The sequence below is a fragment of the Bos taurus genome, chromosome 4, assembly GCF_002263795.3.
Source record: "Bos taurus isolate L1 Dominette 01449 registration number 42190680 breed Hereford chromosome 4, ARS-UCD2.0, whole genome shotgun sequence".
In the NCBI taxonomy this organism is placed as follows: Eukaryota; Metazoa; Chordata; class Mammalia; order Artiodactyla; family Bovidae; genus Bos; species Bos taurus.
In genome coordinates this window covers 17,866,552-17,938,640 of record NC_037331.1, presented here as the reverse complement: position 1 = coordinate 17,938,640, position 72,089 = coordinate 17,866,552, and the positions used below count along the sequence as shown (strand labels likewise).

Sequence of the window (72,089 nt, the reverse complement as noted above, 5' to 3'; positions counted from 1 at the left end):
GGAAAGAGGTTTACTTTCACATCTTCCTTGGTATGGTACGTAAGTGATACAGCATGCACGGAAGCAAGGCCAAGGGCCTCTTTAAACAGTCAGCCTTCAGCAATTCACGTCAACTTTACAGAGAAGCTTGCTCTGCCATGGGATGTGGAAATGGGGTTCAGAATTAATTTACTGACATATATATATACACACACATACTATGTATAGTACATACTGTGTATAATACACTGTGTAATACTTTGTCCAAGAGTCAGGAAATTTGAGAAACACCCCCTCAAAATACACCAATTAAAAACACTTGTTACGTTGAACTACTACAGAGTTTATATCCTAAAAAAAATGTAAAATATGGAAAAAAGTTTATATCTCAGATGTACATCACAGCATTGTTTAATATTAGTGTTTGAAAAAAAAAAAAGACAGTCTCAGTGTGCAACATCGTTAAACTTGATGCAGCTGCTGTTTAGTTTATTGTAGAGACATTAAAAATCATGATTATGAAAACAAAGAAGAGCAAAACCTTATCAAATGATTTTAATGAAAAATGTATACTATTGTTAAAAGAAAGAATACCCTGTGCCCCAAATTATGGGCCAATGTGAGGCTTAGTGATATATTGGTGAAGATTTAGGGTACTAGTAGAGAAGAGATATTAGGTATCTGTCATTCAATCAGTGCAGATGAATATTCTCTGTAGTGTCCAAATGTAGTTCCTCTATGCTCAGATACAGGAGCCATCTCTTCATGTTCTTTTCTTTTCAATGTGTCACTGCTGGCTAATTTCATGTCTACCACCATGAGGAAAAGGCAGCAACACTGTTATTACTCACGATGTCATACTTTTCAGAACCTGTTTGTATTGAAACAACATAGATCTTGCTACCATAGTTCCCTAATACAATGTGTTTAGTCTGGCTGTATCATTACTTATAATACTGCATCACCCATTATACTGGCCCACGGATGTCACGGTGCCATTTTGAAGATGACCAAATATCAAGTAGAATAATATCTTTCAATCATAGAATCTTGAGCCTGTGATCACTTCATCCTTAAAATGTGATCTGTTTTCATATACCACCACCAGCTGCGTATAAAGGTAAAGGGTGTTTGAATAGAGTGAGAAGAGTACTCCCAGTCACACAAGGAATGTCCTTCCCTTATCTGGCATGCCTTTAGAATAACCCAGGAGAGCACAAAGTCACCACACAAATTGGAGAAGATATTGATAATCCAGAGCTCCACTGAATTTATGAAACAATGGTCTGGAAAATCATCAAAAGAAATAGAGACAGCTCTTGGAAGAGTTAACAGCACATTATGTAAAGCCTGATGAAGGATGGGTGCTAGTGTTGGGTTGGAGGGGGACACAGGGTGAAGTGTGCCTATTACCACCTCTAAAACCAGTCGATACTATAGACCCAAGGTATATTGTTCTTGAACTGCGTGGGCAAACCCAGTGCATGGACTCACATGAGATTTAAGCCCAAGGTTCTATGGTGGTGGTTCAGAGTCATGAACTCCTTTGATGAGTGATAGTCACTCCAAGTCAGAATGCCAGCACCAGTGTCATGGCCTCATGTGATCCCACTAGAGAATTACTCTCTACCCAGAGAAAGCATTTCACTTGCTAGACTGCCTTCCTGGTACCAGGGCATGGTGACCCGGTCAGAGAACCCTTGGATGACCCCTTAGTTGTAACTCTAGAGTTCCTTGGGTCATCTAAATGACCCAAGGTTGGATGGGTCAAAGAAACCCCATGAGATGGAAAAAATAGAGGAAGGTCCTTGTAGGTCCCAGTCTAGACTTGAGATATTCTACCCAGACTAGGCATGGTGTTCATGGGGTGCCATCAGCCCAGCTTTTCAGACTCTAGAGCAGGAGGTAGAAAGTTTTGAAGCAGGCATTTCAAAGAATAAGGACCATCAAAAAGAATGGGAGCTCTTCTCCTGGGGTGTAAGAGTGGCATTGTCTAAAAATTCTAGCTCATCTCTATTTTTTTCCTTATTGAAACTTCTCTTGCCATGCTCTCTCTTTTCAATAATCTCTTTTTCTGTTGCATTTCATATGCAACTTTTAACTCCAAAACCACCAGTACACTTGCATGTTTATGTTTACTGTTCCTTTTTTTTCCTCATATACTATTTCTAGACATTCTGCCTGTTATTTCTGGCTTTTTACTTTCATCAGTCTAAAAAGAGGTAAGAAAAAAAGAAGCAAATATATTTGATAATTGTCTGCAGATAATTTGCTGATCAGTTACAGAGACACATTCCTAAGACAATTAGAAAAGGACAATTGAACTGGTTCATATTTGGACTAGCCACAGTAAAGGAAAAAAAAAAAAGATCTTTGAAAGACTTTTTGTTTCTTTTTGTTTTTTTCAGTTCAGTTCAGTTCAGTCTCTCAATTATGTCCAATTCTTTGCGACCGTATAGACCACAGCACGCCAGGCTTCCCTGTCCATCACCAACTCCCGAAGCTTTGCAAACTCATGTCCATTGAGTCAGTGATGCCATCCAGCCATCTCATGCTGTGCTGTCCCCTTTTCCTCCTGCCTTCAATCTTTCCCAGCATCACAGTCCTTTCTAATGAGTCACTTCTTCGCATCAGGTGGCCAAAGGTTTGAAGCTTTAGCTTCAACATAAGTCCTTCCAATGAATATTCAGGACTGATTACCTTTAGGATTGACTGGTTTGATCTCCTTGCAGTCCAAGGGACTCTCAAGAGTCTACTCCAACACCACAGTTCAAAAGCATCAATTTCTTTGGTACTCAGCTTTCTTTGTAGTCCAACTCTCACATCCATACATGACTACTGGAAAAGCCATAGTTTTGACAATAAGTACCTTTGTTGGCAAAGTAATGTCTCTGATTTTCAATAAAAATTTATTAGAGTATAGTTTATTTACAGTATTGTGTTAGTTTCAGGGGTACGGCAAAGTGAATCAGTTATACATATACATATCCACTATTTTTTAGATTCCTTTCCCACATAGGCCTTTACAGAGCATTAAGTAGAGTTCCCTGTTCTATACAGTAGGTCTTATTAGTTATCTATTTTATATATAGTAGTGTGTATATATAGATCTCAATCTCACAAATTATCCTTACCCCTTGTCTCTTACTCTCTGGCATCCATATATTTGTGTTCTACACTTGTGACTGCATTTCTTTTTTGTAGATAAGCTCACTGGCACCAATGTTTTTAGGTTCCACATATAAGCAGTATCATGTGGTAATTCTTTATCTCCCTTACTTCACTCAGTATGAGAGTCTTTAGGGCCATTCATAGTGCTGCAAAGGGCATTATTTTCTACTTTTTATGGCCAAGTAATATTTTATATATATATATATATACACACACACACACACACACACACACACACACACACATACACCACATCTTCATTGATTCTTCTGTTCACAGATATTTAGGTGATTTCATGTCCTGGCTGTTGTAAATAGTGCTTCAGTGAACACTTTGGTGCACGTCTAGTTTCAAATTATGGTTTTCTCCAGGTATGTGCCCAGGAGTGGGACTGCTGGATCATGTGACAGCTCTGCTTTTTATTTTAAAGGAGTTTCTGTATTGTCCTTTATAGTGACTACACCAGTTTACAGTCCCACCAGTAGTGTGGGAAGATTCCGTTTTCTCTCAGCATCTCCAGCACTTATTGTTAGTAGATTTTTTGATGATGACCATTTTGACCAGGTGTGAGGTGCTATCACATTGTAGTTTTGATTTGCATTTCTCCAATGAGTAATGAGGGTGAGCACCTTTTCAGGTGCTTTTTAGCCATCTGTAAGACTTACCTGAAGAAATGTCTATTTAGATCTTCTGCCCTTTTTTTGATTGAGTTGATTTTTTGAACTTGAGCTGTTTATACATGTTGGAGATTAATCCCTTTTCTGTTGCTTTCTTTGTAAATATTTTCTCTCATTCTGAGGATTGTCTTTATTTTTCCCATGACTCCCTTTGCTGCACAAAAGCTTTTAAGTGCAAATAGCTCCCCATTTGTTTATTTTTACTTTTACATCTTTGCCTTGGCAGATTAAACATTGCTATGATTTATGTTAGAAAGTGTTTTGCCTATGTTCTCATCTAGAATTTTTATGGTGTCATATCTTATATTTGAGTCTTCAAGTCATTTTGAGTTTATTTTTGTGTTTGTTGTGAAGGAGTGTTCTAACTTCATTGATTCACATGGGGCTGTTCAGCTGAGTGTTCGAACTTTATTGATTTACATGTGGCTGTTCAGCTTTCCCCAACACCACTTGCTGAAAAGACTGTTATTTCTGATTTGTATATTCTTGCCTCAAGTGAAGATTAAGTGACCATAGATGTGTGGGTTTATTATTCTAGGCGGTCTATCATGTCCATAGATGTATATATGTCTATCTTTATGCCAGTACCACACTGTTTTGATTACTTTAGTTTGTAGTAGTGTCTGTTATTGGAGAAGGCGATGGCACCCCACTCCAGTGCTCTTGCCTGGAAAATCCCATGGACGGAGGAGCCTGGTGGACTGCAGTCCATGGGGTCGCTAAGAGTCGGACACGACTGAGAGACTTCACTTTCACGTTTCACTTTCATGCATTGGAGAAGGAAATGGCAACCCACTCCAGTGTTCTTGCCTGGAGAATCCCAGGGACAGGGGAGCCTGGTGGGCTGCTGTCTATGGGGTGGCACAGAGTCGGACACGACTGAAGCGACTTAGCAGCAGCAGTAGCAGCAGTGTCTGTTATGCCTCAAGCCTTCTTTTTCCTCAGGATTGCTTTGGCAATTCTAGGTTTTTTGTCATTCGATATAAATTTTAGGATTATTTGTTCTAGTTCTATGAAAAAATGGGTAATGTGATAAGGATTACATTAAATTTGTAGATTGTTTTGGGTAATGTGACCATTTTAGCTATACTGTCTTCTGATTCAAGAGCAAGCTTTATCTTTTCATATTAATTTCTCTTTCTGATATTTCATGTTAGTGTATAAAAGTACAACAGATTTCTGTATATTAACATTATATCCTACAACTTTGCTGAGTTCATTGATGAGCTCTAGTAAGTTTTTGGTGGTACCTTTAGGATTTTGTGTGTATATTGTAACAGCATCTGCAAACAGTAAAAGTTTTACTTCTTCCTTTCCAACTCGGATTGCCTTTATTTCTTTTTCTTCTCTGATTGCTATGATTAGGCTTCCAATACCATATTGATAAAAAGAATGGTGAGATTGATACCAAAACCAGACAAAAATACCACCAAAAAAAGAAGTTATACTCCAACATCACTGATGGATGTAGATGTAAAAATCCTCAACAAAATATTAACAAAATTCAATAATATATAAAAGGATTATACACTACAATCAGCTGGATTTATCCCAAAGATGCAAGTAATGTTCAACATCTTCAAATAAATCAATGAGATACACCACATTAGGAAATGTATCATCTCAAGAGCAGAAAAAGCTTTCAATATAATTCAACTACCATTTATGATGAAAAGAAAATCTCCATAAAGTGGGAATAGAGGGAATTTATTTCAACATAATGGTGGTCATATACATGACAAACCCAAAGCTAGCATTATTCTCAACAATGAAAAGCTAAAAGCCTTTCCTCTAATATGAGAAAAAAATGCCATATTAATTCATTCCCATAGGCTTACACTACAGCTTCGAATCAGGAAGTGTGATTCCTCTAGCTTTCTTTTCTTTCTCAAGATTGATTTAGCTATTCTGGTTCTCTTGAGATTATATATAAATTTCAGGATTGTTTTGTCATATTTTTGTTTAAAAATGCTATTGGAATCTTGATAAGGATTGCATTGATTCTGTAAATGGCTTTCAGTTCAATTCAGTTACTCAGTCATGTCCAACTCTTTGCAATCCCATGGACTGAAGCACGCCAGGCCTCCCTGCCCATCACCAAATCCCAGAGTTTACTCGAACTCATGTCCATTGAGTCAGTGATGCCATCCAACCATCTCATCCTCTGTCGTCCCCTTCTCCTCCCGCCTTTAATCTTTCCCAGCATCTGGGTCTTTTCAAATGAATCAGATCTTCACATTAGGTAGCCTAAGTATTGGAGTTGCAGCTTCAGCATCAGTCCTTCCAATGAATATTCAGGACTAATTTCCTTTAGGATGAACTGGTTGGGTCTCCTTGCAGTCCAAGGGACTCTCAAGAGTCTTCTCCAACACCACAGTTCAAAAGCATCAGTTCTTCGGTGCTCAGCTTTCTTTATAGTCCAACTCTCAAATCCATACATAACCACTGGAAAAACCATAGCTTTGGCTAGACAGACCTTTGTTGGCAAAGTAATGTCTCTGCTTTTAGATAGTATGGATATTTTAACAATCTTAATTATTCCAATCTATGAACATGGCATAACTTTTCATCTGTGATTGTCTTTTATATAAACATTTTCATGAAACACAAATTTATACTTCACTTGACAATTTCCAAAGTTTATGTTACACCTAAGAATGTTATCCTGACATAAAAATGTTTTTCTTTAATTACATGTGTTCTGTGTGCTCAGTTGTTCAGTTGTGTCTGACTGTCTGTGGCCCATGGACTATAGCCTGCCAGGCTCCTCTGTCCATGGAATTTTCCAGGCAAGAATACTGGATCGGGTTGCCATTTCCTACTCCAGGGGATCTTCCTGACCCAGGGATGAATTTTATATAGTTACTTTAATAGTTGATAGCTTTTTGTACAATTGGATTTTTAGTAACCTCATGTATATTAGTAACCAAACCCTACTTTACACAAAGTTGAAGCATTTCTTAAGAAGGACTACTATGGCAGAGACAGTGGAATTATTAACTATTTCCTGTGCTCTCCTATACTTTCCATTCTCCATAAATCTAATTTTGGCCAATGGACTATGATCAGAAGTGAAATGTGTAATTTCTGATCCCTGTTACTTAAGACTAGATACAATTCCTCCATGAACTTTTTTCCCCTATACAGGGACTTGTAAGTCATCTGCTAATATAGTATCATCACAAGTCAGTGGAAGCCTGAATCCCAGAGGCAACAATGGTAACTTAATTACTTTGAGTCTTTTGAGTTATGGACCCAGTGAAGGGAGTTGATAACATTTAATGTTCAGTATGGGATAATGCTGATCTTTGGCACCATTTCATGATCATTAAGACCATGCAGGAGCTTGTCAGGAACAGCTCTAAAGATCAGTGGCTCATGGCAATTAAAACAATTGAAAATGACCTGGCATTGAACTACACATGATGCAATGCTGCTCCCAGTATGAACAAACTTTTGTTCTAGTAGTGATTTCCAATCTCATATCAAGCACTGCAACTTATTTTCCTAGTTACCTTACCATGGCTGCCTGTGTACTTCTAACAGGCTATTATTATTATTTATCCTATTAACTCACACAACATTTCATGCTTGAAACACTTTGCAATCTCAGTCTTTATGTCCTGCTTAAAAAGATGGAAAATACCCTTTTAGAGCTCGGGAAACTGAGTTGGGGAGAGTTAAGAACTGGCAGTTAGGAAAATGATCTGATAAGTCCTACAGTCTGAATTTAGGGCTTTTTTTCCTCTTAAAATAAAATTAACAAAACTTTGTACCTGAAGATCATACTTTGAAATCTAGATGACCTCCTTCCACCCCCCTAAAAAAGTAAGTGGAATGATTTTTTAATGGAATTTACTCCTTCAATTAGATCCCAAGAAAGATTTTTTAAAAATAAATCACAAATGAGTAAAAAGAATAGAAAGAAGTTTAGTATTTTGTTGTTGTTGTTTAATATTCCCTGAACTCTATTATTGGGCTTCACTGGTGGCTCTATGGTGAAGAATCTGCCTGCATGGCAGGATTTACAGGAGGCATGTGTTCAGTCCCTGGGAAGGGAGGATTCCCCTGGATGAGAAAATGGCAACTCACTCCAGTATTCTTGCCTGGAGAATTCCACGGACAGGGAAGCTTGGCCAGCCACCGTCTTTAGGGTCTCACAGAGTTGAACATGACTGAGCAACTGAACATGCATACATGAATTCTTTTATAAGAACTGCTTTACAAATGTTTATCTTCAGATTTTCTCCTTAGGAAAAACATTAGTTATAGGTAGAAAAATATACATTTATACCAAGTTCAGTTGTGGGATTTTTGTTTTTGGTTTTTGAGCTATCTAGAGTCAATCACTTATTGGTTGTAATAAAATATAAGCAAGTTGACCTTTAAACATTTATGGCATCTTAAAATTGAAACTGGACTGATTGTGTCTACCCGGACCTCGAGGGAAAATCAGAAGCAAACCCTGAGATCATTAGAGCTTAACATTTTGTATATATATGTTCAAAGGATGTGTGTCTATGATGTACCAGAAAGCATCATCCTGGCACTTTAGTTTCTTCACATTCCAGTGTACATTCATGTGTACAGTTCAGTGTACAGTCCAGTACATAGAGTACATCCCAGTGTACATTGTGTACTGTCCAGCGTACATTGCAATGTACACTGTGTATGGACCAGTGTACATCCCAGTGTATACTACACATCCAAGTATACATCATGTACAGTCCAGTGTATAGTGTATAGCCCAAGTGCACATCTGGAACAAACCTAGTCACATCTGGAACACATTTGAAATACATCTGGAACACATCTGAAAGTTAGGTGCATATCTGGGATATATCTGGACCAGATCTGGAATACATCTAGACACATCTGTAACACATATGGAACACATCTGAAATACTCAGATGTACATCTGGAACACATCTGGACACATCTGGGCCACATCTGGTGCACATCCTGTGTACAGTACAAGTGTACACCCTGGTGTACAGTGCAGTGTGCAGTCCAGGGTACTATCCAGTGTGCAGCCCAGTGCACATTCCAGCATACAGTCTGGTGTGTAGTACAAGTGCACATCCCAGTGTACAGTGCAGTGTACAGTCCACAGTACTGTCCAATGTGCATCCTGTGTACAATCCAGTGCACATTCCGACATGCAGTTCAGTGTATAGTGTAGCATACATTGGTGTATGTCTAGTATACAGGCCAGTGTACAGTCCAGTATATACTGCAGTATACACTCCAGTGTATGTCCAGTGTTTCTGTGCCTGTTTTCTCCATGTTCATAAACTCCTATGACTGGCTCCTAGGCATTCTTACTAGAAATGACAAGGAGCAAATAGTCCACAGGTTCAAAGAAGGAAGGATAAAAGAAACAAAATTTAAGTGAACTGAAAGTTGGATTGCTTGACCTTGATTCAAGTTAGTGATGTGCCAGAGTTTTCTTGGTCTGGACCATATGAGCAACTTTCAAAACATCAGAAATTTTGCCAGCTTATTGTTAAGCCCTTTATAGCTTGAAATTGATGGCAAGAGTTATACCAGGGAAGTCATCTGGCACTACAAATCAGGACTTTTGATTATCAGGGTGCCTGTGTTCTAGTGGACAGCTATGGTATAGTAAGTCCAAACTCATGTCCATGCAACTTGTGACGCCACTAAAACTCCTGAATGCCAGTGTCTGGCAGTTCATGCCCTAAGTATCTCCCTGATGTATCCCTTCTAGCTCATCCTGCCATCTCTGCCTTAGTTCCTTTATGGTCTCTGCCCTAGATTTCTGCTGTTGCCTCCCTCAATCTACCACTAGAGGGACTTCCCTGGAGGTCCAGTAGCTAAAACTCTGTACTCCCACTGCATGGGTTGCAGGTTCAAACCCTGTCAGGGAACTAAGATCCCACATGCCACATGGCACCACCCCCAGAAAAATTTACCGTTAGAATAAGATTTAGGTAAGAACCCTACTTGTCTAGAACTGAAGAAAAGAAGATAGCTATCTTTGACTATTGGGTAAATACACTGCATAGCACTTTCCTATATAAAATGGGCACTTCTGATTGACTATAAAGAAGGTGGTTTTCTTCTTTTCTGTTTTGTTGTAGATTTCTACATATTGAATCTATGCTCATAGAACTTGTTTTTAAAATAGTTGGCCAGGACTAGGTTACAGCCTGTAACTATATGACAATAATATGATCACAATGGTACTATATGACAATAATATGATCACAATGGTGTTGACCCCATGGCTTCTGATGGTTGTCTTGTTCTAGCCAGCTGATCAAAAGCAATTTGTCAATGGGAGTATCCACCAGAGGGAATGCTCCTGTGGGGAATGATTAGACTCAGTTCTGACCTCACTCTGCCCTGAGCTTAGTCTGAGGAAAGACTTTTCCACACTGCTTCAGCAACAACTTAAGTCACCCAGCCTGGTGTAGGCATGTTCGTGATTACCACTGGTCATCAAGCAGAAATGCAAGGGTATACCACGTTTTCTTCTGAGCCGTGCGGCCTCATTAAGAAAGTAAAATGTTTGTGAGTCTCCCTCAGGTTTTCTCCCTCTGGGTTGTGGAAGCTCTCTGGCTGTCAGTACAGCACTCTGGGCCAGGAAAGTCCAGAGAATTACTTCAAAGATATGGTACCCTCATTCATTTAAAATGGAATTCAATGCCTGCTTTCCTCAAAGGTATTCACTGAAATTCCATTCACAAGCCATTTCTGTAGTCACTTACCAAAGTGCCTTGTGTTTTCCTAAACTTCATCAAGGTGGACTGGGCTTCCCTAGGAAGCATGGAGCTTCTGTGGCTCATTCTGTATCTTTCTGGAGTAGCAGCAGGAGCAGCGGCCATCACTGGCTCATCTGGCTGCTGTGGCATGAATGGGGTGACTACTGGATTTTTTTTTTTTTTTTTAGTGTGAAAACTACTATCTCTTTAGAGAAACTAGCAAACAATTTTATTCAGTGTACATAAGATATGTATTTTTCAAAAAATCGTTTTAGAGCAGAAATACAAATATAAATGCATAATATGTAAGCATAATATAGTAATGTAAAGATTACCTAATAGATACCAGACAGATGTCAGGTGCTTTACAAACACGATCCACCTATAGCAGTGGTTTGGCAAACGTAGTATTTACCCACAGTGAGTGATAAGGCAATTGAAACTTGAAGAGTTTCAGTGACTTGCTTGCTAATGACCAGAAAGTTAGTAAAAGACAATTTTAGATTCCAAACCCTAAGCTGTCAGTCTCCAAAGTCCTTTGTTTTTACACTAAAAAATGCTAGTTTTCCAATAAATAGAGACTAATCTCCAGTTAACAAAGCCTGTACTTGACTCAACAATGATCTGCTCTTAGGAAGCCCACAGAATTGAAGACCACTCTACTCATCTCAAATGTGGCTTATTTCTACAGAGATATAGATAGATAGATATAGATATAATATATATAATAGATAGATATAATATATATATAAGATAGATTATATCTATCCATATATAGATAGATAACAGAGATCCTGCCTGCAACCCAGTCAGAACACAACCCTCCCACCTCCCTGGATCCCTTCTCCAGAATTCAGAAAACTCATTTCTGAGCCCTCGCACCTGCAAATCTGATTTAATCACTGCCAAGGTAGGCTGCACCCTAACCTGAATAGGTTTGCTACCTTCTGTCCCAGACTCTTATCATTACTTCTATGGGTAAAAGTGTCCAAATTTTAAACAATAGACTTAAATAAAAAATTTAAACTAAGTGTATAATGTACTTAAGACATTAAGATCCAATTCTGATGTCACTGCCATCCTTCTCTCCTCATTCTCCTCCTCCATCTCTTCAGCTCATCATTTCTTGCTTTTAATGCATGATACAGTAACAGGAAATGTTATTTTATATACTCAGAGAGATTAGTTTAAGTCAGTTTGTCTGGGTGACTGAGATTTCTTCTAAAATGATTACTCCTTGTATCCGTGTTGGAAGTCTTAAACAATGTGGCACACCCTGGGGAATGGCCCTGCTGCTAATAGGAAGGTCTGTTATGCTGCTAGTAGGAGGGTCTGTCCACTTTCACCGTTGGCTCAGGTGAAAGTGGAGAACAAAACCCATGGTTAAGCTTATTGGTAAATGTCATGCTTGTCTTAATCAGCCCGGGACGGCCAAAAGAATATACTGAGCACAGGACCTTCTCACAGTTCTGGAGTCTGAGAAGTCCTAGGTCAGAGGCTAGGCAATTCTGTTCCCAGATGAAGCTCTCTTCCAGATTGCAGCCAGCCACTTTCTTACTGTGACCTCACAGGGTGGAGAGAGAGCAAACAATTCTTCTCAGGTCTCTTCCTTTAGGGCACTGATCCCTCAGGGCATACAAGCGCCATCCTTGTGACCTTCTGTAAACCTCATCACCTACCAAAGGCCCAGCTCCATTTACCAAAAGGAGGGAAACAATGTTTCCTCTACGCTTCTGAGTTCTTGGATGAAGCCCTTGTAAGAAAAGACCGGTTAACAAGAGCGAACCAGACGTTTATTAACACGTATGCCCCATGTAAACATGGGACAGAAATGAGTTAATCCCCAAGGTGTCCTAGAATTCAGAATTAAATATCATCAATAACAGGGAAAGGGGAGAGAGGAGAGTGTAAATGGTTTTTAGGAAAGATGACTAGGCCCTTGCAAGAATGGCTGGGAGGTATTATAATTTGTGGCAAAATCTGGCAGGGTGTGGTGCTGACCTTCAGCCTTCTGGTTGATGGCCAGGGAGAGGATTTCTTATAATTTAATTCCTTTCAGAAGATCTGTCTTTAGGCAGTTCAGGGAAGTTCAAAGCCTCTCCTTGCATTTGCTGTTTTTCAAGTGCCTACAACTGGAAATCACCAATATGCAAACAAGACATATATTGGGTATAATGTTCTGCTGCCCTTGAGCTCCAGATCTAAATATCATCAGATTGGGGGTTAGCTTCAAAACATGAATTTTGGAAAGAATCAAACGTTCAGTCCATGAAAATTCTTATTTTCTATTTGAGACGATAAATAACACATGGAAACATAAATCTACAAACAGTGATTATGTTAAGTCCCTCAAGTGACTTCTGGAGTCCGGAACTACTACAGAAATCCTGAAGAGGCAATATTACTTTCAATTCTCCTGACACTTAAATGTTTACATTTTTAAGGTGAATTCAAGTAAAATGATAAGATTTCAATGTATTTTTAGTTTGGAATCATTGGGGTGGTGATCCACATTTTTGAGTTGTAGCTTATATACTTCCTGTGATAATGCATACCATCATGTCTGTGCTCATGTAAATAATAAGAAAACCATTGAGTCTGGTGTGAATGGCAGATATGCAGCTGCATTCCGGACTTGCACTTCCCTTTCCAGCTTCTAGGCTGGTATAAAAAGTAAGCGCCACAGCATTTTAAAAACTGTGATACATAATCCAGAGTTTTACACATGTGAGTCCTATAAAATATCAATGCACTATTACTATAGTATCAATAGTATTAGAGTACCATGCCAAAGCGATTTTTTCGACTTTATGGGTATCTAATAAGAGGTGGTTTTGAAGAGAGTGTTCAAAACCATTTTTGGTCTAGCTCACTTTTTAGACAATGGTAAATGACATGTGTAGAAGTACATGGCATAAAACCCAAAATTGAGCCTAAATTATTGAATGGAACATACCATACTACACTTGATATTAGTGAGGATGGGGGTTGGACATTGCTCACCTGGAATTTTGTTGACTATTATAAGAAGAAAGCTACATGTGCCATCATTATTATCTAGCAAGTCATACAAAACAGATAATTCAGGCCTTTTGACACCATCAAAAATCACCCCAGCTAAAGAAAAAAGGTAAATCCCAAAAAACGTACTTACTTTTCCCTCAAACCTTCTAGTTTGTGTCTTGTGTCAAATTATTCCCACATTATTGCATCCAAATTTCTTTTATAATTCATATTAAGCTATTAAGCTAATGGTCTCTAAATGCAGATTTAGATTTGATTTCTCACAATGTACTAAAATAGTATTTTCTATATTAGATATGTTCTTTATTTTGAAGTGCTATATGCTCAGAGAGAGAACCAAATGACGTTTAAAATTATATCATAGACTAGCCGGTAAATTACTGAGATGAGTAGAACTCATCTTCTGAGTGAATTTGGAGCTGTTTGTTTGTTCCTTTAGCAATACCTGATAATACACAAACAGTTTTTTAGTAGATTGTCAATGTTATTTTTATGAAGAAATTTACTACTCTGCAATCTTTTGAGCTCTTCCTAACTTAATTATCATGTTCTACATTTCCTGTGGTTTACAATTAAAATTGTGATGAACCAGACATTAGAGAAGGACATGGCAACCCACTCCAGTATTCTTGACTGGAAAATCCCAAGGACAGAGAAGCCTGGTGGGCTACAGTCATGGGGTCACAAAAAGTCAGACATGACTGAAGTGACTAAGCGTGCATGCACAAGCCAGATGTAGAAACTACCCCTTGTGTGACAAAACAGGTTATTTGTATTTTACCAAAATTATATGAGATATTCATTTATGAAACTTCTATTAAAATTTTATTTTACCCATCTATAAGTACCTATAAGTGGTATGTTTTGTCTGAATACTTTTTCAGCCCAATTTTCTCTCAATGTCCACCACCAAAATAAAGATAGTTCAATTTACCATTTGTGCCCATGCCAGATCCAGTTAGTAAAAAATAATGACCCTGACATTTTATATTTTCCAAGGATTATCAAATAAGAAATGGTCTCCAGACCAGAACAAACATTTATTTTGATAAAGAAATGCTTAATCTTCCTTATATTGTCAATAGTCACCAATATTACTTTCTAAATTTCTAAAACTACCTTAGGCAATGGACAGAGGAGCCTGGTGGGCCGCAGTCCATGGGGTCGCTAAGAGTTGGACATGACTTATAATATTTTATCCCATTGTTTTTTTAAACCTAACTTAATTGGTATAAAGACCAATAGTAATATTGAGAGACCACATTTCCAGTATTATTGCTATTCTGCAGAATGTTTGTAAATAGAAAACATTGTAAAAATCAAGGATTTATTTTTACAATATAACTTTGAAGATACATTTATCCTTAAATATTCCTGGTAATTTTACACTGGCTTTAACAGAAATAAGAAATTCCTTACTGAATATGGATCCAAAAGTCTGTGTTACTTTATGCTTATCCTTTGGTTTGTTCTTTCCAACATCCTGGGTGACTGAGGTAGGAAGGAAGAATGTAGAATAATTAATGACTTTGTAAATGACTTCAAAGTGCATTAAATTGAGAATCAACTTTAAGAACTATTTTTTTTTCTTTTTAGTCTTTTCACTATATTTTCAACAAAAAGTTATTGAATTTCAGGTATTGGACTTGACTGACTAAGAAAATGATAACTAAGAAATTTGAGATGGACAGACCATTTGCAACTATGCTGATAGCACTTAAAGTTCCATTTAAGAAGAGTTTTTGACAAGTTTTAGACTTGGAGAAGTGTTAGACATATTTACATATCTTTATGCTTGACATATGAATGAGATTTGCTTATTTGGCTTATCTGACAACTTATAAAATTACCACTTTGAGAGTAAGCATCATAAACTTAAAATAGAATTAATACCACATGGCTTAGAGTATTGATATGATTGAAAACAAGTATATACATAATACATATGAAAATGCTTTGTCAACTACGCAGAGTGACACAAATTAAATACATTGCTGTTAAGACACTTAACTGGAAATATCCAGAGACCATTCATGGACATAGAACTTAAAGACCTACAGGTCTATAGATTTATTAATTTCAGTTTTAAACAGAAGAATTTCTATAGAAATAATAGGATTTATTGACCTATCCTAGCTAAAAAGTGGGGGGGAAAGGGCAGAAGCAAAAGGCAGAATCTTGGAGTATATGAACAACAATTACATGGTAGTAGAAAGAGAAATCAGATGACAAATGAGGAGCATCTAATATGTAAAAGAAAACCATAACAGTGCAGTAGTAGAAACCAGAGACATCAAACCTAACTGAGGACAGGTTCATGATGGAAAACCACACGCCTTCTTGACAGGTCTGAAGGTGCTTCTTTATGTTCAACAGGTGGTTTTTCAGCAGAATAATCACAAAGAAAGATTAAGAACTTAAGATGGAATAAGGCATGTTGTTTTTTAAAATTGGCTCTTCTTTATCTACAAATTCAATCAACTTGTTTCTATCTGAACAATTACCTCTTTAATCTACTCTCTTCCTCTCAGTTGCCATGAACACTTGAGAGCAGCAATACTTTTATGGATGTTTCCTGGTTTCTGAGGCCTCAGAATCACATCCCTAGAAAAAGAGAAAGAGGCAATATGGACCTTGAAGGTAAGAAAATACTTCTAGGTCTGTATTAGTCTGCTCTGGTTGCCATGAAAAATACTACAGGTTGGGTATCTTAACAGAAGTGTATTTTCTAACAGTTCTGCAGGGTAGAGCCCAAGATCAAGGTGCCATCAGTGTTGGTTCCTGGTAAGACCCATCTTCCTCCCTTGGAGACAGCCACCTTCTTCTCATTTCCTCAGAAATAGAAAGACCTCTGGTATCTCCTTCTCTACTTTTAAGGACACCAATCATATTTGATTAGGGCCCCACACTTAAAGCCTTTTTTAAACCCTAAATACCTGTCTTAAGGACACATGGGCATGTAGGGGTTCAACGAATGAATTTTACAGGGGATGCAATTCAGTCAATAATAAGACCTGAGTATATCAAGGGTATAGGTGACCGTTGATTAATGAAATTTGGTCTCATCCAACATTTAGAATGTTGGTTATAAAATATTGAATTAGCAATACTTTATCTTTGAAGGAAGCAATTTAAACAAGATAAATACTTTTTCTCTCACTTGCATTTCTCCCATGTTTTCTGTCTGTGACTTTCCAACCTGTCCTCTATGTAGATATGATTACCTTCACAATCTTTTAAGTCTGACCTTTCCATTCCACTCTTCAAAAATTTTCAGTGACTCCTCACTGCTTAAAGCATAAAATTTAATATAATAGTTGTTCATTTAGTGGACAATAACCTGGCCCCAACATGTACTTTGTGTCATCAGTCACTCTATACTTCAGCCACAGAGGACTGCTCCTTGATACTTGGACTTTTTGGTGACATTACACCTATATGAACACTGTTTCTTCAGCCTGGAATGTCTTCTTCCTCAAAGCCCACTTTCAAATTCCAGGGCTTCAGTGAAGCCTTCCTTGATCTCAGTGAGAAGAAATCACTGCCCAAATTCTTTAAGCATAAGTTAATTGCTTACAAAAAGAAACTGAAAATGGCTTAAAGACTTAACCCAGTTCTCCTGCTATAAAGGTGGATTCTTTACTGTCTCAGCCACCAGGAAAGCCCAAACATAAGACATGATACTATGAAATTCCTAGAAGAGATCACAGGCAAAACATTCTCTGACATAAATTGTACCGATGTTTTCTTATGTAATATTGACAAAGCAATGGAAATCAAAACAAAAATAAACAAATAGAACCTACTGAAACTCAAGCTTTTGCACAACCAAGGAAACCACACACACACCAGAGGAAAAAAAAAAGTAAAAGAAAAGACAGCCTGTGGAATGGGAAAGTATTGGCAAATGATGTGACTGAAAAGGGCTTAATCTCCAAAAGATACAAATAGGTCATACAAATTGGCAACACCAAAAACAAACACTCCAATTGAAAAACAGGCAGAAGACTTTTATAGACATTTCTTCAAATAAGACATTCAGATGGCCAACAGGCACATGGAAAAATGCACAACATCACTAATGAAGGAAATGCAATTCAAAACTACAGTGAGGTACCACATCTCACCAGTCAGAATGGCCATCATTAGCAAGTCTACAAACAAATGCTGGAGAGGATGTGGAGAAAGGGAACTCTTCTATACTGTTGCTGGGAATGTAAGTTGGTGCAGCCACTATGGAGAATAGTATGGCAGTTCCTCAGAAAACTAAAAGTAGAATTACCATGTGATCCAGCAATTACCATATGATCACTCCTGGGCATATACCTGAACAAAACTATATTTCAAAAAGATGCACGTACCAGTAGCATTATTCAAAATAGCCAAAACATGGACATGACCTAATGTCTATTGACAGATAAATGGATAAAGAAGATGTGTTCATACCAAACACAAAATCACAGATGTACAAAATAAACCTATGATTATCAAGGTGGGGATGGAGGCAGGGACACATTGGGAGATTTGGATTGATGTATACACACTACTACATATAAAACAGACAATTAATAAGGACCTACTGTACAGTACAGGGAACTCTACCCAATCCTCAGTAATGACACAAATGGGAAAATAATCTAAAAATGAGTGGATATATGTGTATGTGTGACTGATTTACTTTGCTCTACACCTGAAACTAACACAATGTTATAAATAAACTTGTTAATTTTTAAAAAAATAATTTAAAAAAAGATGTGGTATATATGTACAATGGAATACTCAGTTCGGTTCAGTTCAGTTGCTCAGTCGTGTCTGACTCTTTGCGACTCCATGAATTGCAGCACGCCAGGCCTCCCTGTCCATCACCAACTCCTGGAGTTCACTCAAACTCATGTCCATCGAATCAGTGATGCCATCCAGCCATCTCATCCTCTGTCGTCCCCTTCTCCTCTTTCCCCCAACCCCTCCCAGCATCAGAGTCTTTTCCAATGAGTCAACTCTTTGCATGAGGTGGGAACTACTCAGTCATAAAAAAGGATGAAATAATGCCATTGAAGCAACATGGAGACGATCATACTATGTGACGTAATTCAGAGAAAGACAAATATCATATGATATCACGTATATGTGGAACCTAAAATATGCCACAAATGAACCTATCTATGAAACAGAAACAGATCCCGCATATAGCACATATGGAGATCAGACATGATTGCTAAGGGGAGGTGGGGGAGGGAAAGGCCTGGACTGGGGACTTGGGGATTAATAAATGCAAACTATTGCATTTAGAATGAATAAACAACAAGGTCCTACTTGTATAGCACAGGGAACTCTAACAAGTCTCTTAGAATAAACTATAATGGAAAAGAATACCAAAAAAAAAAAAAAAAGTGGTGAGAACAAGATGGCAGAGGAGTAGGTGGATGTGGAGTACATCTTTCTCCACAGATACATCAGGAATACACCTTCAGACACAGAAGTGCATGCAAAACACCAGCTGCGAGAGGACAGGAGTACCTGACCAGTGGAAAAGAATATACAGAACCATGCAAAACTCAGTAGGACGAAAGAACTGGGGGAAAAACAGGAGTGTTAGTAGGACTGGACCTGCTCTCAGCAGGTGGGGGAACTGAAGCTGGGGTCCCATCCCCACATCGGGGCAATTGTCTGAGTCAGAGGAGAAACATTTAAGGCTGAGAGGGAAACAGCTGATCTGTGGTAGCCTAAATGGAATGAGAATCAAAGGGTCCTTGCCACACCCATACATACCCTGGACAGGGATGCAGGTCCTCTAGAAGGCACAGCAGCTAGGAGCTGGAGTTTAGGGATTGTGGAGCAATCCCAGGGTGAGGGCTGTTGTTGACTGGAGAGACAGATCAAGGGGATGTGGGGGAGGAGGTTGTGGTGGGAAATGCCTATGGAGGAAAGCTAGGCAGCCGCAGAAGCAAGGCAATACTGCTGAGTCATGCATAGCCGGTGGAAACATCACCATAACCTCTCTCTTCCCACAGGCCAGCATTGGCAGCTGAACAACAGAAAGGCTGGCCCATCAAACACCTGATGCACTGAACTACAGAGTAGGACCCCACCCAAGGTGCTCCTTTAAGTGACTGATGCTCCAAACTAAAGAGTAGGACCCCAGCCAGGCCGGCCCCTCTTTATGCCTGATGCATAGAACAACAGAGAATGACCCCAGACAAGAGAGCCCTCTAAGTGCCTGAATGGGTGGAGCTACAGAGAAAGACTGGCTAAAGAGGCCTTCTGATCGTCAGCTATAAGAAGCTCAAAAAAAGACTGAAAGGACCATAACTCCTGTGGTGGAAGCAGTCTGTGTCCCTGCACACTTGGTGCTGCCAGGTCCCTGCAAGCCAAACAGCTACACTACCTTCACGCTCAACTCTCACTGGGGCGGAGCTGCCACAGGCAAAAAAAAAAAAGTCTTGCGTCTATGCACACAGGGTCACTTTGGTCATGGCTAACTGTTTGTGGCCTGTGGACTGTGGCCTGCCAGGTTTCTCAGTCAGGGGGATTCTCCAGGCAAGAATGCTCGAGTGTATTGGCCAATACTGGTTGCCATGCCCTTCTAGAGCACTATATTTCCTGCTGCCCTAGCTGCCAACTCCCCTGAGTACCTAGTGCTGCCAGAACCCCTGTGACCCAAGCAGCCGCACCACCTCCACACCTGACCCTCACAGGGGCAGACCCAAGTCCTCCAGGGCAGCCTCAGGAGCAAACCCCAGTGGACAACCCACATGAAGAGGTGGAAATAAAACCACAATTGAAACCCAGGGGCAGTGTGGCTAAGGAAGAAGACCCAAAACCTTCCCCCGATCTGTACAAGCTGCAGATTAAATCCACATGATCAGCTAGGCAGACTGTCTATGGAATATATAAAAGGACATTGAGAACTCCCACAAAAAAAATGCACTAGTTGTGATAGCTGTGGACATTGGAGGCAAGAACACAACAGGAGTAGGACCAGATTAGAATCTGAGCTGCACCCACCCACAGCAGATCCAGAAGTGACCACAGAGTTGGAGGGCATCCTAGGGGGGTGAAGTGGACTGTGACTCTCAGCTAGGAAAAGAATCTGACAGCAGTGACTCAAGAAAAACTTATTATTTTTATGTTTTGACTTGTTCTGTAGATTCTCTTGGATTTTTTTTTTAACTTCTTTTTCTCCTCCCACTCCCATTCTACTTGTCAATTATATTGGCACTATGAAATCTAATTAAGCCTTTGAGCTTTTTTTTTTTTTTTTTTCTCAGTAACATCTTTTATTGTTTTTATAAACTTTTGCCTCTACACTGGGCTTTTGCAGTTCTGTGGCATTTTCCTTTTTTTTTTTCCCTTCCTTTTTTTCCCTCTTTTTTTAATTTTAATTTTTAATTTTTAAAATCCTATTATTTTTTTTCTACACCTATTCCTTTGCTTTATTTTCCTACTGTCCTTTTCCCCTTGCAGTTAATCTTTAATGCATATAAACCTTCTTTATCTACCTCTATTTAAATTTGCATATCTATTCTTTCTTTCTTTCCTTTTCTCTCAACATATTTGTTATTTTTTATTTTCGTTGCTTGGCATCTAGCTTTATTTTTGTTTTTCAGTTTGCGCTTTAATTAGTGTTGTTCTTAAATGGTAGATATACTTTTTGGTTTCCTTTATTCACCAGGTCAATTTATTGTACTTTATTTTTGTTGGACTGTTTTGATTTTGCACCAACTCAATGGACATAAGTTTGAGTAAGCTCTGGGAGTTGATGATGGGCAGGGAGGCCTGGTGTGCTACAGTCCATGGTCACAAAGAGTTGGACACGACTGAGTGACTGAACTGAACCTCTGGGTGTATATATATGTATATGAGTATATTAAGTCACAGTTTTTATTGTTGTTATAAACCTCTGCTTTGATTTTGGGCTTTTGCAGTTCTGTGGAGTTCTCCTTTTTTTTTCTCTCTCTCTTTTTTTAAAAATTTAATTGTTAATTTTTTTGAACCTATTATTTTTTTACATTTTATTCCTGTTTACTTTTCCTACTGTTCTTTTCCCCTTGCAGTTAATCTTTAATGTATATAAATCTTCTTTATCTACCTCTGTTTAACTTTGCATATATACTCTTTCTTTCTTTTCTTTCTTTCCTTTCCTCTCAATATATTTGTTAGTTTTGTTTTCTTTGCTTTATTCCCCACTTGGCACTTTGTTTTAGTTTTGTTTTCCAGTTTGTGCTTTATTTAGTTTAGTTCTTAACTGGTAAATATAATTTTTGATTTCCTTTGCTTACTGGGTCAATCTACTGTACTTTACTTTTTTTGGACTGTTTCAATTTTGCTTTTGGGTGAATATTCCATTATTTTAAGTATCATTTGCCTGCTTTTGTAACTGCCACTTGTCTGGGATTCATCTCTGGTTTCTCATTTTTGGGTATTTGTTTTAATCTCACTTAATGCCATAACTGGAGAAGGCAATGGCACCCCAATCCAGTACTCTTGCCTGGAAAATCCCATGGAAGGAGGAGCCTGGTGGGCTGCAGTCCATGGGGTCGCTAAGAGTCAGACAGGACTGAGCGACTTCACTTTCACTTTTCACTTTCACGCACTGGAGAAGGAAATCGCATTCTACTCCAGTGTTCTTGCCAGGAGAATCCCAGGGATGGGGGGGCCTGGTGGGCTGCCATCTATGGGGTCACACAGAGTCGGACACAACTGAAGCGACTTAGCTGCAGCAGCAACAGCAATGCCAAAACAAACCACTTGTGGAATCTTCCTTCCTAACCAGAGATCAAGCTCTGGCCTTTGGAGTGGGAACACTGACTCCAAGACTCTAGACTACCAGAGAACTAACCCTAGGGTGTATCAAATAGTGAGGACTCACACAAAAGAAACCACTGTAATACAAGACCTGCATCATCCAACCATCAGTAACACCCCATGCAGGATGCCTCATCTAACCAACAAACAAAAGTACAAACCCAATAATCAGCAGACAGGATTACCACCTCACTGAGCATTGCCCATTAGAGGAAAAACAACAATAACAACAACAACATTAACTCAGCACAAATCTCACCCTTACAAAGCTTACACAAGCCATTGGACCAAACTTAGGAGGGCACAAGCCAAAAGGAAGAAAGAATTCAACATTGAAACCTGGGAAAAAACCTCAAACACAGTAAGTTAAAAAAAAAAGAAAAAGAAAAGGCAGAGAGATACTACACAAATGAAGGAACAAACTAGAAACACAGAAGTCCAAATAAATGAAGAGGAAATAGGCAAACTACCTGAAAAAGAATTCAGAATAATGACAGTAAAGATGATCAAAAACCTTGAAAACAGAATGGAGAAAATGTAAGAATCAATCAACAAAGACCTAGAAGAATTAAAGAATTAACACACAGAGACAAACAATTACTGAAATTAAAAATACTCTAGTCTGAAGCAGAAGAACAAACCAGTGAGCTGAAAGATAAAATGGTGGAAATAACTTCTGAAGAGCACAATAAAGTGATAAGAATCAAAAGAACTGAGGATAGTCTCAGAGACCTCTGGGACAATATCAAACACACCAATATTCGAATTATAGGGGTCCCAGAAGAAGACGAGAAAAAGAAAGGGTATGAAAACATTTTTGAAGAGATTATAGTTGAAAATTTCCCCAACATGGAAGAGTAAATAGTCGACCCAGTCCAAGAGGCACAAAGAGTCCCATACAGGATAAACCCAAGGAGAAATGCACCAAGACACATACTAATCAAACCAACAAAGACTAAACACAGAGAAAGAATATTAAAAGCAGAAAGGGAAAAGCAACAAGTAACATACAAGGGAAACACCATATGCTTAACAGCTGATCTTTCAGCAGAAACTCTGCACACCAGAAGGGAATAGCAGGATATATTTAAAGCACTGAAAGGGAAAAATCTACAACCAAGATTATTGTACCTGGCAAGGATCTCATTCAAAACTGATTGAGAAATCAAAAGCTTTTCAGACAAGCCAAAGGGAATTCATTACCACAAAACCAGGTCTACAACAAATGTTAAAGGGACTTATATAGTCGAGAAATACAAGAGAGAAAAGAAGATCTACAAAGTCAACCCCAAACAATTAAGAAAATGACAATAGGAACATATATATCAATAATTACTTTAAATTTAAGCAGATTAACTACTCCAACCAAAAGATATAGCCTGGTTGAATGGATACAAAAACAAGACCTATATATACGCTGTCTACAAGAAATCCACTTCAGACCTAAAGAAACATAAAGACTGAAAATGAGAGGATGGAAAAATATATTCCATGCAAATGGGAAGCAAAAGAAAGCTGGAGTAGCAATCCTCATATCAGACAAAATAGACCTTAAATAATATTACAAGAGATAAGGAAGGACACTGAATAACGATCAAGGGATCAATCCAAGAGGAAGACATAACGATTGTAAATATCTATGCACCCAACACAGGACCACATCAATACATAAGACAAACACTAACAGACATAAAAGGAGAAATTGACAGTAACACAATAATAGTAGGAGATGTTACTCCTCACTTGCACCAATGGACAGATCATCAAAACAGAAAATTAAAAAGGAAACATGTCTTAAATGATACATTAGATGAGATGGGCCTCACTGATATCTTCAGGACATTCCATCCAAATGCAGAAGAATATACCTTCTTCTCAAGTGCACATGGAACATTCTCCAGGATAGACCATATCTTGAGTTACAAATCAAACTTCAGTAGATTTAAGAAAATTGAAATCATATCAAGCATCTTCTCTGACCACAATGCTATGGGACTAGATATCAATTACAAGAAAAAAACTGTAAGAAACACAAACACATGGAGATTAAACAACACATTTCTAAATAACTAAGAGGTTACTGAAGAAATCAAAAGGGAAATCAGAAAATTTCTAGAAACAAATGACAATGAAAACATGACCATTCAAAACCTATGGGATGCAGCAAAAGCAGTTCTAAGAGGGAAGTTTATAGCAATACAATCCGACCTCAAGAAACAAGAAAGACAGAGAATAGACAACCCAACTTTACACCTAAAATAACTGGAAAAAAAGAACAAAAGACCCCAAAATTAGTAGAAGGAAATAAATTATAAAGATCTGAGCAGAAATAAATGAAAAAGAAATGAAAGAAACAATAGTAAAGATTAATAAAACTAAAAGATGGTTCTTTGAGAAGATAAACAAAATTGACTAAACTTTAGCCAGACTCATCAAGAACATAAGGGAGAAGAATGAAATCAATAAAATTAGAAATGAAAAAGGAGAGGTTACAGAAGAAAATGCAGAAATATAAATGATGATGAGAGACTATTATGAACAACTATATGGCAATAAAATGGATAACCTGGAAGAAATGGAGAGATTCTTGGAACTAAGTTCAATCTTCCAAGACTGAACCAGGAAGAAATATAAAATACGAACAACCCAATTTCAAGCACTGAAATTGAAGCTGTGATCAAAAATCTCCCAAAAAACAAAAGCCCAAGATCACATGGCTTCACAGGGGAAATCTTGTCAAACATTTAGAGAAGAGCTAATTGATGCTTTTGAACTGTGGTGTTGGAGAAGACTCTTGAGAGTCCCTTGGACTGCAAGGAGATCCAACCAGTCCATTATGAAGGAGATCAGCCCTGGGATTTCTTTGAAAGGAATGATGCTAAAGCTGAAACTCCAGTACTTTGGCCATCTCATGCGAAGAGTTGACTCACTGGAAAAGACTCTGATGCTGGGAGGGATTGGGGGCAGGAGGAGAAGGGGACGACAGAGCATGAGATGGCTGGATGGCATCACTGACTCGATGGACGTGAGTCTGAGTGAACTCCAGGAGATGGTGATGGACAGGGAGGCCTGGCGTGTTGCGATTCATGGGGTCGCAAAGAGTCGGACATGACTGAGCGACTGAAGTGAACTGAACTGAACTGAATGCCTATCCTTCCAAAACTCTTTCAAAAATTGCAGAGGAAGGAACACTTCTAAACTCATTCTATGAGCCTTGATACCAAAACCAGACAAAGACAACATAAAAAAAAGAAAGAAAACTACAGGCCAATATCACTGATGAACATAGATGCAAAAATCCTCGACAAAATTTTAGCAAACAGAAATCAGCAACACATCAAAAAATTTGTCAACCACTTGTAGAAGATTGAAACTAGAATACTTTCTAACACCATACACAAAGATAAACTCAAAATGGATTAAAGATCTAAACATAAGACCAGAAACTATAAAACTCCAAGAGGAGAACATAGGCAAAACACTTTCTGACATAAATTACAGCAGGATCCTCTATGACCCACCTCCCAGAATATTGGAAATAAAAGCAAAAATAAACAAATGGGACCTAATTAAAATTAAAAGCTTCTGCACAACAAAGGAAACTATAAGCAAGGTGAAAAGACAGCCTTCAGAATGGGAGAAAATAATAGCAAATGAAGCAACTGACAAACAACTAATATCAAAAATATACAAGCAACTCCTGCAACTCAATTCCAGAAAAATAAATGGCCCAATCAAAAAATGGGCCAAAGAACTAAACAGACATTTATCCAAAGAAGACATACAGATGGCTAACAACACATGAAAAGATGCTCAACATCACTCATTATCAGAGAAATGCAAGTCAAACACAATGAGGTACCATTTTACGCCAGTCAGAATGGCTGTAATCCAAAAGTCTACAAGCAATAAAAGCTGGAGAGGGTGTGGGAAAAAGGGAACCCTCTTACACTGTTGGTGGGAATGCAAACTAGTACAGCCACTATGGAGAACAGTATGGAGATTCCTAAAAAACTGGAAATAGAACTGCCTTACTCCTGTACTTTGGCCTCCTCATGCGAAGAGTTGACTCATTGGAAAAGACTCTGATGCTGGGAGGGATTGGGGGCAAGAGGAGAAAGGGACAACAGAGGATGAGATGGCTGGATGGCATCACTGACTCGATGGACGTGAGTCTGAGTGAACTCCGGGAGTTGGTGATGGACAGGGAGGCCTGGCGTGCTGTGATTCACGGGGTCGCAAAGAGTCGGACACGACTGAGTGACTGATCTGATCTGATGACCCAGCAATCCCACTGCTGGGCATACACACCGAGGAAACCAGAATTGAAAGAGACATGTGTACCCCAATATTCATCGCAGCACTGTTTATAATAGCCAGGACATGGAAGCAACCTAGATGTCCATCAGCAGATGAATGGATAAGAAAGCTGTGGTACATATACACAATGGAGTATTACTCAGCCATTAAAAAGGATACATTTGAATGAGTTCTAATGAGGTGGATGAAACTGAAGCCTATTATACAGAGTGAAGTAAGCCAGAAAGAAAAACATCAATACAGTATACTAACACATATATATGGAATTTAGAAAGATGGTAACAATAACCCTGTATGCGAGACAGCAAAAGAGACACAGATGTGTAGAACAGTCTTTTGGGCTCTGTGGGAGAGGGAGAGGGTGGGAAGATTTGGGAGAATGGCATTGAAACATGTATAATATCATATAAGAAACGAATTGTCAGTCCAGGTTCGATGCAGGATACAGGATGCTTAGGGCTGGTGCACTGGGATGACCCAGAGGGATGGTACGGGGAGGGAGGAGGGAAGGGGGTTCAGGATGGGGAATACGTGTACACCCGTGGTGGATTCATGTTGATGTATGGCAAAACCAATACAATATTGTAAAGTAATTAGCCCCAAATTAAAATAAATAAATTTAAATTAAATAAAAAAAAAGCTTCTACACCATGATCAAAGCTGGGTTTACTCCAGGGATGCAAGGATTCTTTAGTATACACAAAGCAATCAATGTGATACACCATATTAACAAATTCAAAGATAAAAACCATATGATAATCTCAATAGATGCATAAAAAGCCTTTGGCAATATTCAGCACCCATTTATGATTAAAACTCTTCAAAAAATGGGCATAGGAGAAACTTAGCTCAACATAGTAAAGGCCATGTATGATAAGCCTACAGCAAGCATTATTCTCAACAGAGAAAACCTGAAAGCATTCCCCCTCAGATCAGGAACAAAACAAAGGTGTCCATTTTCACCACTATTATTCAACATAGTTTTGGAAGTCCTAGCTACAGCAATCAGAGAAAAGAAAAAAAGAAAAGAAATCCAGATCAGAACAGAAGTAAAGTTTTCACTGTTGCAGATGACATGATACTGTACATAGAAAGAAGGAAAGAAAGTGAATTTGCTTAGTCGTGTCTGACTCTTTGTGACCCCAGGCTTTGTAGCCTCCCAGGCTCCTCTGTCTATGGGCTTCTCCAGGCAAGGGTAGTGTACTGGATTGCCATTTCCTTCTCCAGGGGATCTTCCCAACCCAGGGATTGAACCCAGGTCTTCCACATTGCAGGCAGATGTTTTATCATTTGAGCCACTAGGAAAGCCATTCTGTACATAGAATTCCCTATAGATAGTAACAAAAATTATTAGAGCTAATCAGTGAATTTAGCAAGGTTTCAGGATACAAAATCAATACACAGAAATCACTTGAATTTCTATATACTAACAATGAAAAGAAGCAGAATATATTAAGAAGAGATGGCAAGAATACACAGAAGAACTGTACAAAAAAGATCTTCATGACCCAGATAATCATGATGGTGTGATCACTGACCTAGAGCCAGACATCCTGGAATGTAAAGTCAAGTGGGCCTTAGAAAGCATCACTATGAACAAAGCTAGTGCAGGTGATGGAATTCCAGTTGAGCTCTTTCAAATCCTGAAAGATGATGCTGTGAAAGTGCTGCACTCAATATGCCAGCAAATTTGGAAAACTCAGCAGTGGCCACAGGACTGGAAAAGGTCCGTTTTCATTCCAATCCCAAAGAAAGGTAATGCCAAAGAATGCTCAAACTACTGCACAATTGCACTCATCTCACAAGCTAGTAAAGTAATGCTCAAAATTCTCCAAGCCAGGCTTCAGCAATATGTGAACCGTGAACTTCCTGATGTTCAAGCTGGTTTTAGAAAAGGCAGAGGAACCAGAGATCAAATTGCCAACATCTGCTGGATCATCAAAAAAGCAAGAGACTTCCAGATAAACATCTATTTCTGCTTTATTGACTATGCCAAAGCCTTTGACTGTGTGGATCACAATAAACTGTGGAAGATTCTAAGAGATGGGAATATAAGACCACCTGATCTGCCTCTTGAGAAATTTGTATGCAGGTCAGGAAGCAACAGTTAGAACTGGACATGGAACAACAGACTGGTTCCAAATAGGAAAAGGAGTTCATCAAGGCTGTATATTGTCACCCTGCTTATTTAACTTATATGCAGAGTATATCATGAGAAACGCTGGACTGGAAGAAACACAAGCTGGAATGAAGATTGTCGGGAGAAATATCAACAACCTCAGATATGCAGATGACACCACCCTTATGGCAGAAAGTGAAGAGGAACTCAAAAGCCTCTTGATGAAAGTGAAAGTGGAGAGTGAAAAAGTTGGCTTAAAGCTCAACATTGAGAAAACAAAGATCATAGGATCCGGTCCCATCACCTCATGGGAAATAGATGGAGAAAAAGTGGAAACAGTGTCAGACTTTATGTTTCTGGGCTCCAAAATCACTGCAGATGGTGACTGCAGCCATGATATTAAAAGATGCTTACTCCTTGGAAGGAAAGTTATGACCAAACTAGATAGCATATTCAAAAGCAGAGACATTACTTTGCCAACAAAGGTCCGTCTAGTCAAGGCTATGGTTTTTCCAGTGGTCATGTATGGATGTGAGAGTTGGACTGTGAAGAAGGTTGAGCGCCGAGGAATTGATGCTTTTGAACTGTGGTGTTGGAGAAGACTCTTGAGAGTCCCTTGGACTGCAAGGAGATCCAACCAGTCCATTCTGAAGGAGATCAGCCCTGAGTGTTCTTTGGTGTTCTTTGATGCTAAAGCTGAAACTCCAGTACTTTGATCACCTCATGCGAAGAGTTGACTCATTGGAAAAGACTCTGATGCTGGGAGGGATTGGGGGCAGGAGGAGAAGGGGACGACAGAGGATGAGATGGCTGGATGGCATCACTGACTCAATGGACGTGAGTCTGAGTGAAATCCGGGAGTTGGTGATGGACAGGGAGGCCTGGCGTGCTGCAATTCATGGGGTTGCAAAGAGTCGTACACGACTGAGCGACTGATCTGATCTGATCTGAGTAATGAAAAATCAGAAAGAGAAATTAAGGAATCAGTCACATTCACTATTGCAAAAGAAAGAATTAAATATCTAGGAATAAACTTACCTAAGGAGACAAAAGAACTGTACACAGAAAATTATGACACTGATGAAAGAAATCAAAGATGGCATAAAAGATATATTCCAAGTTCCTGGGTAGGAAAAATCAATATTGTGAAAATGACTATACTACCAAACACAGTCTACAGATTCAAGGTGATCCTTATCAAATTATCAACGGCATTTCCCACAGAACTAGAATTAAAAAATTCACAATTCATGTGGAAATACAAAAGACCCCAAATAGCCAAAGCAGTTTTAAGAAAGAAGAATGGAGCTGGAGGAATCAGACTTCCTGACTTCAGATTGTACTACAAAACTACAGTCATCAAGACAGTATGGTACTGACACAAAAACAGAAATACAGACCAATGGAACAAGATAGAAAGCCCAGAAATAAACCCATGAAACTATGGGTACCTTATTTTTGACAATGGAGGCAAGAATATACAGTGGAGCAAAGACAGCCTTTTTAATAAATGGTGCTGGGAAAACCGGAGAGCTACATATAAAAGAATGAAATTAGAACACTTCCTAACACCATACCCAAAGATAAACTCAAAATGTATTAAAGACCTATATGTAAGACCAGAAACTTTAAAACTTTTAGAGGAAAACATAGGCAAAACACTCGATGACATAAATCAAAGAAAGATCCTCTATGACCCACCTCTTAGAGTAATGGAAATAAAACCAAATGTAAACAAATGGGACCTGATTAAACTTAAAAGCTTTAGCACAAGAAATAAAACTCTAAGCCGGGTGAAAAGACAACCCCCAGAATGGGAGAAAATAATAGCAAATGAAACAACTGACAAAGGATTAATTTCCAAAATATACAAGCAACTCATACAACTGAATACCAGAAAACAAAAAACCCAATCAAAATGTGCGAAAAAGACCTAAACAAACACTTCTCCAAAGAAGACATACAGATGGGTCACAAACACATGAAAAGATGCTCAACCTCACTCATTATTAGAGAAACACAATTCAAAACTTCAGTGAGATATCACCACAAAATGGTCAGAATGGCCATCATCAAGAAGTCTACAAACAATAAATGCTGGAGAAGGTGTGGGGAAAAGGGAACACTCTTTCACTTCTGGTGGGAATGTAACTGATAAAAACACTGTGGAAGATGGTATAGAGATTTCTTAAAAAACTAGAAATAAAACCACATATGACTCAGAAATCCCACTCCAAGGTGTACACCTGGAAGAAGCCAAAATTGAAAAAGACCCATGTATCCCATTATTCATTGCAGCACTATTTACAAGAGCCAGAACATGGAAGCAACCTAGATGTCCATTGACAGATGAATGGATAAAGAAGTTGTGGTACATATACACAATGGAATATTACTCAGCCATAAAAAGGAACACATTTGAGTCAGTTCTGATAGGTGGATGAACCTAGAGACTACTATACAGAGGGCAGTAAGTCAGAAAGAGAAAGATAAACATAGTATTCTAACACATATACATGGAATCTAGAAAAATGATACTGAAGAATTTATTTATAGGACAGCAATGGAGAAACAGACATAGAGAATAGATGTATAGACATGGGGAGAGGGTAGGGGAGGGTGAGATGTATGGAAAGAGTAACATGGAAACTTACATTACCGTATGTAAAATAGATAGCCAACAGGAATTTGCTGTATGGCTCAGGAAACTCAAACAGGGCTCTGTATCAACTGGGAGGGGTGGGATGGGGAGGGAGATGGGAGGGAGTTTCAAAAGGTTGTGGATATGTGTATACCTATGGCTGATTTGTGTTGAGCTTTGCAATTAAATAAATAAATAAATTTAAGAAAAATAATGCATATATGTGTATAACTGAGTCACTTTGCTGTACAGCAGATATTGGCACAACATGTAAATCAACTATACTTCAATTAAAAAATAAATTAAAACAAATAATTGCTTACTGTCTTCCCCAAAATAATGTGAGCTTCTCAAGGCAGAGAATACTTTATTTATATTTTAGCCTTCATAGCTTATAAACAAAAATAAACAAAACTCCATCATACAGTAAGCATTGAATAACTGCTCAGGGATTACAGAATTTGGAGAAGCTATATAGCATAATTATTAGAAGTGTCTGGTAAGTAGTATCTTTCTTCTTAGGTAAAGAAGGTAAAAAATAGAAAATATCCTTAAAAAGATTGAGCTTTTTCTCCAAGAGAAGGAAATGTCTTTAACAAAAAGAAGCCACAAACATGTTTCCAATGATCATCTATATGGAATGGCCTCAAAAATGAGAGACAACTGGACTCTAATTCACTAGGCCTTCTAAAATACAGCTTCTAAAATACAAAGATAGACTTATCCATTTTTCTGTTTGAGCCTTCTAAAATACAGCTTCTAAAATACAAAGATAGACATATCCATTTTTCTGTTTGAGCAGCAAGAGTAGTAAGAGGATGTAAAAGCAAAACTCTTCAAATACGCCCTGAGTTCCATGGAAAGATCATACTTGTGGTTGCCAAGTGGAATACAGGAGGGAGAGGCCTGGACTGGGGAATTCAGAAGGAAAAGGGGACGACAGAGGATGAGATGGCTGGATGGCATCACCGACTCGATGGACGTGAGTCTGAGTGAACTCCGGGAGTTGGTGATGGACAGAGAGGCCTGGCATGTTGCGATTCATGGGGTCGCGAAGAGTCAGACACGACTGAGCGACTGAACTGAACTGAACTGAACTGAAAAACAAACTAAATGCAAACTTCATGTCACTTCCATGACCATGTAAAGTGAAAGTCTCCATCCAGAGAATGGTAAGAAAGTGTTCTATGGACTAACAGTCTATTAAAGTAAAAAAAAAAAAAAAAAAAAACTTGTTTTGAGTTCACATTGAGTATCTTTTCATAAGAAGTTGTAGAGCAGCACAATTAAAATGAAATACTAATTGTAACAAGATGGTGGCTACAGAATATAACTCAGCCTTAATAGATTTTTTAATGCCTCTCTTTATATCAAATGTGAGTAACCCTTTAGCCAGTACAGTAAATTATCTGATCTCCAAATGGGTACTTTATCCTCATTCAGGCTGACATTGCAGCAACATCATGGATTTCTCAGACAGCTTTGTGAATCGACAGAGTATTTCAGAGGAAAGCATTGACTACTAGAGGCAAAGTTTTTGTGTTTTTTAACAGCCTTCAAACTAGTAGATGAAACATCTCATTTTGGGCCAAGGATGCGTTTGCTCTAGCAACCTAGAGGATCAGAGAGGGCTGAGCCAGTTAAGAATGAATAGAATAATGTTACTGTGTCAGACAAACCTCAAAGTATAGAGTTATTGCAGGTCAGATTTTTTTTTTTTACTTTTTCTTTTTAGTATCCGTGTCGGTCTATACTTTTTATTTCTAAAGAGCTTAAATATTAACATTACATGAAATATCATCCTATATTTCCAAAGTATCTTTGGAAAGCCATTAACTAATTTGCTCATAAAAAACTGAGCTCTTGGGAAAAAAGAAAAAAAAAAAAGCACTGGTTTTCTTTCTCTTTAAATAACCCCGCAAAAGGAAATTCAAACAAAAAAAAATTTATTCCTTCTAATATATCCATTCAGCAAATGTTCTAAGTGGCTTAGTGGTAAAGAATCTGCTTGCCAATGCAGGAGACATGGGTTTGATCACTGGGTCAGGAAGATCCCTTGGAGAAGGAAATGGCTATCCATTACAGTATTCTTGACTGGAAAATTCCACGGACAGAGGAGCTTGGTGGGCTACAGTCCATGCGGTTACAAAGAGTTGGACAAGATTTAGGAACTAAACCACAACAATAACAGAATATTCTGTTAAACAATAATATTAATATATAGACATAAATATGTGGCATTTAAGCCAAGGATCAATTACAGGCAATTTTTTAAACAGGAACAGGAATCCACCCCATCCCTATGCCATGCCTGTATACCAGGACTGGGTGCAGAGAGAACAGGTAAAAATGCTCATCTTCAAGTTTCTCCCTGGAAGGGGTTTTAACTACATACTTCCCTAGCTGATGACTGAAGGTCCAGCTTCTAAACAGTCTTTATCTAGATGTTGACTCTGATTCTCCCCTTTGGGACACTGATGAGTCTTGGTGTTGTAGGAGAGGGAAGTGTCATGTCCTGGGGCCTGGAGGAGTCTTCAGACTGCCAAGTGAGGGTCCTTGGCTTCCTGCAAGAAATCACCCAAAAGTCAGTCAGGGTAAAGGGAAAGCAAGTTTATTTAGAGAGATACTCATTCCCTAGGCAGAATTTGGACCATTTCAGAAAGTGAGAGGAATGGCCCCAGGGCCTGATGTCACCTGGGAAAGTGAGAGTGGCAGAAGGATGTGGGGTCTTTGGTTTTTATGGGCTAAGTAATTTCATAGGCTAATGAGTGGGATGGATATTCTTGCTATTGGGAGGTAGGGTGGGGATTTCCCAGGAATTGGGTTACTGCTTACTTTGTGGACTTTTATCATTCCCCTGGGAACTGCCATGGTTAAGAGGGGATGTTTTTTAGTATTACAATGAGCTAAAGGTCAATGAGCAGACTATTCCCAAAGCCACCTTGGTTTCAGCTGGTTCCAGTAGGTCTCTATTACATCCCAACAGCTGAGCCCCTTCTTCAGTATCTAGCATTGTGTTTAATTCCTTTTCCTTGTGTCTTATTCCCCCCTCAGAAGTTTTACTTCCATGTTCTTATGGGCAAAGAAGGGCAATGGTCAGTCTTCTATAGGTGTTTCAGGACTGGTCAGGGACATTGACTTTGCCTGTTAGGGAGCAAAATGCCTGGTCTAAATTTCTCAGGGCAGGACAACTTCTTGTTTAAGTCAGAGGGTGATATGGACTAGAATCCACACAGAGGCATTGTCATTTTGACATGGAACTGTTGTTATCTGGAAGACAGGACCTTTGCCAAGAGGTTAAAGAGAAAGAATAAGGGAATGACCATTACTGATCCCAGGACAGGCAACAACCAAGTAAGGTTAGGGAGGGCACTCTTAATGGTGGACCAGATGGCATTAGGGTTTGACTCCTGGTTGTAGTGATACAAACAGGATGCTTATTCATAAATCTTTTTAATGTTCTTCTTGATCTGGACTGATTTATTAACATAGGTATGATAGATTTTGTTTATGATTGCACCAACACCACCCTGCTTGGCCAGCAAGTAATCTAAGGCCAATCTATTGTCCATGACCACATTGGCTAGTGAGTTTAAACATGTTGAAAATCTGTTTAGGGTGTTTCCAGTGCTCAGGGCTAGGTGCCTTAAACTGTTGGATGGATTTTCTAAGGTTACCTCATGGTAGGCAAAGCCTCCCTATGGAGCTGTTAATCTCCCTGTCAGCCCTACTCCTGCCAATATTAATCCAATGGCCCACCTGGGATGGCACTGACTAGTTTTATGTAGAGTGACTGTAACTGGGGCCAATTGTCCTAATGTGCGCTCTTCTTTGTGCCACACATTAACAATATAAGGATAAGCATCTGCAGAGGGGCCAAATTTTCCCTGAAGTGGCCTTGTCTTTGGGTCCTCATTTAGGGGCGTGCCACATATGCAGACATACCCTGAAGATTCAATAAGAGATCTGGGAATAGAAGAATTTAAAAGGGAAGCAGCTGTCCGGATCCTAGGAAGGGACAAATTATGAACACGGTGCAGAGATAAGGGCCCTTTAACATACTGAGGATAATTAAGTCCAGGAGTATTCCCTGCCCTTGGCTTGATGAGATGGTGTAGTAAGAGAGTTTTATCCATTACTTCCACAAAGTCTGACAATTTCTCGCCCAACTTTTAGTCCATTCTCTCCATTCTATCCCTGTGGAGGCATTCCAGATGGCTCAGTGAAGAGGCCACCTTCAGTGCAGGCGATGTGGGTTCGATCCCTGGGTTAGGAAGATCCCTGAAGTAGGAAATGGCAATCCATTCCAATAGTCTTACCTAGGAAATCCCATGGACAGAGGAGTCCATGGGTCACAAAAGAGTTGAACAAGACTAGTGACCTAAAAACAATAACCATCCTTATCCTGTAGGATCCTTGGATCTGGTCTTTATTATAAACACACAGAATAGAGGCATTGCTAGGAATGCAGTTTGGGTCTGGGTTCCAAAACGCTATAGTGATATTACCATCCTGTGGCCAAGGATTGCTCCAAAGAGGATTTCCATAGCCAAGAGGACTATGAAATGTGTGGTGGCATCAAAAGCATGATGAGTTTTCTGAATAACAATAGGAGCCATGTTTAATGAAAAAGTTCTAAGGCACCCTTTGAAAAGAATCACATAGGCAAGGTGTTGAACCTGATAGGAATTGTCTATCATGTTCAGATCAGTGGAGGATATTTCCCCCATCTGTTTGAGTTGATAATACTCTTGTTGTATATGCCTATTTGTACCTGTAAAGTTTGTTGTGCATAGCCTGCCAGGCTCCTCTATCCAAGGGATTCTCCAGTCAAGAATACTGGAGTGGGTTGCCATGCCCTCCTCCAGGGGAATCCTCCTGAATCAGGGATTGAAACTGTATCTCCTTCATTGCAGGCAGATTGTATACCCACTGAGCCATCTAGGAATCCTAATGTTTGTTGTAAGCCAGGGTTTTTATGGCCACTCCAACAATTAATTAGTTTTTCTCCCCAGGTGACTATTTTAGGTACATTTACAAAACCATCCTTTTCCTACTCCCCCTAAATACAATCATTGTGAGAAGTCCTACTAGGAGGATGGTTTTTGATATCATATTACTATATATTTTTTCAGACCCGGCAGGGGCAAAGAAGATGTTTATCAGGCAGAAGGTTCCGAAAAGTGGCAGAATAACAGCCACTATGATAAAATGATAAATTAATGATAAAATCACAAGGAATACCAGGCCAACCCACCACAGCCACCTGAAGTCACTTATTTGTTCTCTTGAACCAGTATCTGAGGTCTTCCACTGGCTTGTGAGAGTAGGTCTCTCTGGCTTCTATTGGAATTTATAAGACACGGTTTTATTTTAGACATATATAACCAACTACTATCTCCCTATAGCTTGAGGGCAGTTGAGATGCTTAGTAACACTGATATGGTCCCTTACATTTTGATTGTAGCTGGTCATCAGGGGACGCTTCCTTCCAAGTTTTTAGTAGGACAAAGTACCTTGATTGGATGGAGACCTCAACTTTACTTTTGTATGGGTGAGTAATAATCTGTTCCTGTATTCTTGGAGGGCTCTTTGAACTTGGCTCAAGCTAATACTGTGGGAGACTAATTTGTGGGTTTACTCATCAAACAAGATCTGAAGTCAAAAAGGATTCTCCCATAAGTCATTTCTAATGGGCTGAGTTTTAAATTCCTTTTTGGGCCATTTTGGCCCATTGAAAGGCTACAGACAGGAGGGAGACCCAAGTTTCTGAAGTCTCATGACAAGAGTTTTTTTAGAATATTATTTGCTTTTTCTACCATACCTGATGACTGGGGTCTCCAGGAAGAATGGAGGTGGTAATTAACACTCTAAGTTGAGGAAACCTGTTCGATCACCTTGGCAGTGAAGGAAGGTTTGTTAGTAATATCATTCTATAAGCTTCTGTGCAAATTTAACCTTGGAATTATCTTGGATAATATGGGCTGAGTTAGGGATGGAGGTGTTGGGTGGCTTCTTGGGTCATTTCAGGCACAGAGTTCTCAAACATTTTTAACAGTTTGGGACAGGCTTACCCAGGAACACTTGAATAACCACTTTGAATAGGGAGTCCCACCCTAAGTGGGAGGATTTGTGGAAATGCTTAATTATTTTCCATTGTCTGGTTCTAAGAATGTTGTTGTTGTTCAGTTGCTCAGTCATGTCAGACTCTTTGTGAGCCCATGGATTGCAGCATGTCAGGCTTCCCTGACCTTCACTATTTCTGGAGTTTGCTCAAAGTCATGTGCATTGAGTTGGTGATGCCACGCAACCATCTCATCTCCTGTCACTTCCTTCTCTTGCCCTCAGTCTTTCCCAGTGTCAGGGGAAGTCAGCTCTTCAAATCAGGTGGCCAAAGTATTGGAGCTTCATCTTCAAAGTCAGTCCTTCCTATGAATATTCAGGGTTGATTTCCTTTTAGTTCAGTTCAGCTCTCAGTCATGTCTGATTCTTTGCAACCCCATGGACTGCAGCACACCAGGCTTCCCTGTCCATCATCAACTCCCAAATCTTTCCCAAACTCATGTCCATTGAGTCGGTGATGCTCCAACCATCTTGTCCTCTGTCATCATCTTCTCCTCCTGCCTTTAGTCTTTCCCAGCATCAGGGTCTTTTCCAATGAGTTAGTTCTTCACATAAGGTGGCCTAAATATTGGAGTTTCAGCTTCAGCATCAGTCCTTGCAATGAAAATTCAGGACTGATCTCTTTAGGATTAACTAGTTTGATCTCCTTGCAATCCAAGGGACTCTCAAGAGTCTTCTGCTACACCACAGTTCAAAAGCATCAATTCTGTGGCATTCAGCTTTCTTTATAGTCCTACATTCACATCATATATGAATACTGGAAAAGCCATAGCTTTGACTAGATGGACTTTTGTCAGCAAAGTGATGTCTCTGCTTTTTAACATGCTGTCTAGTTTGATCATAGCTTTTCTTCTGAGGAGCAAGTCTCTTTTAATTTCATGACTGCAGTCACCATCTGCAGTGATTTTGGAGCCCAAAAAACAAAAAGTCTGTCACTGTTTCCGTTGTTTCCCCATCTGTTTGCAATGAAATGATGGGACCGGATGTCGTGATCTTAGTTTTCTGAATGTTGAGTTTAAAGCCAACTTTTTCACTCTCCTCTTTCACATTCATCAAGAGGCTCTTTAGTTCTTTGCTTTCTGCCATGATTTCCTTTAGCATTGATTGGTTTGGCCTACTTGTTGTCCAAGGGGATCTCAAGAATTTTCTACAATACCACAGTTCAAAAGCATCAACTCTTCACCACTCAACCTTATTTATGGTTCAACACTCACATCCATACATGGCTATTGGACTTTGACTATATGGACTTTTGTCAGTAAAGTGATGTCTCTGCTTTTTAATACACTGTTTGGGTTGCTCATACCTCTTCTTCCAAGGAGAAAGTTTCTTTTAATATCATGACTGCATTCACCATCCACAGTGATTTGGAGTCCAAGAAAATAAGATCTGTCACTCTTTCTACTTTTCCCGCATCTATTTACTATGAGATGATGGGACCAGATGCCATGATCTTCATATTTTGAATGGTGAGTTTTAAGCCAGATTTTTCACTCTCTTTCACCTTCATCAAGAGGCTTTTTAGTTCCTCTTCTCTTTCTGCCATTAGAGTGGTATCATCTGCTTATCTGTGGTTATTGATATTTCTTCCAGCCATCTTGATTCCAGCATAAGCTTCATCCAGCCTGGCATTAAACATGATGCACTCTGCCTACATGTTAAATAAACAGGGTGACAATATACAGCCTTGGTGTAATCCTTTCCCGATTTTGAACCAGTTCATTGTTCCATGTTCAGTTCTAACTGTTGCTTCTTGACCTGCATACAGTTTTCTCAGGAGGCAGGTAAGGCCTGGTATTCCTGTCTAATAATTTTCCACAGTTTGTTGTGATCCAAATAGTCAAAGGCTTTAGCATAGTCAGCGAAGCAGAAGTAGATGTCTTTTTGGAATTCCCTTGCATTTTCTATGATCCAGCAGATACTGGCATTTGATCTCTGGTTTCTCTGCTTTTTCTAAATCCAGCTTACACATATAAAAGTTCTTGGTTCACATACTATTGAAGCCTAGCTTGAAGGATTTTGAACATAATCTTGCTTAGCATGTGAAATGAGTGTAATCGTATGGTAGTTTGAACATTCTTTGACATTGCCTTTCATTCATTGACATTGTCAATGACATTGACACTCATTGGAATGAAAACTGATCTTTTCCAGTCTTCTGGCCACTGTTGAATTTTTCAAATGTACTGCCATATTGAGTGCAACACTTTAACAGCATCTTCTTTTAGGATTTTAAATAGCTCAGCTGGAATTCCATCACCTCAACTAGCTTTGTTCCTTATAACACATCCTAAGGCCTACTTGACTTCACATTCCAGGATGTCTGCTCTAAGTGAGTGACCATTTCATCATGGTTATCTTAATCGCTTCTGCTTCTGTTAGGTCAATGCAATTTCTGTCCTTTATTGTGCCCATCCTTTTATGAAATGTTCCCTTGGTATCTCCAATTTTCTTGAAGAAATCTCTCATCTTTTCCATTCTATGTTTTTTTCTCTATTTTTTGTGTTGTTCACTTAAGAAGCCTTGCTATTCTCTGAAATGCTGTACTCAGTTGGGATTATTGTTTCCTTCCTCCTTTGCCTTTCACTTCCCTTCTTTTCTCACCTATTTGTAAGGCTTCCTCAGACAAGTACTTTGCCTTCTTGTATTTATTTTTCTTGGAGATGGATTTGGTCACTGTCTCCTGTGCAATGTTATAAACCTCCATCCACAGTTTTCAAGAACTCTATCTACCAGATCTAATCTCTTGAATTTGTCACCTCCACTGTATAATGGTAAGGCAAGTTATTATGTGGTTCTTGTGTTCAAACCTTCTACCTCCCTGTTGGTGTTCCCAATGGGGGTCTTGGCCAGAAGTTGCATCTCCTCCAGTAAAGTAGATTGTATGTCCCTGATTTCAGTCTGCCAATTCACTGGCGTATGCCTGAGCTGTACCAAGGATCCAGCTTTTTTTCAACGATGCAGCAGGTAGAAAGGAGGCTTGTAGGTCCCCCTAAGTAGGTTCATAGGGTATTTTCAGGTTGGTAAATTCCTTTAGGAACTGACTGGCATCCTCAGAAAAACACCCAAATTTCTTTTTTCAAGTATCTAGGTCAGCCATAGGAAAAGGGATGTGGACTCTGATCCTCCATCACCTGCCAGCACTTTCCTTAAAGGGCAGTTTGGTACTGGGAGGCTGGTAAGTAGCCCTGGTTTGTGTAGTACTGGCAGGACTCACCTCCAGTAAAGGAGGATACAGGACAGGGCTGGAGGGATAAGATGGTGTGGCTTCCAGCAGCCCAGCTGCAGTGCTAGTGGTAGGCCATCTGGAAGACTGTCAACTCCAAGAATTGCAGGCAGTAGTTCCCCAGTGTGGACCTGGAGGAGGTGGACTCATAAGGGGATCATCTAAAAAACCAAGCTTCTGTGCCTTCTAAAGAAGGCATACCCAGCGGGAGTTTCTTAGATCCGGATCTTGGAATAAGGTCATAAACTTTTGGACATATAAGACTTTCCTTTCCATTTACCTTCCTTTTTACAAAATAGGTCCAGCTGGTTCCAGCCAGACATTATCACATCCCAGCAGCTGAGCCCCTTCTTCATTATCTAGTGTCTGTGTCTAACTCCATTTTCTCCTATCTTATCGGTACATCATCAACTCTGAAAGCTGCTAGAACAGAGGGCAGATTGGAAAACACAAAGGTTTGAGAGACAACCAAGAGTTAATACATAATAGATATCACAGAAAATTACCAAGATTACCCTCAGTTCCACAGCACAAAAATTGATTGTTTAAAGATGAGAAAAACAACACTGTTCATGAAAGAAAAGATTCTCAAATTGGACTGCATTAAAATCAATATATTCTAGTCCACAATATCACAGACATTCTGGTAATTCACAGAGTAGGAGAGATATTTCAAACATTTGCTCATGTTCATAAGATATTTAAAAACCCTATATATCAACTTTTACAGAAAGGAAAAAGAAAATTTGACAATAGACTTGAATTTGCATTAAACTGTATTTTATACACAAATGGCAAATACACATATGAATAGGTGCTCACTTTACATCCCTCAGACAGTAACAAATCTACCTGCAATATAGGAGACCAGGGTTCCATCTCTGGGTCAGGAAGATCCCCTGGAGAAGGGAATGGCAACCCACTCCAGTATTCTTGCCTGGAGAATCCCATGAACAAAGGAGCCTGGTGGGCTATATAGTCCATTGGGTCACAGAATCGGACATGACTGAGTGACTAACACTTTTTTCCACTTACTATCATTAGGGATTTAAAGCACATTGGATATCATTATAGATCCAGCAGACAGCTGAAGTTAAATCAAATGCCTGTGAAGATATGAAGCAGCAGCAATGCAAGTTGTTATGTTTAGAAAACTATTTGACTTTCCACTTAAACATATATATTCCTTAAGATTTAGCAATTTCATTATTCATACTCATGTTAAGGCATCTACCTAACAGAAATTTGTGCAGACATACAGGAAGAGACATATACAAAAAATGTTCCTAGCAGCATGATCTCTAGCCATAAGAAACTGTAAACCCAAATACTTATCAACATTGCAATCAATTGTAAATGTTAATTCAGTGGAATGTGATGAAACAATGAAACTGAATAAAGTACAGCTGCACAATATGGATAACTGTCACAAAAAATATTGACTCTAGAATATAGATGGATAACAATGCATACTCTATTATCCCATTTATTTGAAGTCCAAGCTCAGGCAAAAATTAAACAGTGATTTTAAAGGCAGGCTAATTTTGGTGAAGACAAGAGTAACAATTGGAAGAAAGGCATAAAAGGAGTTTCTGGAGTGCTTGTGATGTTCTGTTTGAAGAGCAGAGTAGTGGTTATACATGTGAATTTATTTTGTACTAGTTTATTGAATATGTTTATGTTTTGACTGTATTATAGATCCATTGTGAACTGTACTATAAATCCATATAAATTTTTCTCACTTTTAATGTCTCATATTAGACAGCATGAGTACAGAAGAGTTTCTACAACTTAAAAAATCATAATCTATTATAGATTGGGAGAGATAATATGACTGAAAACAATTATGTGTTTTTCCTCCTCATTCACATGTAATTTTGTCAGAGCATTTAAATTATGAAGAAAGGCAAAGAGAAGGTATTTCAGAGAGCTCATACAGAAATAATATCCCAGGACCAAATCCAGTCAGCCTTGTTGGAGCTGAGATGATATGTGGGCTGGAGGTACACATAATAAGAAAGTTATATGGAGAGGGGCTAATCTTAGTATCAGAAATCTCATTTCCAAGAAGTGGATAGTAATAATAAAGTCAGAATATAGAACTGATCAGGCAGAGGTAAACGTTCAGAGCAGATATTACATACAATATTCAATGATGACACCTGTGAACAAAAGTCACAAATATGAAAAATAAATTTGACCTAAAAAGCTGTCAGGAAAGCAGGTAAGTAACTTCACAGCAGGTTCATTACAAGGAAGTACCATACAAGAGCAAGTTTATAAATATGAGCAAAATATATAATCAGGAGGTGCTGGTTATATATAAAAGAGAAAACAAAGCAAAACAAAATTAATCTTAGAATGAGTCAGGTTCAAACTAAACCCAAATTCATTGAGAATCTTTCTAAATGAGCAACATATAAATATCACTTTGTGGATCTAAACTATAATAATAAGTATTAGGGAGTCATTTGCTGAGGAAAGGGTATATATATGCATGTATGTGTGCTCATGTATATATGAAAAAATATGGAAAAAATAATTTCTGCCCCATTAATCTAAAAAAATCTTTGAATCATGACTCTGGCATGATAGTGCATAATTTTTGAAGTTGGCTAATAGGAAAAAAGTTTCTACTTCCATTCCCTCCTCATTACTAGCACTTTAAAGTTGCCTCAAACATAAGTCTGTAAATAATTATTTTCTAATATGAGGACACTGTTCAAGAATTTTTGAAGGTACCTGAGAATTAACAATAAATAATCTCAAATCCTAAAAGATGATGCTGTTGTAGTGCTGCACTCAATATGCCAGAAAATTTGGAAAACTCAACAGTGGCCACAGGACTAGAAAAGGTTAGTTTTCATTCCAATCCCAAATAAATAAAATGCCAAAGAATGTTCAAACTACTGCACAATTGCCGTCATCTCATACGCTAGCAAAGTAGTGCTCAAAATTCTCCAAGCCAGGCTTCAAAAGGACATGAACTGAGAACTTCCAGATATTCCAGCTGGATTTAGAAAAGGCAGAGGAATCAGAGAACAAATTGCCAATATCCATTGGATCATAGAAAAAGCAAGAGAATTCCAGAAAAACATCTTCTTCTGCTTCATTGTCTACAATAAAACTTTTGACTGTGTGGATAACAAAATTGTGAAAAATTCTTCAAGAGATAGGAATAACTTAGCTGCCTCCTAAGAAATCTGTATGCAAGTCAATAAGCAACAATTAGGATGGACATGAAACAATGGACCGATTCCAAATTGGGAGAAAAATACTACAAGGCTGTATATTGTCACCCTGTTTATTTAACTTATATGCAGAATATATCATGCAAAATACTGGGCTGGGTGAAGCACAAGATGGAATCAAGGTTGCCTAGAGAAATGTCAATAATCTCAGATATGCCAGTGACACCACCCTCATGGCAGATAGAGAAGAGGAACTAAAGAGCCTCTTGATGAAAGTGAAAGGGGAGAATGAAAAAGCTGGCTTAATACTCAAATTCAAAAAACTAAGATCATGGCTTCTGGTCCCATCATTTCATGGCAAATAGATGGGGAAACAATGGAAACAGCAACAGACTTGATCTTCTTGGGCTCCAAAATCACTTCAAAAGGTGACTGCAGCCATGAAATTAAAAGACAATTGTTCCTTGGAAGAAAAACTATGACAAACCTAGATAGTATATTAAAAAGCAGAGACATTACTTTGTAGACAAATGTATGTCTAGTCAAAGCTATGGTTTTGCCAGTAGTCATGTATGGATGTGAGAGTTGGACCATAAAGAAATCTGAGCGCCGAAGAATTGATGCTTCTGAACTGTGGTGTTGCGGAAGACTCTTGAAAGTCCCTTGGACTGCAAGGAGATCCAACCAGTCCCTCCTAAAGGAAATCAGTCCTGAATACTCATTGAGAGGGCTGATGCTGAAGCTGAAACTCCAATACTTTGACCACCTGCTGCAAAGAACTGACTCATTGGTAAAGACATTGATGCTGGGAAAGATTAAAGGCAGAAGGGGAAGGGGACGACAGAGAGTGAGATGGTTGGATGGCATTACTGACTCAATGGACATGAGTTTGAGTAAGCTCTAGGAGTTGATGATGGACAGGGAAGCCTGGCATGCTGCAGTCCATGAGACTGCAAAGAGTTGAACACAGCTGAGTGACTGAACTGAACTGAATCTGGATAATGGATGAAATATTAATATTATTGTGTTGCTCAGAAAGTTTGTTTGGGTTTTTCCATAAGAGCTTACAGAAGAACTGAAATGAACTTTTTGGCCAGCCCAATATCTACTCTGAAAATAGATAATAGTCTCTGCTTGACTATATTACAATGTTCTACTAAATTGTTACATGACCTATTTCAATTAAAGTGAAATAGGTAAGAAAAAAGAAAAATATTAAGGAAGAAAGGGAAAAAAATAACAAAAACTCAAGGCATAAAACTAATTTTCCATGGGATGTTTGAGAAAAAAAAGAAAAAAGAATCCTGTGTTTCTTTGAAGGTTTAATACAATACATAATCAGAATTTTTTTATAAGTGTACAAAATAATTAAAGTGTTTTTTAAGTGAAAAGCTCTTTGAAATTAAATTTAACAGTAAGGTACAGCAGAAAGCACCTTGAAAAACTGCATTAATTGGAGCTAAACAGCAATAAAAATGAGATGACGAGAACAATGGTTCTTTCTTGAGCCCAAACTCAGGTACATGACTGTCTTAAGCCAAAGAGCTTTTCTCACAGAGCGTCTGAAATATTCATAGGTCCCACACTAGAATAAATTTATTGCTGCTATAAGATATTATAAAAGGTTGATAAACTGCTTTCCTGACCTTGGAGAACTTTGTTGGCATATTAAGAGACTTTGATACATAGCGGAGTGCAGGCACGCTTTGTGATTTGTTGGCTGCACAGCACTGGGCCTGCACTCTTAAGTGCTTGGAGAGCAAGGGGACCGTGTAGAAAAGGTAGTCTGTGCAAAGGAGACTGGCTCTCTCGCTGGCAAATACAGCAAGTGAAAACTTGGGGGTTTTGATTTCACACAGCTCCATTTAAGCACTGGGCAAACCCAAACTTTAAGACGTAGATATTGTTCCCCACAGTACCTGTCTTTGGTTTCCTATGGTTTCTCTGCCTTCCTCGCTGGTTTGACCCTTGACATCTACCTTGTTTGCAGTGTTGCCTCCTGAAGCACACTGGGCTCTAATGACTGGCAGCAACAGCTAGAAGAGCTGGCATTGTGAAAAGTGAAACCAAGCAGAGTTTTAATAACGTGAGAGCTGAGCCCCATTAGTTCTACACAAATCCCCTTGAAATATAGACTTGAATGACAAACAAGGGGATGGAAAGTGGGAACCGCTGAAATGAAGGAAGCGTTGGGAACATAAATGGCTACAACTCATTTTTAGTTTATATCCCAGAAGGCAGCTTTTAAAACCCAAACCATTACTACAGAATTTATAGGAAATGGTTTTAAATTGAATTGTTTTTTTTTCTATAGTGTTGGCCATATGACTTTCATCTGTTTTTTTTTTGTTTTGATTAAGTTCACAGTTAAAAAGTAAGAAAGATAACATTAGACTCACAAAAGTGACAAGATACAATTTTAATTTTTCTAATCCAGCCCAACCTATCCTTTAATATATTGATTAGCTACAAATTTCCAGCGCTTTCCCATTTAAACCTAGATAACAAAAATGGTGGTTGGTGGTGGTTCAGACACTAAGTTGGTGTACTTTCCCATTTAAACCTAGATAACATAAAGGTGGTGATTGAACACTATGTCATGTCCCACTCTTTGAGATCCCACAAACTGTAGCCCACCAGGCTCCTCTGTCCGTGGAATTTTCCAGGCAAGAATACTGGAATGGGTTGCCATGCCCTCTGCCAGGGGATCTTCCCCATTCAGGGATTGAACCTGGGTCTCCTGCATTGCAGGCAGATTCTTTACCAACTGAGCCACCTATCCTACTTTATTTTTTCACCTGTTTTTGAGAGTAATTCTGAGCATGCAAAAAATTAAAAAAAAAAAAGAAATGTACTAATGGAAAAGAGCATCTCTCCAGATAGGCTCAATGCCCTCAACTTCCACATTTCTTAACCCACAAGTGGTGGAATAACAATCGATAAAATTCCCTTTCATAATTTTTGTTATCAGTTTAACAAGGATTACCTTCTGCTGCGTAGGCTCTGCTAACAAATACATTGTATGTTCTCACCATTTACCAAACAGCTAGGACATCAGATGCCTTGCCTACCTGCACCTGCCTAAGAGAGAGCAGTAGTACTAGAGCTTCTCTCCATCCTCATGCCATCAGCAGGTCGAGTCTTGGTATATGATTAGAACATCCAGGCTCTCCTTTTGTTGTCTACAGCAAGGGTCGGACATTTAGGCAGGCTAGGCCCTAGTGAACTAGTTAATTATTGGCTTCAAAAAAGTCATCTATAAGTATCAGACAAACAAGTCTGAAACATTTGCTGATACTCTGGAAGCTGGTGGTTTGGGCTTTTGTTTAGCAAGTTTAATCTTTCATAGACACAATGCCTCTTAAATTTTTAAATTTAGAGAACTGGATGTGTAGGGAAGGAAAAATAATATGATTTCTGATTTATTACTTCCTTTACTCACAGGCTTGGCTCTGAAAGTAATTAGATTTCTAGAAATCAGACTCAATGTTTTGAATTATGCAGATTTTTCATTTGCCTCTAGATCTACCTTCCACTCTGCACCCTGTGCTGCATCCCAGGAAGCTGATGGAGACGGACAGCATCAACAGGCTCCTATGTGCTCTTGCTTCCAGCTATGCTGTGTGATAGGAGGCACCAGTTAGAGATTGGACGATGAAGCAAAACCACCTTCTCATTAGCCCTCTCCATGTAACTACCCTTTCATTAACTAAAACTGCCTTACCATTAGTGTTGCTGATTGCTCACTACGATAGCTACCACAGATGGTGTTCTGTTATATCCCTCGTCAGTTTTCTTGAAGCCCTTTTCAAAACATTTAGTCATCTCTTAACTGCATTCTTTAATCAATCACTTTGAGTTTGGTTTCCTACTGGGTTCCTGACTGATAGGTATATCAGTTAACCTTAAAACACAGTTTTCTATTTGTGTGTTCTTAGAGTAAAGCTTTAATTTTTTAGAGCAATTTGAAAGGAGTGTTTAGAAAAGAAAAGTTCTGAAATGGAGATGTCTTTGAAATCAATATTTGCAAACCTAAAGTGACTTTACTGAGTAGAATGCACTCATTTGGACATCACAATCTGGCTTTTTTTGTTATCAATCGTAATACTTATGGTAAAATCTTATATTGGTCTTGGAGTCCATCTGGTATGGTCCATGCTAAAGTAATGTCTTAACTGTACAAAGCATTAGATATTTTTCAGTATTCTTTATAACCTAAGTGTAACATGTGATTTTGACTACTTTTTGTTTTTCCCTTCTGGATACAATCTCTTCCCTTGTTTTCTGTAACTAAAATGCAGTGTCAACCCTTGCTCTTAAAACATTTACAATTAGATTTAGTAAACTGTATGTTCATGAAAAATTTCATATACAAAGTAAAGTATTACACATATATTGTGTTAAATGCTTATTATAGATAATGAGTGACATTAAGTATTTATAGGAGGAAAAGTTCTCTCTCTCTCTCTCTCTCTCTCTCTATATATATATATATATACACATATATATGTGTATATATATGTGTGTGTGTGTGTGTATATATACATGCATCAGTTGAGTTCAGTCACTTAGTCATGTCTGACTCTTTGTGACCCCATGGACTGCAACACTCCAGGCTTTTCTGTCCTTCACCATCTCCTGCTGCTTGCTCAAACTCATATCTATTGAGTTGGTGAAGCCATCCAACCATCTCGTCCTCTATCATTCCCTTCTCCTCCTGCCTTCAATATTTCTCATCATCAGGGTCTTTTCCAATGAATTGGCTCTTCTTTTCAGGTTGCCAAAATACTGAAATTTCAGATTCAGTCTTCAGTTTCAGATTGAACCCTTCATATTCAGGGTTGATTTGCTTTAGGACTGACTGGTTTGACCTCCTTGAAGTCCATGGGACTTTTAAGAGTCTTCTCCAATCTCTCTCTCTCTCCACACACACACATACACACACACACACACACGCATGCATGCACACACATGTGCACACACACACACAGATTAAGACAGGGAAAAAATTTATTTCAAAGGTGGATACTTACCTTAGTTAGTTGGATGTGACTCAGCAGCAGGATCTGCATAGTTAGATAGAAAATGTAACACATATTCAGAGATGAGCTCAGAGGTACTGTCAAGGTCAACTTACGTGGTATAGAAACAAGAAAGCATGAATATTTGGTATATTTGTGAGCAACAGGAGAGAAGGTTGCAAAGGTAACTTAGAAACCACTGAAATATTTTTAGCAGGGAAATTACTTTTTGAAAGCTATAATTTAGAAAGATTAATCCAGGAGATTAAACAGTTATACTTAGGAAGTAACTGGAATCATGACTGACCCAAAGCTTCTTTACACATAAAATAAATTCTTCCATCTACTGACAACTTTAAGCAATGTGCCCTTTATTTTATCAAATGCTTCCTATTCACTTCAGAGTATTTTTAAAACATGCACATACACCAAAAAAAAGCTAAGAAAATATAAATTACCCTGTAGTGTTGCCACTCATTTTTGATATGTATATCATTCTGTTTTTCTATCAGTATTTACACAGAGAGAGAAATCTCAAACTAAATGCCTAAAATTTCCAAGTATAGAGCCTCAAAGTGTATGTAAGACTAATTGTGGTAAATTGTGACGTGCAAGCAACATTTAAAAGGAAAAAAAAAAGAAAAGAAATTGAAGAAATTGCTACTAATACCTTGGCAGAGCAGCCACATTAAAGATCAAAAGTTCATAGATCTTCCAGTTTTTAAGAGGAACAGAGAATTGGACTTTCATGTCTTTATTCCATTTTTGAAAATATTTGGATGAACACCACAAGGCCCCAAATCAAAACCAGCCATTAAACAGAAATTACAGAGTATTACCAGTAAAACTTAAAAACCTCAGGCTCTGGAGTCAGAGCCACCAAGTTTAAGTCCCTGCTTTGTTACTTATTATGTGAATTTGAATATGCTCTATCATCTCTGCAAGCCTCAGTTCACTCTTCTGTAGTTCAGGGGTAAAATCTTTGCCTTATTGAGTCATAAGTGTTAAATGTGATAATAAATATGGTATTAACACACTGCTGCTGCTGCTAAGTCGCTTCAGTCGTGTCCGACTCCATGTGACCCCATAGACGGCAGCCCACCAGGCTCCCCCATCCCTGGGATTCTCCAGGCAAGAACACTGGAGTGGGTTGCCATTTCCTTCTCCAATGCATGCAAGTGAAAAGTGAAAGTGAAGCCGCTCAGTCGTGTCCGACTCCTAGCGACCCCATGGACTGCAGCCTACCAGGCTCCTCTGTCCATGGGATTTTCCAGGCAAGAGTACTGGAGTGGGTTGCCACTGCCTTCTCTGATTAACACACTAGGAGGGATGTATTAAGAGGTCACTCAATGTTAGCAACATTTTATAAAGTGGTACCATGCTAAGTCGCTTCAGTCATGTCTGACTCTGTGTGACCCCACAGACGGCAGCCTACTAGGCTCCTCTGTCCCTGGGATTCTCCAGGCAAGAATACTGGAGTGGGTTGCCATTTCCTTCTCCAGTGCATGAAAGTGAAAAGTGAAAGTGAAGTCACTCAGTCCTGCCTGACTCTTAGCGACCCCATGGATTCCAGCCCACCAGGCTCCTCCATCCATGGGATTTTCCAGGCAAGAGTACTGCAGTGGGGTGCCATTGCCTGCTCAATATTTTCTATCCTTTTTTTGTTTGTTTTCTAGAATGTTTTCAAGAAACTATTTATATTCAGCCAATTCTTTATTGTTAGACTTTTAGAAATGCTTCTAATATTTATATTTTATCATTTTATAATGATAAATCAATTTATATTTTAATTAAAATTTAAAATATATATTTAGCATTATTAGTTATATTTATATACATAGATATATAACATTTTTAAATTTCTTTTTAAGGATAAATTTCTAGAAGTGAAATTGCAGAATAATATATTTTTAAGGTTGTTGTTTTGCTAATGTAGCCTCTCCACAAATTATTTTAGATTCCCATCAACTGTGAGTGCTTATTTCCATACTTACATTGAGTGCTTCTTAATGCATTTTAAACTTTTATTATATGTTCCTTGACTGTGTGAATATTCAAGCACAAATAATAGTTTCTTCATATGATTGCTAAGGAATTTGGGACACATTACTTTATTCAAGTTCACACAGCTAATGAGAGAAGTAGGAGAAGAATGTAGGTCTCAAAAAGTCCTTTCTGTGGGGCAATACTTTATAAAACATATTTCCTTAATGCTTATAAATAGTAATTATCTCTCAAAGCATTAGGTAGTAAATAGTTATTTAATATCTCAAGTAAATTACACATTAATGCCTTTTTATTTGCTAATGACTCCAACGTTCTAACATGAAACCAAAATTTGAAAAAAAAAAATTGTTTAAGGAATTTGACAGTAACCAGGATTAAGGAGGGCTTCCCTGGTGGCTCTGAAGGTAAGGAATCTGCCTGTAATGCAGGAGACCTAAGTTAGATCCCTGGGTCTGGAAGATCACCTGGAGAAAGGAAGGGCAACCCATTCCAGTATTCTTGCCTGGAGAATCCCATGGACAGAGGAGCCTAGCGGGCTATAGTTCATGGGTTTGCAAAGAGATAGACATGACTGAGTGACTAACTGTGTAAGGATTAAGGAGACTGTTTCACATTCTATTACACTTAGCTTCAAGGGTAAATGTGATGTCAATTTTTAAATTTTGTAATTGTTAAGTATCAACATCGTTAATATATTTAACAAATGTTTACTGAGATCAAACCAGGAACAAGTTACCAAGGAAAGACACAGAGAAAAGGAAAAGGAATAGGAAAGCACACAGAAATTTACTTTATGTGGTAATATTTGGAATATCTTTCTTACTCACGTAAGTCAATACAGAGAGAAATAGATACTATCTTTTCTATTAAGTATACTTTTGGATTAAAATAATAGATCCAACATCAATACATTGGAAGTGGGGATCATATTAAAATATCAGGACTTTTCTGAAGAGAGAACAAAAACTGCAGAAACAAAAGGAAAACCATAGACGGTGCAAACCCTTATAAAGTAGTCATCATGCCACTTAAAAAATTAGACCAGAGCCTGGGAACTCTGGCTGCTGGATCCTATACAACTGAGGTAGAATTGTTTTAAAATGGTCAAGTACTGAGGTGGCTTTTCACAATTCCAGATTGTCATTCTCCCTTGGTGTTTAGACGCAACACTCCACGAACAATGACCACACTAATTCACACTTTTAGTATTAAAATTTCTAAGCCAAGTCCTCTGGCCTCCTACACGCTAGTGTCTTTTTGTTCATTTATTTGTGTGTTTTGGTTTTACCCCTCCACTCTGTATTGAAAGCAGGAAAGTCATGTGAAATATTTTTGAAGCAATTACTACCGAATAGACATGAAAACTGTTGTATAAGATGGAATAGAATTAATTTAAATCACTCCTTTGTATCACTATGATCATTTAAAACAGTAAGTTAACATAAATAGATGAACTACTATTCCTCAAGCTTTGAGAAAAGATCCATGGAGATACTAACAAGCTTTTCCTTTACTAGAATTAGCCTTTCTTACACCTTACTCATAATAACATATATTCAAATGTCTTTGTTTCCCATCCTCTCTTGAATTCGATGGAAATACAGAAATTCCTTTTGTAATAAGCCCGCTTTATGTGGATTTAAGTTTGAAGTCAACTAAGTTGAAGCTCGGCTACACATTAAGTTTGTCTCAAGTCTTTTATTTTTGTTTGTACCCTAAAGGCTGATTCCATGGCCAGACTTTTGGGATTGTTTGTTCTTAAGGACAGCATCTGTGTTATATATATCACCAGGACAGGCAGCCAGTGTTGGGGCTCAGAAACACTTTGGCCCTGCTGCAGGGTTACAGTTCATAGACTGGGTCTCTGTGGATGATATATGAGTGCTCCCGCTATTGTTCAGCGCTCAGTCCATGAGTTTAACAGAAGAAATCAATGAGGCGCAACTGTGTAAAATAGGGGTCAAATATGTACAGCTGTGGCTCCACATATATCAGAAAGTGCTATTTGATTTTCCTCTAGACAGCATTCATTATCAAAATGGGCTTCAGAAGCTTGTTATTAAAAACAAATTGATGTTAATTAATTCAGATTGCTGTGGCCATTAGTCAGCTATCTCTTTGCAAGAAACTGGATCAAATCAAAACTGTTCTCTGCAATCTCTGATGGCTTGCTATCTCTAAATCTAATTTTAAATTGGGATTCTACTATTTTAAGTTACAGTGAGTTTTCTACTCTGGCCTTCTCTTGATTATTATCTGTCTTATTCTTTTGTTGCTTAACCTTCATTCAAGGATCTGAATTATTTTATTCCCCTACTTATATACCTATAATGTTGCATGATTTATAATTTTTCTATCATGTATTTTTGTATGCAAAGTTGTATTTATTTTCACTTAAATACTCCAGATTTAGTAATCAGAAACAAAATGAAAAGATAACCCATGGAATGGAAGAAAATATTTGCAAACAAAGGAACTGAAAAGGATTAATCTCCAAAATATACGAACACCCCACTTAGCTCCATGTCAAAAAAAAAAAAAATGACACAATGAAGAAATGGGCAGAAGATCTTTATAGATATTTCTCCAAAGAAGATATACAGATGGCCAAAAGGCACATGAAAAGATACTCAACCTCACTGATCATTAAAGAAATGCAAATTAAAACTACAATGAGGTATCATATCACATTGGTCAGAATGACCATCATCGAAAAGTCTACAAACAGTAAATGCTGGAGAGGTATGAAGAAAAGGTAACCCTCCTATGCTGTTGGTGGGAATACAATTTGGTACAACCATTAGGGAGAAGAGTATGGAGGTTTCTTTAGACACTAAATTAAAAATAGCATATAATCCAGCAATCCCATTCCTAGGCACATGTCCAGAAAAGAAAAACCTAATTCCAAAAGATACTTGCACCCCAATGTTCCCTCCAAGAATATTCACAATAGCCAAGACACAGAAGCAACCTAAATGTCCATTAACAGATGGCTGGATAAGGAATATGTGGTACATGTATACAGTGTAATATTATTCAGCCATAAAAAAGAATGAAGCAATGCCATTTGCAACATGGCTGGATATAGAGATTATCATACTAAGTGAAGTAAGTCATACAGAGAAAGACAAATATCATATGATAATACGTATATGTAGAATCTAAAGTATTACAAAAATGAATAAAGAGAATCAGGGACATAAAGAATAGACTGGTATTTGCCAAGGCAGCAGTGGGTGGAAGAGGGTTGGGTTGGGAGTTTGGGCTTTTTTTGTTGCAAACTGGTGCTTACAGAATGGATAGACAACAAGGTCCTATTGTATAGCACAAGGAGCTATATTCAATGTCCTGTGATAAACCATAATGGAAAAGAATGTGTATATATGTAAAACTGAGTCACTTTGCTGTATAGGAATAATTAACACAACATTGTAATTCAACTATACATACATAAATAAATACATTTAGAATAAGAATAAAATTATATAATAAACCAAAAAGAAAATCTAATTAAATTATTCAGTAGACAGATTACATTTGCTGATCAGCATCCAGCACAAGTTGAAACAACATAAAAACCAAACCATAGATAACCAACAAATACTTAATATATAGCACAGGGAACTATGCTTAATATTCTGTAATAAATGAGAAAAAAATTGAAAAAGTATAGATATATGTATATGTATAACTGAATCACTTAGTTGCATGCATGAAATTAACATAATATTGTTAATCAACTATACACCAAATTAAAAATGTTTGAAAACCAAAATATAAAATACTAACAAATTTATGTTAAACACATATAACAAAAAAGAAAATGTATAATATTACAAATATACACCTGCAATCCTTCATAGAACAAAGTCATGTAAATAAATAGAAAAATTACAAAGATCATTATAAATGGGCAGTTAATCATAAAATGATTTATCAAAGATATGAAAGATCAATAATTATAAGAAAAATGCATTGTTCTAGTTATGATTAGACAACTATATATTAAAGTAACAAAGTTTTCTTCTTCACCAGCAAGTCTTTGAAACTATTTTTAAAAATGTGTAAGTTAATTAAATTAGTTAATTAAATTTAGCAACCATAGTTGATGAAAATCTAAGACACTTCACAAAAGAATTTTTCTTTTGCATAATAAAAGACTTCTTAATTCAAAAGTGTACACAATATTAAAATGTTAAAGAACAGACACAGTTATAAATGTGAGGTAGATAAATGCAATCTTCATTTTTATTTAACATTTCTCTGAATTTTCATACCAGTATCTATAACACATAAAACAAAATTAAGAAACAATCTACTAGAAATAAAGAGAAAAAAGATCATTACATCTGCTATTATGCTTATGTGTCTAGATAATATAAGCAACCCTATGAAATATGCTTAAAATTAATGTGAGAAGGATAATGTTCTTGGAACAAATAAAAGAGCAAAAATAAATAGCTTTACCATATGCTTGAAAGTCTTTAAGATTTCTATTCACAGTACTAACAGAACAAATGAGAACCAATAAAAAGTAGCTTTATGCTGAGAATGAGAAGATTTACTGAAAACTGAAAAGAAGATTGTAATGAATGAATAACTTGTTCTGAATGAACAGATTAAATGTGGTTTTCCCCACTTTCATTTAATTTTAGAGATTGCTATCAGATACATTTTGTGTATTTCAGACAGGAGGCTTGGTCTCAATTAAAATAATTTTAAAGTGAGGAATGTAAAAATCTATTTAAAGAAAGAATGGAAACACTTCAGTTCAGTTCAGTCACTCAGTCGGGTCCGACTCTGCGAGAACATGGACTGCAGTATGCCAGGCTTCCCTGTACATCACCAACTCCCTAAGCTTATTCAAACTCATGTCCATCAAGTCAGTGATGCCATCCAACCACCTCATCCTCTGTCTGCCCCTTCTCCTCCCACCTTCAATCTTTCTCAGAATCAGGAATAAAATAGGATAAATTCCAGTAGTTCTTTAAACCATATGGGCATGAAGTAAGCTTCAAAGAATAAGCAGATGGGAAGTAAATTTTAATATACATACAAAATATATATTATAAAGGAATTTACAAAGCTTGAAATTGAGAAATTTGGTTATTAACTTAAAAATAAAATGTATCAAAAGATGTTAAATAGACGATATCTAAGAACAATTCATTGATTTCAATATGAAGAACACTAACAAATGAAGTAAAATGTAGCATAAATAAAAAGGATCAATATACTCAACTACATAATACTTTTAAAGTATCATATAAAATAGTAAGAACTTTATGTTGAACATGTACAGCAAAAAAGAAAACATGTAATATTAAAGATTTATGCCTATTAACCTTAATATACAGAGTCAAGGAAGTAAGTAGAAAAATCACTAGGATCATTTTAAATGGGCAGTTAATCATAAAATGATTTATCAAAGATATGAGAGATTAATAATTATAAGAAAAATGCACTGTTTTCATTATGATTAGAAGACTAAGAATAGCAAGGAGAGATAAGAAAGGCTTCCTCAGTGATCAAGGCAAAGAAATAGAGGAAAACAATAGAATGGGAAACCTTAGAGATCTCTTCAAGAAAATTAGAGATACCAAGGGAACATTTCATGCAAGGATGAGCAAAATAAAAGACAGAAACAGTAAGGACCTAATAGAAGCAGAGGATATTAAGAAGAGGTGGCAAGAACTATACCAAAAAGATCATCATGTCTCAGGTCACCACAATGGTGTGATGACTCACCTAAAGCCAGACATCCAGGAATGTGAAGCCAAGTGGACCTTAGGAAGCTCACTATGAACAAAGCTAGTGGAGGTGATGGAATTCCAGTTTAGCTATTCTAAATTCTAAAAGATGATGCTGTGAAAGTGCCGCACTCAATATGCCAACAAATTTGCAAAACTCAGCAGTAGCCACAGGACTGGAAAAGGTCAGTTTTTATTCCAATCCCAAAGAAAGGTAATGCCAAAGAATGCTCAAACTACCGCACAATTGCACTCATCTCACATGCTAGTAAAGTCATGCTTAAAATTCTCCAAGCCAGGCTTCAGCAATACATGAACCACGAACTTCCAGGTGTCCAAGCTAGTCTTAGAAAAGGCGGAGGAACCAGAGATCAAATTTATCCAACATCCACTGGATAATCGAAAAAATAAGAGTTCCAGAAAAACATCTATTTCTGCTTTATTGACTATGCCAAAGCCTTTGACTGTGTGGATCACAACAAACTGTGGAAAATTCTTCAGGAGATGGGATTACCAGACCACCTGACCTGCCTCTTGAGAAACCTATATGCAGGTCAGGAAGCAACAGTTAGAACTGGACATGGAACAACAGACTGGTTCCACATAGGAAAAGGAGTATGTCAAGGCTGTATATTGTCACCCTGCTTATTTAACTTCTATGCAGAGTACATCATGAGAAACGCTGGGCTGGAAGAAGCACAAGCTGGAATCAAGATTGTCGGGAGAAATATCAATAACCTCAGATATGCAGATGACACCACCCTTATGGCAGAAAGTGAAGAAGAACTGAAAGGCTTCTTGATGAAAGTGAAAGAGGAGAGTGAAAAGTTGGCTTAAAGTTCAACATTCAGAAAACGAAGATCATGGCATCTGGTCCCATCAATTCATTGGAAATAGATGGGGAAACAGTGGAAACAGTGTCAACCTTTATTTTTTGGGTCTCCAATATCACTGCAGATGGTGACTGCAGCCATGAAATTAAAAGACGCTTACTCCTTGGAAGGAAAGTTATGACCAACCTAGATAGCATATTCAAAAGCAGAGACATTACTTTGCCAACAAAGGTCCATCTAGTCAAGGCTATGGTTTTTCCTGTGGTCATGTATGGATGTGAGAGTTGGACTGTGAAGAAAGCTGAGCGCTGAAAAATTGATGCTTTTGAACTATGGTGTTGGAGAAGACTCTTGAGAGTCCCTTGGACTGCAAGGAGATCCAACCAGTCCATTCTAAAGGAGATCAGTCCTGGGTGTTCACTGGAAGGACTGATGCTAAAGCTGAAACTCCAATACTTTGGCCACCTCATGCAAACAGTTGACTCATTGGAAAAGACTCTGATGCTGGGAGGGATTGGGGTCAGGACAAAAAGGGGACAACAGAGGATGAGATGGCTGGATGGCATTACCAACTCGATGGACATGAATTTGGGTGAACTCTGGGAGTTGGTGATGGACAGGGAGGCCTGGCGTGCTGCGGTTCATGGGGTCACAAAGAGTCGGACATGACTGAGTGACTGAACTGAACTGAACTGACCTGCCTCCTGAGAATTCTGTATGCAGGTCAAGAAGCAAAAGTTAGAACTGGACATTGAACAACAGACTGGTTCCAAATAGGGAAAGGAGTTCATCAAGGGTATATATTGTCACCCTGCCTATTTAACATATATGGACAGTACATCATGAGAAAGGCTAGGCTGGATGAGCTGGAATCAAGATTGCTGGGAGAAGTATCAATAACCTCAGATATACAGATGACACCACCCTTATGGCAGAAAGTGAAGAAGAACTAAAGAGCCTCTTGATGAAAGTGAAAGAAAAGAGTGAAAGGTTGGTGTAAAAGTCAACGTTCAGAAAACTAAGATCTTGGCATCCAGTCCCATCACTTCATGGTAAATAGATGGGGAAACAGTGTAAACAGTGACAGACTTTATTTTGGGGGCTCCAAAATCACTGCAGATGGTGACTGCAGCCATGAAATTAAAAGACACTTGCTCCTTGGAAGAAAAGTTATGACCAACATATTAAAAACAGAGACATTACTTTGCCTACAAAGGTCCATCTAGTCAAAGGTTTGGTTTTTCCAGCAGTCATGTATGCATGTGATAGTTGAACTATAAAGAAGGCTGAGAGCCAAAGAATTTATGCTTTTGAACTGTGATGTTGGACAAGACTCTTGAGAGTCCTTTGGGCAGCAAGGAGATCCAACAAGCCCATCCTAAAGGAGATCAGTCCTGAGTGTTCATTGGAAGGACTGATGTTGAAGATGAAATTTTAATACTTAGGCCTCCTGATTCAAATAACTGACTCATTGGAAAAGACCCTGATGCTGGGAATGATTGAAGGCAAGAGGAGAAGAAAATGACAGAGGCTGAGATGGTTGGATGGTATCACCGACTCAGTGGACATGAGCTTGAATAAACTCTGGGAGTTGGTGATGGACAGGGAAGCCTGACATGCTGCGGTCCATGGGGTTGCAAAGAGTCAGACACAACTGAGCAACTGAACTGAACCGAGAATGTTATGATTTAAAAGAACAAAGTTTTCTTCTTCACCAGCCAGTCTGTGAAACTGTTTTAAAAAATGTATGTGTTAGTTGCTCTGTCATTTCTGACTCCTTGTGACACCATGAACTTTAGCCCACTAGGCTACACTGACCATGGGATTCTCCAGGCAAGAATACTGGAGTGGGTTGCCATTTCCTTCTCCAGTGGATCTTCCTGACCCAGGGATCAAAGCCAAGTCTACCTCACTCCAGGCAGATTCTTAACCAATTGAGCCACCAGGCTGATAACCGATTTTAATGAAGTTTTTAAGAATTAAAAATTGCATATACTCCTGTTCAGTTCAGTTCAGTCACTCAGTCGTGTCCGACTCTGCAACCCCATGAATTGGAGCACGCCAGGCCTCCCTGTCCATTACCAACTCCCGGAGTTTACTCAAACTCATGTCCATTGAGTCTGTGATGCCATCCAGCTATCTCATCCTCTATTGTCCCCTTCTCTTCCTGCCCCAATCCCTCCCAGCATCAGAGTCTTTTCCAATGAGTCAACTCTTCGCATGAGGTGGCCAAAGTACTGGAGTTTCAGCTTTAGCATCATTCCTTCCAAAGAACACCCAGGACCGATCTCCTGTAGGGAGTATATATAACACATTTCTGGACAGCAATCCAGCAATATCTGCCAAAAGCCTTGTTTCCACCTATTAAGTCTATACCTACACATCTTGTTTTGTTTATCATAGTCACAATATCAAAGCAAAGTAAGATCCAAAATATCAAGAATAACTATGTCTTTATATCGGATTTTTATATTCTGCTTTTTAGCTTTCAAATTCTCCACAATAGATTTTTTTTTTTACCTAGGGAAAATCAATGTAAATATCTTGCAAATCTTACTATTATATGAAGCCACAGAATAGAGAAAATAGATGTGATATATATTTTTGGTCACCTGCTAATAAAGGTAGTATAATAATAACTTGTTCAAATAACTGTTGTGAGAAAATTAAAGATACAAAGGATAAAGGAAGGCAGTCTGGGGAAAATACTTTCAATGAATAAGTTGACAAGAGAATAGTATAAAGAATATTTGCTGCTGCTGCTGCTAAGTTGCTTCAGCCATGTCCAACTCTGTGCGACCCCACAGATGGCAGCCCACCAGGCTCCCCTGTCCCTGGGATTCTCCAGCCAAGAACACTGGAGTGGGTTGCCATTGCCTTCTCCAATAGAGAATATTTAAATAACTTGTAAAAGAAAAAACTAGTATGAAAAAATCTTTAAATAAAAATAGTGAAATGATATGCACAATTCATTCAAGAGTATAAAAATTTTTAAAATCATTAAAAAAAGGCTGCTCAATCTTACAAACAATTATAGAAATAAAAATTAACATGAGAATTCTATGTTACACTTATCAAGTTGGCAAATATTATAAAATGTCTGATATTATCAATATTAGAAACAGTTTGTGGCAGTCGGAACTTTCTTACCCTGCCAGTCACTAGTAAAATATCCAATAATATTGAAAGGCTATACCTTATAGAGACTATGAATTCTATCCAATAAAAATGCAGACCCTTAGACATTTATTCAAGTATATAATTCCAGTTCCTTATGGTAATGGTTCCAAACTGGATACCACCCAATGTCTATCAAGAACAGAACGAATAAATTTTGTTATAGTGTATAGCTGGACTCAAAACTATTGAATGAAAAGTGAGAACTAGAGGAGAATGTATAAATTACCAAGGCTTGTAAGACATTCAGTAATACTGGATGCATGGCTATCTACTTATAAATCAGTCTATTCATCTATCTATCTATCATCTATCTATAATTTAAGGATTCATGAAGCAAAAGTAATAAACACTTACAGAAATTATATAAACAATGTATAAATGTAAAAAATGGTGATTAAATTCAGCAAGGAATTATGGTACTATGAACAGAATATGAATTGAAAAGGTAAGCTGGAATCACCAACCTTAACATGTTGTTTCTTTAAAAATGGTTCAAAGCAAATGTAGTAACATGCTGCGGTTTGACAAAGCTGGGTGTTGATTTGAAAATGTTAATTTTTTACTATATACATTTTCTATACTATTGCTTTTATGAATGAAAATAAAGGAAATATCCTAGTGAGCTAACATGACCTGAATACGACAGTATAATACCTAACCATGTCACATCATGGCTTCTGGAGACCAGGATGAAGTAAATCCCACAGAACTCTATGAGATTATTAAAAAATTTTAATCTCATCTAATTTGACAATCTGGATGTTAATGATAGGTATTGGGGAAACATATTTTGTGAAGAGTTTGGCTCTTAAGGAAAATTGTTTATGAGGAGATCTCTTAAGTTAGCCAACCATTCTTTCAACCAACTAGACTTCTGTTCATTTTCAGAGGACTGAACAAGTGCAGGAGCATCAGAAGTAGGTTGAAAGTCAATATGTTGACTCACTTTAGTTGAAATCCTTCTTTTATTATTTAAATAAGTTATGATGTTGCTTTTTGTATTCAAGGGGCTGTCATAAGCAATGTGTATGCTTTATAACTTTTAATATTCAATCATTCTATGAAGGACACATACTGTTATCTTTGTTTTATAAGTGAGAAAACTTTCCTTTAGAGAAATTAAAAGTATATGTCTTATGTTACACTTCTACTAAGCAGTCTACATAATATTCAAAACTAGGAAGTCTGACTCTAAAATCCGTTGTTCTTACCAAACATAACATAGTGTCTCAGCCCGAAATATATTATACTTCTGGTGGTGTTCTTTAGTTACTAAGTCATTTCCAACTCTTCTGTGACCCCATGGACTTTAGTCCCCCAGGCTCTTCTGTCCACAGGATTCCCTTATAAGGGTAATAAAACAGGTAAGAGACAAGGAGAAACTAGACTATTGCTTGTGTGTGTGAGAGAGAGAGAGAGAGAGGGAGAGAGAAAATACAACCATTATGATTAAACTGATAGTATTTACGTTAACTTAACCCTTATTTTTGTTACAATTTCATCAGATTTCAAATTCTGGGATATTTCCTTTTTATTGTTATCTACTCATATTATTCCTATTGCTGATCGGAGGATAGAGAGTGATGAAGCTCATCTTTGCCAATGCTGTTACCTAGTTGATATGCATAAACCATAAACGACTCACATCACAGCTGAGGGATATGGGAGTAACAGGGAATTGATTCCAAGGGAAAGTTACAAAATTATTTTCATAATTCAGTCCCAAAATTCCAGTAATGGGTCAACTAAAAGAAATGCAAAAAAGCAAAATGGCTGTCTGGGAAGGCCTTACAAATAGCTGTGAAAAGAAGATAAGCAAAAAACAAAGGAGAAAAGGAATGATACAAGCATCTGAATGCAGAGTTTCAAAGAATAGCAAGAAGAAAGAAATAAGAAAGCCTTCCTCAGCGATCAATGCAAAGAAATAGAGGAAAACAACAGAATGGGAAAGATTAGAGATCTCTTCAAGAGAATTAGAGATACCAAGGGAACAATTCAGGCAAAGATGGGCTCAATAAAGGACAGAAATGGTATGGATCTAACAGAAGCAGAAGATATTAAGAAGAGGTGGCAAGAATACACAGAAGAACTGTACAAAAAAGATCTTCACGACAAGATAATCATGATGGTGTGATCACTCAGCTAGAGCCAGACATCCTGGAATGTGAAGTCAAGTGGGCCTTAGAAAGCATCACTACGAACAAAGCTAGCGGAAGTGATGGAATTCCAGTTGAGCTATTTCAAATCCTGAAAGATGATGCTGTGAAAGTGCTACACTCAATATGCCAGAAAATTTGGAAAACTCATCAGTGGCGAAAGGACTGGAAAAAGTCCATTTTCATTCCAATCCCAAAGAAAGGCAATGCCAAAGAATTCTCAAACTACCCCCCAGTTGCACTCATCTCACATGCTAGTAAAGTACAGCTCAAAATGCTCCAAGCCAGGCTTCAGCAATATGTGAACCGTGAACTTCCAGATGTTCAAGCTGGTTTTAGAAAAGGCAGAGGAACCAGAGATCAAATTGCCAACATCCGCTGGATATTGAAAAAACAAAAGAGTTCCAGAAAAACATCTATTTCTGCTTTACTGACTATGCCAAAGCTTTTGACTATCTGGATCATAATAAACTGTGGAAAATTCTTAAAGGGATGGGAATACCAGACCACCTGACCTGCCTCTTGAGAAACCTATATGCAGGTTAGGAAGCAACAGCTAGAACTGGACATGGAACAACAGACTGGTTCCAAATAGGAAAAGGAGTATGTCAAGGCTGTATACTGTCACCTTGCTTATTTAACTTATATGCAGAGTACATCATGAGGAACGCTGGGCTGGAAGAAGCACACGCTGGAATCAAGATTGTCGGGAGAAATCTCAATAACCTCAGATATGCAGATGACACCACCCTTATGGAAGAAAGTGAAGAGGAACTAAAAAGCCTCTTGATTAAAGTGAAAGAGGAGGGTGAAAAAGTTGGCTTAAATCTCAACATTCAGAAAACGAAGATCATGGCATCTGGTCCCATCACTTCATGGGAGATAGATGGGGAAACAGTGGAAACAGTGTCAGACTTTATTTCTTGGGGCTCCAAAATCACTGCAGATGGTGACTGCAGCCATGAAATTAAAAGACACTTACTCCTTGAAAGGAAAGTTATGACCAACCTAGATAGCATATTGAAAAGCAGAGACATTACTTTGCCTATGAAGGTCTGTCTAGTCAAGGCTATGGTTTTTCCAGTAGTCATGTATGGATGTGAGAGTTGGACTGTGAAGAAAGTTGAGTGCCAAAGAATTGATGCTTTTGAACTGTGGTGTTGAAGAAGACTCTTGAGAGTCCCTTGGACTGCAAGGAGATCCAGTCCATTCTGAAGGAGATCAGCCCTGGGATTTCTTTGGAAGGAATGATGCTAAAGCTGAAACTCCAGTACTTGGCCACCTCATGCGAAGAGCTGACTCATTGGAAAAAACTCTGATGCTGGGAGGGATTGGGGGCAGGAGGAAAAGGGGATGACAGAGGATGAGATGGCTGGATGGCATCACCGACTCGATGGACGTGAGTTTGAGTGAACTCCGGGAGATGGTGATGGACAGGGAGGTCTGGTGTGCTGCGATTCATGGGGTTGCAAAGAGTTGGACATGACTGAGCAACTGACTGAACTGAACCCATTAACAAAAGAGAATATTGGCCATTCTGATAGAACAGTGCATTGTCTTTTGAAACATGACATGAGAAATACTTTACAATATGGTGACATAGTGGTAAAGAATCCGCCTGCCAATTCAGGAAACTCAAGAGATGCAAGTTTGATTCCTGGTTCAGGAAGGTCTCCTGGAGGAGGAAATGTCAATTGCTCCAGTATTCTTTCCTGGGAAACCCCATGGGCAGAGGAGCCTGGAGGGCTAGAGTCCATGTGTTTGCATAGAGTTGGGCACGACTGAGCACACATGCACAAATAAACACACAAATAAAGACACAGAGATAAAAAAATTCTCACTCTATTACCAGAGATGTTTTTGGCAGCCTTAGACTTTATAGTTCCAATTTGCCCACTGACCTAACACCACAGAGCAAAGAGTAAGACATTCACAAAGTGAAATGGCTCATTAAGCACTCACATAGTCCCTTGGCAGTGTTAAAATCTTGTCATTTACTATGTCATTGCCAAGTGTTTCCCTTATTGGCAAGGAGTGCCATAGAGAATGGGCCCAGTGGAAAGGAGTGTGTGGACAGTCCTGCGTCATTAACTTCAGCCAGCATCGGTTCATCATATAAATGTGGCCCTATCTAAACAGTAAAATTCATAACATAATGTATTTCTTCTCTATCTAGAGTGGAACAAAGTGAAACAATGACTTAAGGAGCAAACACCCAAAATCCTTGGTACATCAGTGTTCTTCTTTTTTTTGTTTTTTAACAAATAAAGTAAAAGAAAAAAGAAAATGGAAATGCCAAGGAAGATTCAGTTAGGCTTTTGTAGACTATCGTAGGAAGCAAAAATTTTCTAATTACTTAATTCTACAAGAGGAAGAATCTTACTAGCTGAAAAGCACAAGAATGTATTTGTAAGTGAAGGATAAGATTAACAAAGATTGATCTAAAAAATGTAACTTTCTGAGAAGTTAGATATGCTGGACATATAATTTAGGAGTTCTGTAGTGAAATGGAGAACTGCTGCTTTCTGCAAAAAAAAGACATTTCCAGAAATTCTGTAAAAATGATTGCCAATAAAATTGCATTAAAATGTCCCTTTGAATTTTAAGTTCTTAAAATAATCTTGGTACATTTTTCAGGATATGTTACATTACCTAAATTTTTATGATCATAACAAGATCAAAGACTTACATAGTTTACTATATAGAAGTTATTATGCTATATAACTCAGAAATATTCGAGGAGAGGAAACTAAGAAAGAGAGATAGAAGCAATTTGTTCAAAGTTACCATGTTAAAATAATGCTAGGAGAATCCAAATCAAATATCTACCCCCATCTACTAATTCAGAGATCAGTGAAAGTTTCCATAGTGAAAATGAAAGTGTTAGTTGCTCAGTTGTGTCTGACTCTTTGTGACCTCATGGACTGCAGCTCACCAGGCTCCTCTGCCCATGAGATTTTCCAGACAGGGATACTGGAGTGGTTTGCCATTTCCTTCTGCAGGGAATCATCCTGACCCAGGGAATGAACCCAGGACTCCTGCACTGCAGGCAGATTCTTTACCTACTGAGCTACCTGGAAATTAAGTAGCTACAAAGTTCACTGCTGTCGTTACTTAACTCTGCCAGTCTTTACAGCATGAAACCTGACATAGGAATTGTGTAAACAAATGGTCATGACTGTATTCCAATAAAAATTTATTTACAAACTTAGGGATAAGCCAGATGGACTGCTGTTTAGGGACCCCTGTCCACTTAGTGATACTTCCTCAGTCTCTGATTCAGACAACATCACTGTTATCATTCTCATCAGAAAATATTTCTAAGTGTTTATTATTAGAAGTGTATTAACCTCAGACTTCTTGTTACTATTTCTTTCTCATTATTTCCCTTTAAAAAGAACAGACCAGCAATACTATCTTTGTGGTAATTATCTTTCAAGTGTCTTACTTCAATCTGGAAAACTATGGCAATTTAAATAAATAATTAAGTGATAATATCTACTTTAGGAGCGATTTAACAGCCATCATTGTCAAAACAAGTATAATCACTTCAGTGTCACTAGATTTATCTCAATGACTTATAAAACCTTGACATAATCATAGCAAATCCCTCAAAAATTTCCCTGATATAACCTGCCATTTTGATGATTTTTTTGTGAGATATAAACAGTGATTTAGTATTCCTCTGAACATGATGATATAACATGATATATCATGCTTCCCTGATAGCTCAGTTGGTAAAGAATCTACCTGCAATGCAGGAGACCCCTGTTCAATTGCTGGATCACGAAGATCTGCTGGAGAAGGAATAGGGTACCCACTCTAGTATTCTTGGGCTCCCCTTGTAGCTCAGCTGGTAAAGAATCCACTTACAATGAATAAGACCTGGGTTCAATCCCTGGGTTGGGAAGATCCCCTAGAGAAGGGAAAGGCTACCCGCTCCAGTATTTGGGCCTGGAGAATTTCATGGACTGCATAGTCCATGGGGCAGCAAACAGTGGGACACGACTGAGTGACTTTCACTTTACTAAGTTCAGGTGGAACCAGATATCACTATGACAAAACAGGATTAGAAGAGAAAAGGAAAAAAAAGTAAAGTCTGCCACTGTGCTTCCCTGGTGGCTCAGCTGGTAAAAAATCCGCCTACAATGTGGAAGAACTGGGTTTGACCCCTGGATTGGGAAGACTCCCTGAAGAAGGGAAAGGCTACCCACTCTAGTATTCTGGCCTAGAAAATCCATGGACTATTGCGTGGGGTTGCAAAGAGCTGGACACGACTGAGCGACTTTCACTTCCCTCTACTTCTCCTGAACATGATGGGAGAACATAAGATTTAGGAGCACCCTTGATGGTTCACGAGGAAAAGAATCTGCCTGCAACTCAGCAGATGCAGGAGTCACTGCACTTTCTATCCCTAGGTCTGGAAGATGTCATGGAGAAGGAAATGGTTACCTACTCCAGTATTCTTGCCTGAAAAATCCCATGGACAGAGGAGCCTGGCAGGCTACGGTCCAATGGGTCTCAAAGAGTCAGACAGGACTGAGTGACTAAGCATAGTACAGAACATGATGGCAGAACATAAGATTTAGATGCAAAATTTAAATTGGACTTTGCAAGCAATAGAGGAAGAGCCATGGAATCAGTCTTCACTGTGTTTATTTGGATTTCCTGTGGTAGAAGAAGAACAAAAGGCCATTTCTTCTGTACTGGGGTTTCCAGCAGTTCAAAGAATGAGCCTTTTGCCTGACGGAATCAGAGATGCTCAGCAGTGGCAGAATTTCTAAATTTCAAAAATGCTAAGTTTCTTTTCATTTACAGGAGGGAAGAGATGGTGCTTACTGTATAAAGAAAAAAGTTTTAAAGACCATGATATTCATTATGGGAATTTCTCTCCATTGAATAAATTATCTTTAAAAACCACATTTTTGTGTTATTCCAAGTAGTTTTTTGAGAATTTCACTATTTATATTCAGGGCATATACTAGGTTAGTGGCATCTAAATGATTATGTTACCAGTGACAACTGAGACAAATGCTCTAAGTTTTTTTTTTTTTTAATTTTATAAATTATTTCAAATTAAACATCTCATTCAAAAATGAATGTATATAAAGCATGATCATGATAATTATAATAGTAAGATTAGAAAAACACCTCATACCATTGTCCGCTTTTGTAACAGACTATTGCCAAGGTATTTAAAACTTTCTGATTATTCCTTTCTGAAGACATCTCTCTCTACCCCCTGCCAGAGCAACCACTAAACTGAAGATTTTCTTTATCACTGTCTTGCTTTTCTTCATAGTAGTGGTTCTCAATCTTGGCTGCACATTGAAATTACCTGGGGAGATTTGAAAAGTACTAATGCCTGGGATTCACCCTCAGAGCCTCTGATTTTATAGGTCTAGCCTTCATATTCTGTGGCCAGCTGATAGGATAATGTAATTTTCCACATAAAGCCTTAGTTCATGAAAACTGTAGGTAAGGCATGGACAGCATTTTAAGATTCTCTTACTTGACTTTCCTCAGATTCCATTATGGGAAAAAAAAAATGCTGAGTCCATGTTACTGAAAGTGGGGATCCAGTTGCTTGCCATTCTAAAGCCAGTAAAGAGGCGGCTGCTGCTGCTGCTAAGTCGCTTCAGTCGTGTCCGACTCTGTGTGACCCCAGAGATGGCAGCCCCGAGGCTCCCCTGTCCCTGGGATTCTTCAGGCAAGAACACTGGAGTGGGTTGCCATTTCCTTCTCCCGTGCCTGAAAGGGAAAAGTGGAAGTGAAGTCCCTCAGTCGTGTCCGACTCTTAGTGACCCCATGGACTGCAGCCTACTGGGCTCCTCTGTCCATGGGATTTTCCAGGCAAGAGTACTGGAGTGGGGTGTCATTGCCTTCTCCGAATAAAGAGGCTAGGGTGGTGGAAAGCAAAATTTGCTTTATTTAGGAGACCAGCAACGTGTGGTGGTGGGGGTTGGGGGGAGGGTAGCACTTGTCCAAAGGTCGACTCCTGTCCCTCCCAACAAGCAGCAGGCAGGAGCTTTATAGGTGAAGAGAGGTGGCTATATGCAAAATAAGCACAGCCTGCGCAGACAGCCATCTTGAAATTAGTCATGCACTGGTCTGATCAGCATCATCTTGATTGTTTTAAGTATGTTTAGTCTTTTTGACCTCCTGAACCTGAAGGTCAAAAATATGGCTTGAAGTAAAGCAATAGCTTTCCCGTCAGTTCAGTTCAGTTGCTCAGTCATGTCCAACTCTTCGTGACCCCGTGGATTGCAGCACACCCGGCCTCCTTGTCCATTGCCAACCTCCAGAGTTTACTCAAACTCATGTCCATCATGTCATCACCATCATGGTCGGTGATGCCATCCAACCATCTCATGCTCTGTCATCCCCTTCTCCTGCCACTTTCAGTCTTTCCCAGCATCAGGGTCTTTTCAAATGAGTCAATTCTTCTCATCCATTAGAATTCTTTAAATTTCTTACCCAGTTCAGCAGTATGATCTAAAAGTTATCAAATGTTTTCCATATAATTTAACATACCAAATAATCCTAGTTATTTAATTTATTCTGAGATGCCTAGGGGCCTTTCAGGATACTCAATGTTATCTAGAGAATGAAACTTACAATCTATTATCAAAAGCAGTTCAATATTCCAGAAAAATTTTGTTCTTTTAACATAGAGAAAGAAAACCAAATTCCAGTCTAGTACCAGCTTAATATTAATTACAAAGTTCAATTACCAAATTAAATCCAATCTAAGCTTAATCATTCCTGACAATGTACAAAATTCTTTTCTCAAAATTTCATTTTCTTAAAAACCTTTTATCACTTTTTGTAGCCATATGATTTGTCCCATATTTTTTCCCATCCAGAAACAACCAGCTATGGAACAAAGTTATCATTTTTCCTCAACAAAATATATTTCCATTCTTTATACCTTGTCTCATCAACAACACATATCCTACTTGTTTTGTACACTGAAATGCTTTCCTTGTCATTTTTAGTAGCTTTAACTACATATTACAATTTTTAGAGATTAAAAGACCTTAACAAAATCAAGAAACAAGCAATTGGACTGTTATACCAGCATTTTCTATTGGCAAGCATAAGAACATATTCCATAACCTCTAAAAACATGTGTTTTTTTCTCATAGCACAATTTCTTTTTAATATGGTAAAAGATGTATATTTAATGAACCCAAACATCTTTTCAAGTTCTACTAGTAAACCCAAGACAAAAGTCTCAGGCAAAATGGGCTGTTTTGTATTTCAAGGACATGTTAAGTATCAGCTTCAAGATTTCTCCTAGGCATATTTTTGTTCTCTCAGGGTCAGAATTCTAAGAATAGTATTTTTCAAGCTGGTTTTCTCTAACTGCTTGCGCAGAAAGAAAGAGTTTTGGAATTTCAAAAGAGTTTAATTTTAACCAATTTTTTCCAGAGGCTAAAGAATACTGTTTCAAATATCCTTAAAAAGGTTGTCTTTCTTTTGCTTTAGTCATAATCTCATAGGTAAATTTTTTCTAATGAGTTGAACTTGAATTTCCCATTTTACAAAACACAACAAAGACACAATCATACACATGGAATATATACTCATACAACAGAAGACAGAATGGTCACACACCTTTTAATACTAAGTCCCAAACACCTCGCAAACACAAATATTCTGTGATGTCAAACACACATCAGAATCAATTGACAGAATACCCAAATAGCACTTCATGCCCACAGATGCTCCTCAAAGGCAGGCAAGCATCAGAACCAATTGACAAAATGCCCTGTTAAACGTCTTCTCTAAGGAGAAGTTTGCCCAGATGCACACCAGTGAACTTACTCAGTTTTGAAACTCAGCAGCTCATCCAGATGCATGTTTCCATTCCACCAATGACAAGTGTAAGTTGGCAGCCAGTGCTGTGCTTGGGACAAGCAAGGAGGATCACCAAAACAAATAGTTCTGGCAGCTGCTAGGAACATGCCCTCAGTGCCCATCTTGGGTCAGCTAGCCTCTAGCAGCAGGGCTCTTCAAGGCCATCCCATTACGTTGTTATGGCCAGAGGCACTACTTGGGAAAACCCTGGGGAGCCAGATATAAGGAGAGCACAGAAGCCCAACATTGGGTACTTAAAACTGTTACCAAAGTAGGGGTCCAGCTGTTCATCACTCTAAAGCCAATAAAGAGGCAAGGTTGGTGGAAAGGTAAGTTTGTTTTATTTAGGAGGCTGGACTCCTGTCCAAAGGCCAACTCTCCCAACTGACAATTAGTGGACAAGAGCTTTCATAGATAGAAGAACAGGGCTACCTTCAGAAACACAGCAACCTTCTCTGACAGTCATCTTGAAACTGGTCATGAGAAGATCTGATCAGTGTCATCTTGATTGTTTTATATAAAGTTAGTCTCTAGCTCCAGGGTCAGTTTTTCTCTTTTCTTTTATTTTTTTATATAAATTTATTTATTTTAATTGGAGGTTAATTACCTTACAATATTGTATTGGTTTTGCCATACATCAACATGACAGCTTATATTGTGGGTCAAGTCTGATATTCATGTAGTTAACTTCCTCTGCTTGGTGGGGGTTTTAGTATCTATAAGATGGCTCAAAATATAAGACTCAGGATATTAAGGATAGCCCTTGAGGAGGAACTAAAGGATCTTGATTTTGTTATAGTTGCTCAGTTGCTCAGTCATATCCAACTCTTTGCAACCCCATGGATTACAGCATGCCAGGCTTCCCTGTCTTTAACCATCTCCTGGAACCTGCTCAAACTCGTATCCATTGAGTTGGTGATACCATCCAACAATCTAATCCTCTGTCATCCCCTTCTCCTCCTACCCTCAATCTTTCCCAACATCAGAGTCTTTTCAAATGATGGCTCTTCACATTAGGTGGCCAAAGTATTGGAGTTTCAGCTTCAGCATCAGTCCTTCCAATCAAAATTCAGAACTGATTTCCTTTAGAGTGGTTGGATCTCCTCACAGTCCAAGGGACTCTCAAGAATCTTCTCTGACACCACAGTTCAAAAGCATCAATTCATTGGTGCTCAGCCTTCTTTTTGGTCCAACACTCACAACCATATATGACAACTGAAAAAACCACAGCTTTGATTAAATGGACCTTTGTTGGCAAAGTAATGTCTGTTTTTT

General features: G+C 38.3%; 1 long non-coding RNA gene across 2 annotated transcripts; it reads right to left on the bottom strand.

Annotated features, from left to right (window-relative positions):
- Positions 1-14,844: 14,844 nt before the first annotated feature.
- On the bottom strand, positions 14,845-71,070 carry LOC132345068 (uncharacterized). 2 transcript variants are annotated; one of them, XR_009494169.1, is made up of 3 exons: positions 70,782-71,064; positions 16,084-16,183; positions 14,845-15,070 (listed from the first exon to the last, which is right to left on the bottom strand). It is a non-coding gene; the product is annotated as an uncharacterized lncRNA (long non-coding RNA). The 2 variants fall into 2 exon arrangements; XR_009494170.1 differs by lacking the exons at positions 14,845-15,070; positions 16,084-16,183 and adding exons at positions 38,587-47,623; positions 49,038-49,070 and having other exon boundaries at positions 70,782-71,070.
- Between the last annotated feature and the right edge of the window lie 1,019 nt (positions 71,071-72,089).